The sequence below is a fragment of the Salvelinus fontinalis genome, chromosome 14 (genome assembly GCF_029448725.1).
Source record: "Salvelinus fontinalis isolate EN_2023a chromosome 14, ASM2944872v1, whole genome shotgun sequence".
Classification (NCBI taxonomy): domain Eukaryota; kingdom Metazoa; phylum Chordata; class Actinopteri; order Salmoniformes; family Salmonidae; genus Salvelinus; species Salvelinus fontinalis.
Window position 1 is genome coordinate 25,124,336 of NC_074678.1, and position 72,089 is coordinate 25,196,424.

Sequence of the window (72,089 nt, forward strand, 5' to 3'; positions counted from 1 at the left end):
GTTGGTAGGGGTTCTGCATTTAGGGCCAAGTGCCGTAATCTCTGAAATTGGAGACGGGACAGATAATCAACGATTGCGTTACATTGGCCGGGTACATGTACAGCTCTGAGAAGGAACTGACAGACGTCTAACCTGGCTGTCTTAGGAAACTCATGATAGGGAGGGAGTCAGAACGGCCCTGGTTAATGATGGCCCTTCTGGACCCTTCATTTCCCCAGAGAGAAGCGGCTATGGCAGCAAACCAATGACCGTTGTAGAAACCTTCGTACCCAATGGAAGAGGCAGCGCAGTGAAAAGCTGTAAGTCTTCAGGAGAAGGGACAGTCATCATAGAAAAAGGTGATACCATTCCAATGACTGAGGAGGTGCCAAAGCCTGAGCTCCGAGAGGCACGAGGGATCGAAGACCACGGCGTGAAGCAGGGAAGGCACGGAGGTGGCCAGGGAGAGAAGGTGGGACGGGAAGGAACTGCCTTGAGGGGTGATCCTGATGGCAGAGATCAGGTGGCCCAGCAGTGAAAGCCGCTGACGTTTAGTGGAGTGGGGAGATTACAAGTAATTGGATAGTGGGAGGGAAATGCGTTGAAGTTTGTAGAGAGAAGGGGAGGCCTGAAAGGGTACTTTGTCCAGTATGATTCTGAGAAATTCGAGGTGAGTGGATGGGCCTTCGGTCTTTCCTCAGAGAGAGGTACGCCAAGGCGGCTGAAGGTGGAATATTGAAGAATCTTAAATATACACACACACTACTGTTCAAACGTTTGGGGTCACTTAGAAATGTCCTTGTTTTTGAAAGAAAAGCACATTCTTTGTCCATTAAAATAACATAAAATTGATTATAAATACAGCGTAGACATTGATAATGTTGTAAATGACTATTGTAGCTGGAAACTGCAGATTTTTTATGGAATATCTACATAGGCCCATTATCAGCAACCATCATGTGTTCCAAAGGCACGTTGTGTTAGCTAATCCAAGTTGACTATTTTAAAGGCTAATTGATCATTAGTAAATCTTCTTACAATTGTTAGCACAGCTGAAAACTGTTGTTTTGATTAAAGAAGCAATAAAACTGGCCTTCTTTAGACTAGTTGAGTATCTGGAGCATCAGCATGTGGGTTCGATTACAGGCTAAAAATGGCCAGAAACAAATACTTTCTTCTGAAACTTGTCAGTCTATTCTTGTTCTGAGAAATGAAGGCTGTTCCATGTGAGAAATTGCCAAGAAACTGAAGATCTTATACAACGCTGTGTACTACTCCCTTGACAGAACAGCGCAACCTGTCTCTAACCAGAATAGAAAGAGGAGTGGGAGGCCCCGGTGCACAACTGAGCAAGAGGACAAGTACATTAGAGTGTCTAGTTTGAGACGCCTCAGAATTCCAACTGGCAGCTTCATTAAATAGTACCCGCAAAACACTAGTCTCAATGCCAACAGTGAAGAGGCGACTCGGATGCTGTCCGAGGCAGAGTTCCTCTGTCCAGTGTGTGTTATTTTGGCCATCTTAATATTTTCTTTTTATTGGCCAGACTGAGATAGAGTTGCAAAGAAAAAGCCCTAACTAGAAGGCCAGCATTCCAGAGTTGCCTCTTCACTGTTGACGTTGAGACTGGTGTTTCTTGTGAGTACTACTTAATGAAGCTGCCAGTTGAGGACTTGTGAGGAATGTGTTTCTTTGAAAAATAACTTTCACAGAACGTTGTGGGAATTTTTTTTTCTAAAGAACCAAAGGAGAACTTTTAGGGAACATTCATTTCACTATGCAAGTCAGTTAAGAACAAATTCTTATTTGCAAAGACAGCCAAGGAACAGTGGGTAAACTGCCTTGTTCAGGGTCAGAACAACAGATTTGTACCTTGTCAGCTCAGGGATTTAATCTAGCAACCTTTTGTTTACTGGCCCAACGCTCTAACTAGGCTACCTGCCGACCCAGACTTGAGGACCGACGAACTCCATACTAGGGTCCTTTGGCAGGGTATGCAAACCATAGAACTTTGGCTGTGGAGGTCAATCTGTAGCTATAGGACACATGATCCTTTGAACGCATTTGGGGGCGATGAAACAATGGAGCCCTATTCAATGAAGGGAAGCGAAGTGGACGGGGGTGATTTGCATATGGAGCTTGGCAAAAGAGGGCATCATTGTAATCCACACCCAACCTTCTTTATGACTAAAATGATCCTATTTACACATAAATTTTAACACTAGAATAAATGTTTCTGACTCATATCAATGTTACATAGGCTGTTTTGAAAAGGATTAGTTGCTTTTCAGGGGCAGTCGCTCTTTAATGCACCACAGAATTGATGGCTCTTTTTTATCCACGTTTCAATTTCAGACATTCATTGTTTAATTCAAACATGAAATCGAAAACTCATTAAGATTATCCTACCTCTAACACTTCAATTTAGACAAAAGGTTTTTCCATCATTAAGACATTAGGCTTAAATATAACAGAACATCTACAGAATTCTTTATTCCACTGTAATTGCAGTATACATTCTGCATAAGTGTACAGTGCACATGACATTTCTACATAGATTCTAGACAATTACATATGGTGAAGCAGTAATGTCTACTCTAATGTGACTTACCTTTGTGTTGTGTGTCGGCAGGTGAGGGTTGTGTGTGTGTGTCAAAAGGGAAGAGCTCATCACAGCCTTTTATGCCGAGCAAACACAGTGACGTTTTTTTAATTATCACAAAATAAGACCTGGATCAAAGTGAACATGTTTAACATTGACAGGAGTGCAATGATCTGGGTTATATTGGTGGAGGTTAGATATTACAGTCAAAACAAATATCTGGCAAATTTCCATGACGCAGATTCTACCATACTACATATTCTAGATCAGATTTACACTCAAACAATTCTGCAGAATAGTATCAAGCTCCATTTAAAATTCCACTTCAAAGTGAACATGTTTAACATTGACAGGAGTGCAATGATCTGGGTTATATTGGTGGAGGTTAGATATTACAGTCAAAACAAATATCTGGCAAATTTCCATGACGCAGATTCTACCATACTACATATTCTAGATCAGATTTACACTCAAACAATTCTGCAGAATAGTATCAAGCTCCATTTAAAATTCCACTTTGTCATTTCTAGTTTTCAGCTACTTCTATTAAGCCACAAAAGATAAAACTGATGTAATTTTGTCCCAGATAACTAAATATAAACCACATGGTGAGTCAAGGTCACAACTTGACACATTTATTTAAAAAAAAAAAAAAAATATATATATATATATATATATATATACATATATATATACATATATATATACATATATATATATATATATATATATATATATATATATATATACAGAATTAGTGCAATCATTCTGGAGTACGCCTCCAAAATCCATAGAATAAAGTCACATTTGCTACCATATACAGTCAACCCAAAATAATAATGCTTGTGTCTGCAAACTATGGCTTTTGACTGTACAGAGGCTGTGATGGCCAAACTGGTAGCGCACAGTTCCAAACAGACTACTAGCTCCAAGTCCGGGGCCTATAGGGTTCTGGCCAAAAGTAGTTTGGGACTAAAAGTTGTCAAAAACTCCAGTCACCCAAGTCATAGACAGTTTACTCTGCAAGCAGTATCGATGCAGTCTGGAACCAACAGGAGCTCCTACTCACAAGCCATAAGACTGCAGAACAGTTTGTTAAATAGCTACCCGGACTAACTCTTTTGACTCATCACATACGCTGCTGCTACTGTTTAGCTAGCCTGTAACCTAGACACTTTATCCCTAACTACAGTATTTATTTATTTAAGAACAAATTCTTATTTACAATGACGGCCTACACCGGCCAAACCCGGACGACGCTGGGCCAATTGTGCACCGCCCTACGGGACTCCCAATCACGGTCAGTTGTGATTCAGCCTACCACTCAAAAGTTTGGACACATCTACTCATTCCAGGGTTTTTCTGTATTTTTACTATTTTCTACATTGTAGAATAATGGTGAAGACATCAAAACTATGAAATAACACATGGCCATGAGGCCAGTGGTGACTGAAAGAGTTTAATGGCTGTGATAGGAGAAAACTGTGGATGGATCAACAATATTGTAGTTACTGGAGCTAAGCACAGGCAAAATCCTAGAGGAAAACCTGGTTTAGTCTGCTTTCCACCACACACACTGGGAGATAAATTCACCGTTCAGCAGGACAATAACCTAAAACAAGGCCAAATCTACACTGGAATAGTTTACCAAGAAGATGGTGAAATGTTCCAGAGTGGCCAAGTTACAGTTTTGATTTAAACCTGCTTGAAAATATATAGCAAGACCTGAAAATGGTTGTCTAGCAATGATCAACAACAAATTTGACACAGCTTAAAGAATTTTTCAAAATAATGGAATGGGCAAATGTTGAGCAATCTAGGTGTGGAAAGCTCTTAAGAGACTTACCCAGAAAGGTGGTTTTCAAAATGTGGGGGGAAAAAAATCAAGGGGTGTGAATACTTTCTGAAGGCACTGTATCTACCTCAATTACCTCGTACCCTGCACATCAACTCAGTACTGGTGCCCAGTATATACAGCCAAGTTATCGTTACTCATTGTGTATTTATTCCTTGTGTTATTATATATATTTTTGCATTGTTGGTTAGGGCCCATAAGTAAGCATTTCACTGTTAGTCTACACCTGTTGATTACAAAGCATGTGACAAATAACATTTGATTGGGCATAATATTCTCAGACATACGTTAGTGAGTAGATAGATAACACAAAACAGAGCGTTCTTCCTTATTGCAATGTTAAGAGAACCATGATTACTTTGGATGGTTGTTTCTCATCAGAAGACAACAGGATGCAGTTTCTGGGGATGCCATGTCATTGGTTCTTGAATCGGTAGGATTTGACCTATCACTGGTTAGGTCTATTCTCTACTACTGCATTATTGCTGAAGAAATACAGCTTGTATGTATGCATGTATGAATGAGAGAAACTGTTGTTCACAACAGTCAGAGAAAAAATACCCTACTGATGTAGACCATCTCTCAGGGAACAGTACATGAAGACTAATCAAGACCAACACATCATGTGTAGCTGCACTCACTGCATTGTAACATACCAAATCTTCCCCAGAAAAATATTTCTCATGCAAAATACTTAATGTTTAGTTTGGAGTCATACTTGAGCATGGATGCAACATAACAGTAGATAAGTGAGGGGGAGTCAGGGAAAGGGTAGTGATTCAGCTGGAGGGAATACAAGATAAATGGTGAAGAGCAGCTGAGGAATGGAGCAGTAATGGAGCCTGACTCTTCTCTCTGAGCAGAAACAGACGCGGGGGGCCGAGAGAGGGAGAGACAGCTGTAATAGCGTGAGGGTGAGAGACGGTAAGAGAGAGCAAGAGAGAGACGGGGCTAATAAGCTGCTCCTCCATATTTAACCACGGCGGATGTGTTTGAGTGGGTGGCCTCCTCACTCACACCCCTTCCAGGTTTCTCAGTTACAGCAGAATCCACTCAGCTGAGGAGGATAGGAGAGAGAGTGGTTTTGGTCTCAGAAGTGAGGAGATAGAGAACAGTGGCTGGGGGATAGAAGAGGGAATATTAGTCATCAGAGTCAACAAAAGAATGTTCTGTCTGCCAGGATTAGGGTCTGTGCAGGATCTTCACAATGTGACAACAGCCAAATGACAACACTGGTAACGGCACAAAATGACCACCGTATTGAAACACCCAGAAACATTCTAAACACCCAGGACACCTGAGAACTCTCTGACTGGGTCCCTCACTCCTGCCTCACATGCACCAGAGAATGTACATTCATATAGAGGGGAGGCCATGAGTAGTCAGAGCAAAGAGCAGTTTAACAGTAGGGCAGTTAAGGACACGGTGGAAAGCACTTGGCCACTAGATCCGGCCCACAGCTAATTAGTGGCTAAGGCACGCACCATGGTTACACCATTACCACCCTTAGCGGAGTTGCCAACAACCAGAAGTATCCCTTTAACATTGAAGGGGGATATGTATTTTTTAGCCAAGAGCAGGAACAGCACCGTGGTCAGAACCTGGTAATATCAGAATGTAGGATGGGACATAAACCTAACAACTTCAAGACTAATCTCTCTGAACAGGGGAAAAAAACATCCCCAAATTCACTGAGAATACATTACATAGGATGAAGAAACAATACTCCGAGCCGCAGCTCCATTCTACTTGTTAAACATATACAACTGGTACTGTATACTTGTTGGGTTGAGAGTGGCATGGGGTGTGGTGGTCCGTGGGTGGCTTTTCACCATTTCTTTGGAATCCTCATGTCTAACTCATTGTTCGAATTTTTGGGGGTCCAAATCAGATGTTATGTAGTATATTTATTGAATATTATATACATCCTATAATTTAAAAATGGCCAATTTGGGTGCAATCAATTAGCTTAATTTCTCAGAGATCAAATTATATTTCAACCAAATAATGTTGCAGTAAGGCAAATCTTATCAGTTTCTAACTACAGAAACATTTTCAGAACAATCTGAGATGGTGGGTGTCATGGCTCGCTGAAATGACATGGAATGACCCGCCTGCTACGTTAGCCACTACTACAGCTGGCGTCACCCAGGGGTTTAACCTGGACAAACATTAAATGATGCACCTCAGACTGGTGCTTTGTCTACACCTGTAACAAAACAGTACAGCAGGAATGAGCAACCAGTCTTGGACATTCACTGTCTTGTGATCTCAAATACGGAAGACACATTTCAGTTGAAGGCATTCAGTTGTACAGCTGACTAGGTGTCTTCCCTTTCTATCAGAAAGACAAAAAGCTATTCTACTTCTACCATCTCTGTGACTGAACTATAAAACCTGCCCTGGCCTCTCCGGTTTTCCCTCCAACCACTGCAAACCTGTTGCAAAACTATTTAGACAGTTACTATAAGGAATCAACTCTCCACAAGATGAGAACCATCTTCAGGATCAGGTCTCAGAGCCATAGATAAGAGGAGATCACGTTTAACACATTAAAAGGTTATAAAGTGAATGAACTACATGTTTGATGTCAGCGTAACTGTAAAGTTGTTGGGTAACCTAATTTGGAATGAAAACCATGCCTCCTGTCTCTGGTTAAAACATCATCAATGTTAATTATTTTTTAGCGTTCACCCATCTGTAGAAAACTGGTATTATTCCTCAAGATCTGCAATAACACATTCAGGGTGACTATATTTCAGTGAGAAATAAAAAAGACAAACCATTTCATTTTGTGAACTTTACATAGAGTAGCACAGTATGTGTCATAATACCCGTAAAACCAAGTGGTCAAACAAGTTAATTGTTCCAAACGTTTTTCCACCATTCATTTTAGAAACACTTAAAATAAGGGCTGTGTTTCATGTAGGTTTACCTACCTTGGCGTTACATTTTGATAACTGTGTAAATCGCTCTAGGACAAGGTGACTTTTATCAATATATTTGCCTGTATTTACCCCCCAAAATGTAAACGTTAATTAGCTGCTAATGCGACTATCTTAAAGAACTACAAATGCCATGATGATGTGGACGAGACAGCCGAATCGAGGCAAAGGTAAGAGTCTCTAGATGAGCTAACATTAGATAGTTAGTTAAATATAGTAATTAATAAATTGGCTACATTTCTTTAAAATGGACAATTCTGTGAACGGTCTTGTGCAAGTTTTAAATTGACACAATACCTGTTAGCAAAGGTGTCAGCTAGAGATGACGTGCAGGAGCTTACAGGGATTTGTAGTCTTGCATGATGTCTAGTTTGATGCTAATTAGAATTTCCAAATAGAGCCGAAAATTATTTGATACCTTGTCACCTTGTTCGAGATCGATTTGAACACAGCCCTTATTTGAAGTGTTTCTAAAATTCCCTATAGGAAAAATGAATGGTGGAAAAACAATTGGAACCATTTCCCTGTTTGACCGTAAGGTTCTATGGCTGTTATGACACCTCCACTGTGAGGCTCTATACCTTAAAAGTTTAAAATAAGTCAATACATGATGTGTCCTCCATAAATTACATTGCTCTTTCCAGAGCGCCCCACAGACACCATAATCAATTCATAAGTTAACCAATCGCATTCATTCTCCCCTTTGAGAACACAACTCTCTGAGACACGCACACAGACACACACTTTCTCTCTCTTATCACAGTATGGAAGAGCACCCTGCTCCTAGGTACTTCTGATTGCAGTTACATATGGGTGGATGGTTGGTGGGTGGTAGGCTTTGTTGTAGTTGTTTGTCTTGAACAGGCAATGATGAGTGACCACAGTGTCAGTATGGGACAGGATCAGTCAATGTTTCATACATATTGGGACAGGGCGTCTGTCTTCCACCTACCACACCCTCCCATCCTCTCACCCCTGGATGAGCCCCAGGAGACCCTGCATACCCAGCGATGATACCCAGAGCATCTCCACCAGGTTGTACTGACAGTAGCCCATCAGGAAGCCAAACAGCACATCGGTCATGTTGTGTCTTCCCAGCAGCACCCGGCTCAGCCCCACCAGACCAGACCACAGGAACACAAGCACCCGCAGGGGGGCGGCCAGCACCAAGTGGGCCAGCAGGAAACGGGCACACATGGCGGACCGGGTGGCGTGCCCCGAGGGGAAGGAGTAGCGGTCCACGGAGAAGGTGGCGAACATGTCCATGCGGTTGTGGGATGGGCGGCGCCGACGGACGACCGCTTTCACGATGCCAACCAGGATCAGGTCAAGAATGAGAGCTGAGGGGAGAGGATGCAGAATGGGGTGCGAGATATGAGAGAGAGGGGGAAAGAGATGAGCAATTACATGGTTGGCAAACAGACCAGTCAGTAAACAGTATACAGTACCAAAACAAACAAATGTATGCACACACTAACAAATACACTAACACCCAGCATATAGTATTAGCAGCAATACACATTGCACCCACACAAACATATAATGTTATCACAGTATATGAGACAACAAACTCTACGCCTGTTTGAGCCGAACCTCCACACAAACACACACGCGCTCAGTAACAGCTTTGGCCTTTTGCCAGGGAGGGAAAGGGAGAAGATGTGTGAGGAAAGAGAAAGAAACAAAGACAGAGAGCTGCAGTCTTTTCCTCCTTATCTAGGCTGTAAAGGAGTGTAACGGATGTGAAATGGCTAGCTAGTTAGCGGGTACGCGCTAGTGGCATTTCAATCAGTTACGTCACTTGCTCTGAGACTTAAGTAGTGTTGCCCCTTGCTCTGCAAGGGCCGTGGACTTTGTGGAGCGATGGGTAACGATGCTTCGTGGGCGACCGTTGTTGATGTGTGCAGAAGGTCCCTAGTTCGCGCCCGTGTCGGGGCGAGGGGACGACGTAAAGTTATACTGTTACATTGATGCTGTTGACCCGGATCACTGGTTGCTGCGGAAAAGGAGGAGGTTGAAAGGGGGGTGAGTGTAACGGATGTGAAATGGCTAGCTAGTTAGCGGGTACGCGCTAGTAGCATTTCAATCAGTTACGTCACTTGCTCTGAGACTTAAGTAGTCTTGCTCTGCAAGGGCCGCGGCTTTTGTGGAGCGATGGGTAACGACGCTTCGTGGGTGACTGTTGTTGATGTGTGCAGAGGGTCCCTGGTTCGCGCCCGTGTCGGGGCGAGGGGACGGTTTAAAGTTATACTGTTACAGGAGCAGCTGTCATTGGCTCCTCCAGCCCTTCTGGCTGCATCACACGACAGGGACCGCCCCTCCCGTCTGCTTGCGTCACACAGCAACAGACTTCTGCCGACTGAGTGGTACCGGCACACTCTGCTACTGTGCTGTAGATTCTAGCTCAGGCTGAACCTTGTGAATACTTAAACTGCAGAGAGGACCCCTCGCTCTGTCTGTTTATTTTTCTGTCTGTGAGACAGGCAGACATTCAGACACTCTTTCACCCCAGGACCACACCACCACTACACACCAACAGGGGACATTCTCTGTCTCTTCTAGTGTCTGACTGTTCATAGCGTTGGAAGACTTGAGACGACAAGAGATGGCACACTCTGCCTGATCCCCCCTGGATGTGTATTTCTAGCATCAGCATTGTAAGTGTGTGTGTGTGTGAGAGAATCTGGCACCAGCATCTGAAGAGTGTGTGTGCGTGTTTACTAGTGATGCGCGGGTCAACCGTTTGTTCACACGCATTTGTTAATAACCCATCCGCAACCGCCTGACTATGTGATGAAGTGAAACTCTGAGTCCTGCAGCCAACCCTAACCTGCAAATAGGCCGATAGAAAATGCTCTGTACAGTCGGAGACGGCAGAACAATTTTTTGACAGGTGGTACGGGAAAAAAAAAAATGTATACTTAATTTAGATACGTTTCTGCTTATAATTTCTGACATTTTGGTAGAATATTCTTTAGTCAACTTATCTATAATTAGATACATGCAGTTTCTCTTCTGTTATTATGACCTAGAAGAAGAAAAATAAACCCCTTGCTCACTATAATGTCATAAAATCGATGAATGCTTTACTCTATTTGACATTGGTAAAGTTCTCTTTCGGCTTTGCTTCTCTCGTGTAGCAGCCATTTAGGGACCGGGGAGAAAATGCAATAGCAAAAAGACTTTCTGTACAAAATATTCTAATGACATCAGTTTGACCAGTTAGGGAAATTAAAAGCAGTGAAAACGACCCAACATGTTTCTGATAATTTCAATTCGGCTTGGATGCATATTTTGTGGTTGAAATACTATCAGCTTTTATGACACTGATACAGATGGCACCTTTAGAGACTGTCCCTAACCGCACATTCATTCTTTAAAGATGCTGAAATCAATAAATATTTCTCTACTCTTGCTCCCGAGTCAAAATGTACATTTGGTGTATCATTTTACTGCAAAGTAATGTATAATTCTGCAGGAGTTGATATTATATTAGGCTATGTGAGAGTTTATATTCAGGGTTCAGACTTCAGTTACTATTCAATTTAACCCATCTGAACAGTAGGCTACAGTTTCCTTGATGTGAGATATTTGAAGTTCCCATCTTGTGACTCTCGAATTTGTATAGCGCCTCACAATCATCACACATAACATAACTTTGGTGAAGGCGTATCATGCTCTTTTACCACTTCACCAAATCTTTCCCAAACATTGCTGTTCTGGCCCTCCCTTATCTTTATTTTCAACTCTCCATTTCACAGCTTTTTTCTTATTGAATTCAACTCCGACCTTATCCCTTTTCCCTCAGTGGATCGACGTTATCTTTTTCTGCCCATGTTCCCAAAAGCATTTGGTGATTGCCGTGCATTTGGTGTGCGTAGTTAGTCCCTAAAGCATAGGCTTACACAATTATTGAAGATAAAAACGATGCAAGAAAAACCTCAAATGTAGCCTATAGATATGAATTGCAAAATTATTATACATTTGTGGATTTTTAATGGATTGCTTTCTCTTTATTCAACCCACCCGCCCTTCATCCACACAATATTTCATGACCCTAAACCCACCCGCCCCGTGGATATAACCGCAGGGACTGCTGATTATAAGTCACCCCGTGCTGTAGTATTCAAGATAGATGCTTGGAATTAGGCCTCCAAAATATTGCCTTAAGTGTGCTAGATACACTAGGGCGCATAATCATAAGGAATTATAACACTGTACTGTGTGTCACCTTGCCTGAACTGTTGTGAAGAGTGGAGCAGAGACAGATCTGCTAGATGAGGGAATGGAGAGAGGGATGGCCTCTGGACAGGAGTGAAGGAGAGAAACAGATGGGTCACAGGATGAATGGAGGGATGACCGTTACAGGTAAGGAGCTGGCACCAAAGGAAAGAGAAAAAAATAGAGACAATTAAAAAAATATTGTGAAGGGAGGGGTGGAATAGTGTGTGTGTGTGTGTGTGTGTCTGCTGTAAGGCATGGGTAGATGAGGGGGCATACGCAGGATAGGCCTAATTAGAATAAGGTGCCAAATCCTTCCCTCCTCTCATCTCAGACTAATCTGTACTGATACTTATCTGAAAGCACAAGACGGGTGAAAAACAATAGGGTGTGTGATTCCTACCAAGGATGTGCTTTCATCTTCTACCATCATTGCAAATGGAGAAGAGGGAGAAAAGGAGCCACTACAGACTATAAATATGTAGGCTACCTACTGATCTAATAAAAACACCAATATAGACATTCATTATTAAGCATGGCATCCTCCTTGTGGTCTGTGTGTGCAGTCATTGACTTGTACTGAAATAGGTGCCGGTACCATTCGTATTTAGGTGCAGCAACTCCTCAATAGTGTTCAGCTAATATTCTATATGAGGTGCAGGAACTCAAACAGATGAATACTTCAGGTGCTGATACTCAGTTCCGATGAGCTCCTGACCAAGTCAAACACTCTGTGTGTGTGTGCGTATCTGCTGTAAAAAACCCGGGGATAGGGATGAGTGGTGGGATGCATGAAAATTACAATAGGTGGTGTGGTGGTAACCTTAACATTTGAATTCTATTTCTATGGAAGAAATCTAAATCAGAGCCTTCCGGCTTTCTACACTGGAGGCTGCCTGTCAGAATTACTATCAATAAACCCATTAATATAACATGATCATATTTACCCATGAAGAGATTGAACATAATTTCCTGTCCTGCGGCACTGTCAGCCTTATACAGGCAGTAGGCTGTCCCAACCAGCCATGGTATTCCATGTCCAGAAATTTCTATCAGTTTCATCAATGGTCGAATGCTGCCCCAGGATGAATCTTCACAGGCACACACGCCAAGCCGCTTGGAGAGCCACAGGTCTATGGCGAGGAGGGAGCTAAGGGCTATCCCGATAAAGGAAGGGTTGAGCCGCATACAGTCCTCTTCGGGCATGCCTGTGTTGGAGGAGGTGGAGGACCCGGAGCCTCTTCGCCGGGTAGGGCTCTCTGAGGCCCGCAGTCTGGCTGCAGCGGTTGGGTCGGAGCCCTGCCGCTGGAAGAGAGTGGCTGGAGGGGTTCGGTTCAGCGACATGAACTCGTAGCGTCCGTTGCCATTGGTGCTACCACTGAGACCTGGGCTCCCACCTCCACTGCGATTGGCGTTGTTTTTGGCTTTAGGAGAAGGCATTTTGTTCGGTTTCTGTGCTTGAAATTAGGTGTAATGTCACCGCTTCACAGGTGACAATTCCTCTTACGTCCTCAACAACTTTTCTGAAACGCCATTTTTGTTTTTCCTAGCGCAAAGCACACTGGGAAATGTGCTCTCGTTGAAAGATTGCGAATGAGGTAAACTGAATAATTACCTGACTATTGTAAATGTGTATAATTATGAACAAAACACTGTTATTGAATGTTCAATCAAATCCAATTGTATTTGTCACATGCGCCTTACAGTGAAATGCTTACTTACAAGCCATTAACCAACAATGCTGTTTTAAGAAAAATATGTGTTAATAAAGTATTTACTAAAATAAACTGAAGAGCCAATAGGCATAACAGCAAGCAGAGGTTTGGGAGTGGAGGTGCATGGACTTTTTTTTAAATTCGCCAATGGCGAGAAGGATGGGGGAATAATTGTTTTTCCCTCTCTACATACGGCTAAATTGGTCACTAATACAGGAATAGTATAGGCCCAGTGCACTACTTTTGTGGGGGGGACAACATTTTATTTTATTTATTAATATATATATATATATTTAAAAAAAAATGATTTTTCAAGATGTGCTGCAACACCCCTATCTCCCACGGCTATGCCAATAGGCTAAGCTTAGAGTGCATTGACTGCAATACATCTTTCTATTAGGGCTAGCTAGTAATCTTAATCAAAATGTCTTTATATATAAGGAAGCATTTTAAATTTACACTAGTCACCTCTGCCTCAGTGAGATCGCTGCTCTGATTGGTTGGGGATTTTACATACTTGTAACTCTCTTCTGTTGTCCATTCATTCAGGGCCATGTGTATAGACCAGGGTTTCCCAAACTCGGTCCTGGATCCCCTACTGGGTGCACGTTTTGGTTTTTGCCCTAGCACTACACAGCTGATTCAAATAACCAACTCATAATCAAGCTTTAATTATTTGAATCAGCTGTGTAGTGCTAAGGCAAAAAACAAAACGTGCTCCCAGGAGCAGCCCCAGGACCGAGTTTGGGAAACCCTGGCCTAGACATAGCGCCAAAAGGCCGTATTAGCATGGGCATCGCCATTTAGGGCTTTCACCATTTTTATGTAGTCAACTGAGTGGGACTACCAACTTCATTAGCTGATCCTTTCTAGTGACCCGGTTGGAGTCATGTCCAACTGGGTTACCAGGAGGGATCAACCAATCGTGAAGAAGAAAATGGACTACTTCAAAATGGAGATTGCCTCACTGGCGCTGCCCATGCAGTTACTGCTGCTATAAATGGCACAGATACGAAGATGAGTCCTCCATCTATCTATCTCTATGAGCCAGAGCCTATTTTATGTCTGCTACATTAGGTTACCTAGCCTATAACCTACTACAGGGCCATACCACTGCTGGCTTGCTTCTGAAGCTAAGCAGGGTTGGTCCTGGTCAGTCCCTGGATGGGAGACCAGATGCTGCTGGAAGTGGTGTTGGAGGGCCAGTAGGAGGCACTCTTTCCTCTGGTCTAAAAAAATATCCCAATGCCCCAGGGCAGTGATTGGGGACACTGCCCTGTGTAGGGTGCCGTCTTTCGGATGGGACGTTAAACGGGTGTCCTGACTCTCTGAGGTCATTAAAGATCCCATGGCACTTATCGTAAGAGTAGGGGTGTTAACCCCGGTGTCCTGGCTAAAAATTCCCAATCTCGCCCTCAAACCATCATGGGCACCTAATAATCCCCAGTTTACAATTGGCTCGTTCATCCCTCTCCTCTCCCCTGTAACTATTCCCCAGGTCGTTGCTGCAAATGAGAACGTGTTCTCAGTCAACTTACCTGGTAAAATAAAAAAAATAAAAAAAATACAGCCACAAAGTCATTAATTCCAACTATTTCTACAATTTATATTATTAAAATATTATTTTAACATTAGCTTAGCCATAACCTTAAATTAAGACCAAAACGTTTTTACGATATAGCCAATTTTGACTTTGTGGCTGTTGTAACTAGTGGAAACCATATAACCCCCACCGACTTCTCCTTCACATCTCCTCGCCACTGAGAGAGGACCATGCCTGGGATACTGCTAGGAGATGAATTCCCCAACTTCGAAGCCGAGACAACCATCGGGAAGATCAAATTCCAAGACTTCCTAGGAAACTAGGAAGTGCTACCTGTTGTAGGCTAAACAAGTCGGTGTGATGATCTGCGGTAGCCTACCTGTACCTCAACCGTTATTTTGTATCTGCAGCAGACTGTCATCAATTGCATAATCAGTAGCCTAATTCACTGATGGTGTGTTTGTATATCATTTGACATACAGACAATAAACAAATATACTTGGCTGCATGCTCATTGCCACGACATCAGCGTGAAATTGGTAATACACGGAAGCAAGTGTCATATCATGATGGTAGCCTAATCATAGACGCTAAGCACCGGCCCAGGACCAGTTTCAGTTTTAACATATAAATCCGTGGTTCGGGGTCATATGGAAAGTGGAGAACGCTGATCCCATATCAGATCCTAAAACCGTGGAGGCTAGAGGTCACACAAAAGATGTTGTACCTCAATCCCTATTAAAATGTCAGTCAATCGTGAATTAGATTTGATTGATTTTGATATAAATACGTCCTGTTTTGAACGTATACGCTCTTGACCTGAGCCTTTATAGAAGGTTAACCTTAGGAGAGACTTTCAGCTGCTGTCACACTAAAAAGTGAATAATTGACAGCTGTACATACAAAAAAAAAATCTTTCCTTATTTTACAAGGTACATTGACTGAGAACACATTCTCATTTATAGCAACCTGGGGAATAGTTACAGGGGAGAGGAGGGGGATGAAGGAGCCTGTTGGAAGCTGGAACTGATTAGGCGGCCATGATGGTATGAGTTCCAGATTGGGAATTTAGCCAGGACACTGGGGTTAATGCCCTTAAGATCCATGGGATCCACACAGTAAGGACACCTGTTTAACATCCCATCCAAAAGACTTCTTCAACACACGGCAATGTCCCCAATCACTGCCCTGCAGCATCGGGATGTTTATTTTTAGACCAGAGGAAAGAGTGCCTCCTATTGGCCCTCCAACACCACCTGGTCTCCCATCCAGGGACAACCCTGCTTAGCTTCAGAGGCCAGCCAGCAGTGGGATATGCTGGCTGTAGCAGACAGTATTTTCCAGAGTGACTTACAGAAGCAGTTTGGGATAAGTGCTTTGCTCAAGGGCACATCAACAGATTTTTCACTTAGTCGGCGCAGGGATTCAAACCAGTGACCTTTCAGTTACTGGCACACTGCTCTTAACCTTTATGCTACCTGCCGCCCCATGTAAAAATAGAGAGGCATGTTTTTTCTAGGCTAGCCCTATACATTGAAATTCTTTCTGCAACAACATCCCATTTCAAGTTAGTTGTTGTGACGTGAGCATGTAGATGTGTGTGCACCTATATCCAGCTGACCCCTCCTTCATTTATCGGTAAACTGTTTAGAGGAACACAATAGCACCAGTATGTTAAACCAGCCTGCACTGAGAGTGTGTGACTGACCAGACAAGGTTGACATTGTTTAGGGGTGTGTGTCTCAGTGCTTCAATTGGCTTTTGTCTCCGAGCCAGGTGACCATCCAAAGTATTTTTCTTTTGTTAGGTTTATTAATCCGACCATTTAAAAAAACAAAAAAACAAGCACACACAACTTGAAAAAGCTTAAGCAAAATCATCAAGGATATGACAAAGTCTGAGACTTATTTCCATTGTGGTCCTCTTGAAACCAGATGGCTAGGCAAGATTGAACACTGTTGAACACAGTATGACAGCGAGATAATAAAACATAAAAACAAAGAACAACTATCTCATCATTGCAGTTACATCGTAGGCAGAGGCAACTCATTCCAATCTGAGGCTCCAGTATACAAGAAAGTACCTTCCCAGCATTACTCCTGAACGTGTATAAGCACACATTAGGAACACCTGATCAGGTGCTGTGATTGTGTGCATCTTCAGCATGGGGAAAGTAATCACTTAGATATCTTGGTGCAGAACCATAAATATTCCTGTAAACCTAACCCCGTCTAATCTGAGACACCCTCAACAGGCAGCCAGTTGAGTTCCTGAAAGCTGCTCCTGTCTATGTGAGTACGTAGACTCACCTTCAATACTACCCTGATCAGTATATTCTGGGCTAGCTCGAGCTTCCCCTTCAGAAGCTTAGATAAGCCCCCAAACCAGGAAGTACTAGAGTAGTCAAAATGGCATTGAATTAGGGCAGTGGCTGGCATTCTCATGGAGTTCTTATCATGCAGCTTGGACTTTCTAGCCAAAAACTTAGTCCTGGCATTAACCTTCCCAAGCACTTTAGTGGCCATGCTCACGCCTCCCAAGTTTCCATAGAGGATACATACAAGGTAGCTAACAGAGGTTTTTGTAGTCTGCACCTCACCTCCTAACTCCACTCTGATTTCAGAGGACCTACACAATTTAGGTCTGAACTCCCCAAAAATTGCCTCCGGTTTACCTAAGTGCAGAGATGGCGTATTAGCTCAAAGCCATTTGCTAATGTTAGTAAGCTCTGTGCTAACTAAGTATGCTCTCCAACATAGTTTTACTTTTGTGAGACACCAGAAGTGTAGAGTCATCTGCATAAAGGAAATGATGGCAAGAACACACATTTTTTATACAGTAAAAACAGAAGAGACCCAATCACGCTCCCCTGCGGAATGCCACAACTCATTGGTTTTGCCTTAGACAGTGAACCATTAACCTCTACCACTTGCTTTCTCCCTTTCCAGTTTGGAGATTGGGATACAGTGGTTAACCTTCTGTAGGTCAAGCAGTACCATTCCACAGATATTTCCCTCATCAATCTCTTTCCTGATGAAGTCAGTCAAGTAAAGTAGACAAACCCGACTGAAAATCACACATTAGACTTGGTTGACATTCATACATTTGCTCATGTCAACTCTTTCCAGGATCTTTGATGTTATACTGAGGATAGATACAGGCCAGTGGAGGCTCCTCGGAGGAAGGGGAGGACCATCCTCACTGAGTTTCTTCAAATTAAAAAAGGTAAAACATTGAAAACTAGACTAAATATATTCACGTCACCAAATAATTTATTAAAAGACACTGTTTTGCAATGAAGGTCTACAGTAGCCTCAACAACACTCTGTAGGGTAGCAGCATGATGTAGCCGGAGGTCAGCTAGCTTCCATCCTCTTGGTACATTGACTTCAATACAAAACCTAGGAGGCTCTTGGTTCTCACCCCCTCCATAGACTTACACAGGACGTCTTCCAACCTATCAGAGCTTTTACAGCATGAACTGACATGAAATCAAAGGATCAGAGAATGAATCTAGTACTGAAAGCATAAGCTACAGCTATCTAGCACTGCAGTGCATAAAATGGGCTGAGTAGTTGACTCAAAGAGAGAAAGACAACAGTTTTTAACAAATTAATTTCTTCAAAAATGAAGGAGAAGCAAGAGATTTTGTATTTTATTTTCAGTTTCACTTACTTAGCTAGCAAATGCAGCTGGCTAGTTTAGTTACTCAAACACCTGGCTCAAACAGAGGGATACGATGTTAGCTAGCTGGCAATGACTATCCAACACAACACTTGAACTCTTTCAAGTCAAAGTAAGCTTTTGGTTTTATTAAATTATTGCCACCGGGGCCGCCGGTCTAACTGCTTACTGACTATACACTGTAGCGTTACTGATTGTGGTGGGTTTACAAATGATAATTTTTATTTAACTAGGCAAGTCTGTTAAGAACATTCTTATTTACAATGACTAATGCATTAGTTCTATTAGCTATGTTGACTAGGACGTTACATTAGCTAATATGGGGACAACAATGTAGGCTGTGTGTAGTGGTTTGGCTTGGAAAGTTTTTTTTTGCCTGGTCACATAAAGCTGATGTGATGTTCATTGAAGTCCACAAACGAAGGGGAAAGGTGAGAGCAGGAGAGCGCATAGAGGCAAGAAGGAATACAACATGGCTGCTATGATGAGGGTGTATTCATTCCGTCGATTCTGTTGAACAACGTTTCTTAAACGGAAGCCAACGAAACGGGGATGAAAATATCTGATTTTGTCCAATATAAAATCTCATTTGCAACTGTTGGACTGATGATTACACCCTAGATAAGCTAGATGCAGGCAAGAGAGGCGGTATTGAATGTGTCACGGTCTGTCCATGTGTCACTTTCTCATCTCAAATTTCTCTAGACATGTGTGCACCTACATTGTAAACTTTTATTCATGGGCTACGTTGTAGCAACCTCATGATGTGTGTTGGGATAACTTGAGTATCATGTAGTAGCCTAAACCAATCGATGTTACATTGAACTGGGTGAGTGTAATATGAATGACAGTCATCCAACAAGGCTCATGGGAAGAAAAAAATGATTGTTCTCCCTCATCATAGAAGGCACTGACCGCCACTGAAACAGGCCTATAATTCCCAGGGTCAGACTTTATCCCCTTCTTATACAGAGGTATAACTTTCGATTGTTTCATGTCCCTAGGAAAGATGCCATGTTCAAGAGAGAGATTGACGATATGTTTAATACATGAGGCAATTTGCTCAGCAGAATCTCTAAGAAACTTTGTAGTCCTGTAGCTTTGGAGCATTTAAGCTATGCTAGCATACTGGCTACTTTGGCTGTTGCTACCTTTGCAAAAGAAAAAGAGTCCAGTCCAATACTGTTTAGTTTGTTTTTGGTAGTACTACTATTGCCTAGTTCCTTAAATGACCTTAAAAGGGTAATTTTTGTTATCAATGATTTTATCAGTAAAGTAACCCCTCTTAGCTGCATCAAGCCATTGAGGGCTTCCACCATTTTTTTTGTGTTCAACTGGGTGGGACTTCCATCTTCATTGGCTGATGACCCGGTTGGAGTCATGTCCAACTGGGTCATCAGGAGGGATCAGCCAATCGTGAAGTAAATTGACACTTTAAAATGGAGAAGGCCTCAATGGTGCTGCCCATGTAGGGGAGAGGCGTTGTGACGTGAGGTGTTATAATTTTTTTTAAAGCAGATTTAGCTATTTTATTGGGTAATATGATATGGCAGGGCGTTCCATGTAATCGTGGCTTTATACAATACTGTGCATTGCCTTGAATTTCTTTTGGACTTGTGACAAGACCACTGGTGGCATTCTTGTGGGGTACGTATGTCTGTCAGAACTGTATGTTATTTGATTATACAGACAATGTGGAATTTTCATAAAAACAAGAAGTGATGCAGTCAATCCTTCTACTTTAGTGAGACGGGCATGCTTCTTGTTGATATCAACCCTTGTGTTACAATGACGTGCTGCCCTGTTCTGTGCCAAATGCAGCTCCTTTTTGCAGCTCCTCAACATTTAACCGGGCATAGTCAATATGTAATACAATCACAGCTTGCAGGACCTGTTTGATCGACTGTGGTGTTAAAAAAAAGCAGGGCATCTCTTTATCACAGACAGACATCTCTCCATCTTTACAAGAATATGATCAATATGCCTTTACCTTGACACTTTACGCTCTATTAGATTGTAAATTGGCATGGTCAAGGCATATTGATGATATTCTTGTAATGATGGAGAGATCAAATTGTATTTGTCACATGCTTTGTAAAGAACAGAAGTTGACTAACTCTATAATACCTACTTACGGGCACTTCCCAACAATGCAGAGTGAAATAAAATATAAAAGTAATAAATACACAATGCGTAACAATAATTTGGCTGCATACTCAGGGTACCAGTATCTAGTCGATGTGCAGGGGTACGAAGTAGATATGTATACTGAACAAAAATAAATGCAACATGCAACAATTCTAAGGATTTTACTGAATTACAGTTCATGAGGAAATCAGTCAATGGAAATAAATTCATTAGGCCCTATTCTATGGATTTCACATGACTGGGAATACGGATATGCATCTAGTCACAGATGCCTTAAAAGAATGTCACTGCATTTTTGTGCATTCAAATTGCCTTCGATAAAATGCAATTGTGTTCATTGTCCGTATCTTATACCTGCCCATACCATAATTCCACCGCCACCATGGGGCACTATGTTCACAATGTTGACATCAGCAAACCGTTCACCCACACGATGCCATACACGTGGTCTACGGTTGTGAAGCCAGTTGTACATACCGCCAAATTCTCTAAAATGACGTTGGATGCGGCTTATGGTAGAGAAATTAACATTAAATTCTCTGGCAACAGCTCTGGTGGACATTCCTGCTGTCATTAGCCAATTGCATGCTTCAAAACTTAAGACATCTGTGGCATTGTGTTGTGACAACTGCACATTTTAGAGTGGCCTCTTATTGCCCCCAGCACAAGGTGCACCTGTGTAATGATCATACTGTTTAATCAGCTTCTTGATATGCCACACCTGTTAGGTGTATGGACTGACGGCTAGTTGCCAGTTAGGTAACACAAAATTCATAGCAACTTCCAGGCAACTAACTGCCATTAAGTTTCTGTGAAATGCACACTAACCTCTTATCAGTGCAGCTCGTTGTCATATGCTCTTATAAAGATAGCAGAATTGACTTTTGAAATAAGTGCTCAACCTTTGACAACAACCATCAACCACCTAAACTGGTACAACACTTCCACCGACGGTTGGCACAAATACACAAAATGCAGTAACTTGTTGTTTACCTTACCTTGATTGCAACCAGTAGCCTGTAGTGTACTGTAAAATTATAGGAACTTTTTAAGTGCACCATTTCATTGCATAAAGGAAAATGTGGTGGAGAAGTAAAGGACAGTTCTTTACAACCATCGCAGCAGCAAAGAACCCTTCCTGATATGCAAATAAACATTTGGTGAAAAAGGTTACACATCACATTCACCCCTAACAAAGAACCCCTCAAGAACCTTTTTCTTTTTAGCGTTAGGAGTCAATGTGTAATTTAGCCTATTTTAAACGCAGTGAGAATTGGGCAGTTCTGTTGCCAAAAAAAGTAGCTTGTAGTTAGCTACACCGCTACATGGCAAAAAAGCAATTAACTACTGAAAACACTACCAAAATGTAATTCAACTACCAAGTTACCTCAAAATGTAATTAAATTACTAGTTAAACTACATGTAGTTCACTACTCCCCAACACTGAATACAGAATGATGTGTAAATTGTGGTACTTCAGTTAAAAACATCAGACAGTGGTCACAATTACTGTTTTGATGTAATATGATACTAAAAAGGTGTGGTTCTATGAAGCATTTGTTACCACAAGTACCACAAGTTGTCCTGTTATTTTCTTCACACTTACACACTCCACACACTGTTGCATCATTGGTCAACCACATATTCCAGAGACTGGTCACATAATTTTCAGTCTTTCCATCCTCCTTCCCTTACGTAGTCCGACGTGTTAACGGCTAAAGTGAAACACGAACACTGTGTAATGTTTTAGGCCTGAGTCTGTTCCCACCCCTACCCACATGTTGCTCTCTGGCTGCAGAGCATTTGGACTGGTATTTCCTCTCCTCTGTCTTGAGACCTACTGATAGCTTCTCTCCTCCAGATGGGGAGTCCTGTTCTCCCACCCCCAGGACTTTACTCCAGTGTGTACCACAGAGCTGGCCTGTGCTGCCAAGATCAGCGATGAGTTTAAGAAACGCAACGTCAAGATGATCGCTCTGTCCGTCGACAGCGTGGCCGACCATCTTGCCTGGAGCAAGGTTTGCCTCTACCTGTCTCTCTGCATCCATTGCCTAAGTGGTTAAAATGTAGAGCACATTGCCTAACTACAATATGGACTACAATAATCTCTCTCACAGATTTACTACCATATTGTAACACTGTCAGCCATGTCTAAATCAATATTACATGCACACACCCTGTGTAATCCCCTGAGACTGGTTTAGTCTGCACAGCTGTTACTCTGGCTCAACTGCATTCACAGATGGCCATTTCTTTACAAAAATATATTGTGTAGAACATGTTTGTTTGTCTGTCATGTAGATCAGGGAATAATGTTAGCTCTATTCATTACATTTCTATCTGCAAGGTCCTAAACATTTCACCTCCTCCCGCCAAAGCCTCTCTCAGGTCCAACAGGGAAAGATTTCCTCTGGCCTGCCAAGTTATCAAATCTTACACTGGGGTATTGGTGATGGGCCAAATGGATAGGTTGCTAGGTTACAGCAACACCGCCGCCGTCTTCCAAAGTTCGCAACAACAAGTTTTTGGGAAGAAAAGTGAACTGAAAAAAGTGAAGTGAAAATCTGTCCTGTGAAAACCACTTGCCCCAACACCCTCTACCAACACACACATTTCTGTAAACTTGTGACTAATGGCAGCCTTCCTTCCCATAATGAGGAACCGTATTAATTTCATCTGATGTCCAGCCATTCTACTGCTATTTATACTGCTGCTGTGAACACAGGAACTTTCTGCACCATTTTAACACTTGAAAATAAAAACATGGACTCTGGCCACAACCTGCTCTAACCCAGTCACCCTAATGTTGATGTGTCTGAATGAGAGATGTGTCAGGTTCTATAGTTTACATTTCAGACTAGTTCTGTAGATTATACTACAGATACAGTCAGTTTCTGTTTGTAGTTCACACCAGGATTACATGAGTGAGTTACTGAGCAAAGAAAGGACACTTTTACTCTACTAGCAGTGGTGAAGTCTGTAAAGATTTAAATGATCGAAATCGGAGCCACTTTTTTATTTTTATTTTTTATTTCACCTTTATTTAACCAGGTAGGCAAATTGAGAACCCGTTCTCATTTACAATTGCGACCTGGCCAAGATAAAGCAAAGCAGTTCGACACATACAACAACACATAGTTACACATGGAGTAAAACAAACTGTCACGACTTCTGCCGAAGTCGTTGCCTCTCCTTGTCCGGGCGGTGTTCGGCGGTCGACTTCACCGGTCTTCTAGTCATCATCGATCCATTTTTCATTTTCCATTGGTTTTGTCTTGTCTTCCCACACACCTGTTGTCAATCCCATTTCATTACCTGTTGTGTATTTAACCCTCTGTTTCCCTTCATGTGTTTGTCAGAGATTGTTCGTTGTCAAGTGTTGTGTGTTTTGTGTATAAGTGTGCGATGGGTCTTCATACCCAGATTTTGTATTATATTTTTTAGTGAGTGTTATGGAGCTTATTACTGGAACTTTTATTAAAGTACTCCATGCTACACTCTATTTTGACTCTCCTGCGCCTGACTTCCTCTGCCACTTATACACGCCATTGTGACAGAATCTCTGACCTTAAAAAATGAAGTCAGCAGGAGGAGGCACTTCACTAATGGAGGTTGAGGAACGCGTCCTGGAACACGCGGCGGAGATTGACAGTCTGTGCGCTGTCATGGATCGCATTGTCCAGAGTATGGACCGCTGGGAGAGACAGGGAGCGTGTCCAGTACCTCCACCACCCCCTGGAATTCCTTCGAACGTTTTTTCCCCGCCGGAACAGAACAGGATCCAGTTGTCCCTACCCACGGGATACAATGGAGATACTACCAGCTGCCAGGGTTTTCTCCTAAAACTGAACTTGTATCTGGCCACGGTCTCTCCAGTACCAACAGACCGTGAGAAAAGCTTCGCCCTCATCTCCTGCCTTACCGGGAAAGCCCTGGAGTGGGCCAACGCTGTGTGTGGAGAGGATAAGGCGTTGGACCATTTTGAGGAGCTCATCTGCCATTTCCGGAAGGTATTCGACCACCCATCCGAAGGCAGAGCAGCAGGTGAGCTCCTCTATCATCTGAGGCAGGGGAAGAGGAGTGCTCAGGAGTTCGCGTTGGAGTTTAGGACTTTGGCTGCCGGCGCTGGATGGAGCGACAGGGCCCTGATCGACCACTACCGTTGTAGTCTACGCGAGGACGTCCGTCGGGAGCTGGCCTGTAGAGACACCACCCTCAACTTCGACCAACTGGTGGATATGTCCATCAGGCTGGACAACATGCTGGCTACTCGGGGACGTCTAGATCGGGGTCTGGTTGTTCCATCCTCTCGCACTCTCTCTCCCGAACCTATGGAATTGGGAGGGATGGTGCGCAGGGAGACTGGAGGGGGTACCCGCTCGAGCACCATCTATGATCGCAGAGATCACACTGCTGATCGGTGCCGGGTTGGTTCCTCTGGGAATAGAGAAGGCAGGCAGGGCACTCTGGCATCACCCCAGGTGAGTAGGCACCATACTCATCCAGAGCCCTCTGCTGCACTTATGTTTGTCTATGTCACCTTTCCGGATTTTTCCCTGCATTCCCAGTATAAGGCGCTAGTAGATTCAGGCGCGGCTGGGAATTTCATTAATAAAAATTTAGCTTATAGTTTAGGGATTCCTATTGTTTCTGTGGATATGCCTTTCCCTATTCATGCCTTAGATAGTCGACCAATAGGGTCAGGGTTTATCAGGGAGGTCACCGCACCTTTGTCTATGATAACGCAGGAGGGTCACAAGGAGAAGATTAGTCTTTTCCTTATTGATTCCCCTGCGTATTCTGTGGTGTTAGGCCTACCCTGGTTAACTACTCATAACCCCACTGTTTCTTGGCCACAGAGGGCTCTCACGGGGTGGTCGCGAGAGTGCTCAGGTAGGTGTGTAGGGGTTTCCGTTGGTGCTACTACGGTGGAAAGTCCAGACCAGGTTTCCACCGTGCGCATTCCCCCAGAATATGCCGATTTGGCACTCGCCTTCTGTAAAAAGAAGGCGACTCAATTACCACCCCATCGACAGGGGGATTGTGCGATAGATCTCCTGGTAGACGCTGCATATCCCAGGAGTCACGTGTATCCTCTGTCGCAAGCGGAGACAGTGGCTATGGATAATTATATCTCTGAATCCCTGCGTCAGGGGTTCATTCAGCCATCCATTTCACCCGCCTCTTCGAGTTTCTTTTTTGTGAAGAAGAAGGATGGCGGTTTACGCCCGTGCATTGATTATCGAGATCTTATTAAATCACGGTAAAATATAGTTACCCGCTACCTTTGATCAATACAGTAATGGAGTCAATGCGCGGGGCCCGCTTCTTCACAAAATTGGATCTCAGGAGTGCGTACAATCTGGTGCGTATTAGGAGGGGTGATGAGTGGAAGACGGCATTTAGCACCACCTCAGGTCATTATGAGTACCTGGTCATGCCATATGGGTTGATGAATGCTCCATCAGTCTTCCAATCGTTTGTAGATGAGATCTTCAGGGACCTGAACGGGCAGGGTGTAGTGGTGTATATCGATGATATTTTGATATATTCTGCTACACGCGCTGAGCATGTGTCCTTGGTGCGCAGGGTGCTTGGTCGCCTGTTGGAGCATGATTTATATGTCAAGGCTGAGAAATGCTTGTTCTTCCAACAATCCATCTCCTTCCTAGGGCATCAGATTTCCACTTCAGGAGTGGAAATGGAGAGCGACCGCATTACAGCCGTGCGTAATTGGCTGACTCCAACCACGGTAAAGGAGGTGCAGCGTTTTTTAGGGTTTGCCAATTACTACCGGAGATTTATCCGGGGTTTTGGTCAGGTTGCAGCTCCCATTACCTCACTGCTAAAGGGGGGACCGGTGCGCTTGCAGTGGTCGGCCGAGGCGAATAGGGCTTTTGGTAAACTGAAGGCTCTGTTTACCTCGGCGCCTGTGTTGGCTCATCCGGATCCCTCTTTGCCATTCATAGTAGAGGTGGACGCATCCGAAGCTGGGATAGGAGCAGTGCTCTCTCAGCGTTCGGGTGTGCCACCGAAGCTTCGCCCCTGTGCTTTCTTTTCGAAGAAGCTCAGCCCGGCGGAGCGTAACTATGATGTGGGGGACCGAGAGCTGTTAGCTGTCGTAAAAGCCTTGAAGGTGTGGAGGCATTGGCTTGAGGGGGCTAATCACCCTTTTCTCATCTGGACTGACCACCGCAATCTGGAGTACATCCGGCAGGCGAAGAGACTAAATCCTCGCCAGGCAAGGTGGGCCATGTTTTTCACTCGTTTTGTGTTTACGCTTACTTACAGACCAGGCTCCCAGAACGTCAAGGCAGACGCATTGTCTCGGCTGTATGACACAGAGGAGCGACCCATGGATCCCACTCCCATACTCCCAGAGTCGTGTTTGGTGGCGCCAGTAGTGTGGGAGCTGGACGCGGACATTGAGCGGGCGTCACGTGCAGAGCCCTCTCCTCCTGAGTGTCCAGCTGGTCGTTTGTACGTTCCGTCTGCTGTCCGCGACCGATTGATCTATTGGGCTCACACATCACCCTCCTCTGGTCATCCTGGGATAGGTCGGACGATGCGCTGTCTTGATGGGAGGTACTGGTGGCCCACTTTAGCTAAGGACGTGAGGATTTATGTTTCCTCCTGTTCGGTGTGCGCCCAGTGCAAGGCTCCTAGACACCTGCCTAGAGGTAAGCTTTTACCTTTACCCGTTCCTCAACGGCCGTGGTCGCACCTGTCAGTGGATTTTGTGACTGATCTTCCACCTTCACAGGGTTACACCACGATCCTGGTTGTTGTGGATCGGTTTTCTAAGTCCTGTCGTCTTCTCCCTTTGCCCGGTCTCCCTACGGCCTTACAAACTGCGGAGGCTCTGTTTACACATGTTTTCCGGCATTATGGGGTGCCTGAGGATATAGTGTCTGATCGGGGTCCCCAGTTCACGTCAAGGGTCTGGAAGGCGTTCATGGAACGTCTGGGGATCTCGGTTAGTCTTACCTCAGGTTTTCACCCCGAGAGTAATGGGCAGGTGGAGAGAGTTAACCAGGATGTGGGCAGGTTTCTGCGGTCCTATTGCCAGGACCGGCCAGGGGAGTGGGCGAAGTTCGTGCCCTGGGCAGAGATAGCCCAGAACTCGCTACGTCACTCCTCTACTAACCTTACCCCTTTTCAATGTGTATTAGGGTATCAGCCGGTTCTGGCTCCTTGGCATCAGAGTCAGACCGAAGCTCCTGCGGTGGACAATTGGTTTCGGCACGCTGAGGAAACTTGGGAGGCAGCCCACGTCCACCTTCAGCGTGCCATAAGGCGCCAGAAAATTGGCGCAGACCGTCGCCGCAGTGAGGCCCCGGTGTTTGTACCAGGGGACAGGGTCTGGCTCTCGACCCGAAACCTGCCCCTCCGCCTGCTCTGCCGGAAGCTGTGTCCGCGGTTTGTGGGGCCGTTTAAAGTCCTGAGGAGAGTGAACGAGGTATGTTATAGATTACAACTGCCCATTAATTACCGTATTAACCCCTCGTTCCATGTGTCTCTCCTCAGGCCGGTGGTGGCTGGCCCGCTCCAGGAGGCTGAAGTGCGTGAAGTTCCTCCGCCTCCTCTAGACATCGAGGGGGCCCCGGCGTACGCTATTCGATCCATTTTGGATTCGAGACGTCGGGCGAGGGGCCTTCAGTACCTCGTGGACTGGGAGGGGTACGGGCCGGAGGAGAGATGCTGGGTTCCGGTGGAGGACGTTTTAGATCCTTCTATGTTAAAAGAATTCCACCGCCTCCATCCGGATCGCCCTGCACCTCGCCCTCCGGGTCGTCCCCGAGGCCGGTGTCGACGCGCTGCTGGAGCCGCGCGTCAGGGGGGGGGTAATGTCACGACTTCTGCCGAAGTCGTTGCCTCTCCTTGTCCGGGCGGTGTTCGGCGGTCGACTTCACCGGTCTTCTAGTCATCATCGATCCATTTTTCATTTTCCATTGGTTTTGTCTTGTCTTCCCACACACCTGTTGTCAATCCCATTTCATTACCTGTTGTGTATTTAACCCTCTGTTTCCCTTCATGTGTTTGTCAGAGATTGTTCGTTGTCAAGTGTTGTGTGTTTTGTGTATAAGTGTGCGATGGGTCTTCATACCCAGATTTTGTATTATATTTTTTAGTGAGTGTTATGGAGCTTATTACTGGAACTTTTATTAAAGTACTCCATGCTACACTCTATTTTGACTCTCCTGCGCCTGACTTCCTCTGCCACTTATACACGCCATTGTGACACAAACAAACAGTCAATAATACAGTGAAAAATAAGTCTATATACAATATGAGCAAGTGAGGTGAGATAAGGGAAGTGAAGGCAAACAAAATATATATATAAATAAATAAAAATATAAAAAGGCCATGGTGGCGAAGTAAATACAATATAGCAAGTAAAAAAAGAAAAAGGTAGAGATAGTAGAGATAGAAAAAAGTAGAGATAGAAATAATGGGGTGCAAAGGAGCAAAATAAATAAATAAATACAGTAGGTAAAGAGGTAGTTGTTTGGGCTAAATTATAGATGGGCTATGTACAGGTGCAGTAATCTATGAGCTGCTCTGACAGCTGGTGCTTAAAGCTAGTGAGGGAGATAAGTGTTTCCAGTTTCAGAGATTTTTGTAGTTCGTTCCAGTCATTGGCAGCAGAGAACTGGAAGGAGAGGCGGCCAAAGGAAGAATTGGTTTTGGGGGTGACCAGAGAGATATACCTGCTGTAGCGCGTGCTACAGGTAGGTGCTGCTATGGTGACCAGCGAGCTGAGATAAGGGGGGACTTTACCTAGCAGGGTCTTGTAGATGACCTGGAGCCAGTGGGTTTGGCGACGAGTATGAAGCGAGGGCCAGCCAACGAGAGTGTACAGGTCGCAGTGGTGGGTAGTATATGGGGCTTTGGTGACAAAACGGATGGCACTGTGATAGACTGCATCCAATTTATTGAGTAGGGTTTTGGAGGCTATTTTGTAAATGACATCACCGAAGTCGAGGATTGGTAGGATGGTCAGTTTTACAAGGGTATGTTTGGCAGCATGAGTGAAGGATGCTTTGTTGCGGAATAGGAAGCCAATTCTAGATTTAACTTTGGATTGGAGATGTTTGATGTGAGTCTGGAAGGAGAGTTTACAGTCTAACCAGACACCTAGGTATTTGTAGTTGTCCACATATTCTAAGTCAGAGCCGTCCAGAGTAGTGATGTTGGACAGGCGGGCAGGTGCAGGCAGCGATCGGTTGAAGAGCATGCATTTAGTTTTACTTGTATTTAAGAGCAAATGGAGACCACGGAAGGAGAATTGTATGGCATTGAAGCTCGCCTGGAGGGTTGTTAACACAGTGTCAAAAGAAGGGCCAGAAGTATACAGAATAGTGTCGTCTGCGTAGAGATGGATCAGAGAATCACCAGCAGCAAGAGCGACATCATTGATGTATACAGAGAAGAGAGTCGGTCCAAGAATTGAACCCTGTGGCACCCCCATAGAGACTGCCAGAGGCCCGGACAACAGACCCTCCGATTTGACACACTGAACTCGATCAGAGAAGTAGTTGGTGAACCAGGCGAGGCAATCATTAGAGAAACCAAGGCTGTCGAGTCTGCCGATGAGGATGTGGTGATTGACAGAGTCAAAAGCCTTGGCCAGGTCAATGAATACGGCTGCACAGTATTGTTTCCTATCGATGGCGGTTAAGATATCGTTTATGACCTTGAGCGTGGCTGAGGTGCACCTATGACCAGCTCTGAAACCAGATTGCATAGCGGAGAAGGTATGGTGGGATTCGAAATGGTCGGTAATCTGTTTGTTGACTTGGCTTTCGAAGACCTTAGAAAGGCAGGGTAGGATAGATATACGTCTGTAGCTGTTAGGGTCAAGAGTGTCCCCCCCTTTGAAGAGGGGAATAACCGCAGCTGCTTTCCAATCTTTGGGAATCTCAGACGACACGAAAGAGAGGTTGAAAAGGCTAGTAATAGGGGTGGCAACAATTTCAGCAGATAGTTTTAGAAAGAAAGGGTCCATATTATCTAGCCCGGCTGATTTGTAAGGGTCTACTAAAGGGGATATGGTCCCCTGCCCTTCCCCATCATTGCTGACCCCTGAACTCTAACCTCTCTCTGTCTGTAGGATGTGATGGCGTTTAACAATGAGAGTGGGTGCTCTCCCCTGCCCTTCCCGCTGATGATGGGGAAGGAATATCACAGATATGCCCACTGCAAGAGTATCCACTGCTACTAATCCAGTTATTTTGTGACTTTTCATAGTTGACAATCTTGTATGTTTTAGATGCACTAATCAAAGTATCTCACTAATACTTACATCTCGACTAAGCATCCATTCATAGTCATGTCTTCTGTGGAGCAGGGCTTTAATGTCCGTATCATTGTACAGTGCCTTACTACCCCAATAAACACACGTTTGTAACGACCACTGTGGGGTGTGTGTTTTTGGTGGTGAAGTTGGAAAGCCATGTTGAACTGGGTCCAATACAGGTCTGCTTCAATACTTAGTTAAATGACTCCAAAGAGAAGCCATGAGTTTACCACAAAGGAAATCAAGTAATCTCATGAATTGATGTAATGTATCCAAGTGAGCAGACACGTAAGGCAATTGATTCATGAATGGTTCACTCCTGATGCTCTCAATTGCCCCTTCGTGCCTGCTCCCATAACCTATAATTCAGTATTTCTTTGTGACTAACTTGTATACAGGTAGACCAGAGAAGCCACATCCCTGCTTGGCAGATGAGTGACAATGTCACGTTGTGACCACAGTTTTTTTGTATTTTCTTTGTTTTAGTGTGGTCAGGGAGTGAGTTGAGTGGGTTACCCAGACCCTCCCTTATAGGAGGGGGGGGGGGGGGGATACTGTCACGTTCTGACCATAATTATTTTGTATTTTCTTTGTTTTAGTGTGATCAGGGCGTGAGTTGGGTGGGTTATCTATGTTTTGTGTTTCTGTGTTGGTTTTCTCGTTTGGCCTGATATGGTCCTCAATCAGAGGCAGGTGTTAGTGATTGTCTCTGATTGGGAACCATATTTAGGTATCCTGTTTTCTGTTGGGTTTTGTGGGTGGTTATTTTCAGTCTTTGTGTGTCTGCACCAGACAGAACTGTTTTCGGTTGTTTCTTTGTTATTTTGTTATTCAGTGTTCCGTTTTGATGATTATTAAACATCATGAACACTTACCACGCTGCACCTTGGTCCTCACCTTCTTCCACCGACGACAGCCGTTACAGGCAACCCTGATTAGAAGCACCTGGTGCTCCCCTGTGTTCACAACAAATGCTGTTTTGAATTAAAAAGATTTGTACCTACACACTGAAAAAGGCTGCAAAGCTGAAATGTCTGTGTACACTATCTGTGATGCAGTGAAAACACTAAAAATAAATAAAATTGAAGTAAGCTTTATGCAACATATGATTGCGGACCCATCCGACCTTTTTGTTTGTCTGCTTCAATACTTGGGGAAGGCATCCTTCTTTCCGGTAACTGAATAGTAACTTTGCTTTCACTTGATCACTTATCTAATCTCCTACAGACCATTGATGACCTCAAGGAAGGATCCATTTGACCAGTATACAAACAGGTTCAGTCCTTTACTCTGAATTACCTCCTGTAATGATTGTATCAGATGGAGTACCGAGACCTTAGAAAATAACAGACAGTTATTTAAGTGTTTTTGATAGAGGCTGGATAAGATGGAACACACCATCCACCCACAGGCTAAAGTCCTGTTGTAGTGTATAGTCTGTGGGCTATTATTCCTGTAGGGCACTGGTGCCTAAATGATGGGGTGGGTCTCTGCAGAGGGGGACAACTCCAGTCCTTGAGGGCCTGATTGGTGTCACACTTTTTCTCCATCCCTAGCAAACACAGCTGATGAATCAAATTGCATTCTAAACTGATTAGGTGATTATTGGAGTCAGGTGTGTTAGCTGGGGCTGGGGCTAAACTGTGACACCAATCAGTCCCTTGAGGACTGGAATTGCCCACCCCTACTAGTGGGTCCTCCTGTGTCACAGCGCAATACTGAGTTATGCATGGAAACATGAATTTGGTTAGGTACTTGAGTCACAATAAAGACCAGAAGCTTTAGTTGGGTCCAAGCACTCTAAAATATAGGAAACCACTGATCTAGAGCTGTTGCTAGTGTACACTGGCTGTGAAATGGCTAGATAGTTAGCGGTGGTGCGTGCTAATAGCGTTTCAATCGGTGACGTCACTCGCTCTGAGACCTTGAAGTAGTTGTTCCCCTTGCTCTGCAAGGGCCGTGCCTTTTGTGGCACGATGGGTAACGATGCTTCGTGGGTGTCAGTTGTCGATGTGTGCAGAGGGTCCCTGGTTCAAGCCCAGGTAGGGGCGAGGAGAGGGACGGAAGCTAGACTGTTACACTGACACACTGCTGAAACCCTCCAATGCTTTACTGTTTTACCAGCAGATGGCAGCACATCCACTAATGTAAAGGAGGACTTCAGAGCCATAGATGGCTACAGTCAACTTGAGTTTGGCTCTGTTTTTAGTCTGAGATGTAACAGTTTAGAACTCACTGACTGGTAATACTTTGTTTTCTGGAACAAGATGGAGAATAGAGAATAGGGAATAACCATTTGAAATTGAGTTATTATATACTGTATATAAGTCCAGGAAAATACTGACTGGGAAAGTAACTTTCAGTGTGGCATGAGAGGAACTCTAGTTAATAATTGACATGTGAACCTGATCAAGTGTTCTAACTGCCATGGTGTGTGTGTGTTACCTAACAAAGGTATTCAACCTACAAAGCATAGTACTGTAAAGGACCCAGAGGCCTGAACACACGCACACACCCATAGAGGACACTCGCTGCCAAGGATTATATTTCCTGCTGAACTCCATGGACAAAGAGGGGGTTCCATTTGTGCGCAGAACGATAGAATGTCTTTGAAGACTTAGGCCATGCCCCCTGACCGTTCCTGTTGCCAGGACACTGCGAATCAGAGCGCATGCATCTTTTCACAGTTCTACTCCACTCATCTCCACTGCCATTCCCACAAAGTTTAAGTGCAATACAGTTAACCAGTCCCTTATACTACATTCTTTTTACTTGCTCCTGATAACTACATGCTCTGATCTAGTGCACACTGTCAGGATAGTCCCAAGTACCGGAGAGCGCATGGAATCGCCTGTCTTTGTATTACCAAAGTCTTCTAGATCCTGACTGTTCTGAGAAGGGGTGTGTATGGACAGTAAGCCTTTCCTTACATGGTGTATCCTCTAGATGGCAATGGTGCAACAGTTGACTAACTGGGGCAACAGTACATGCATACTAATAATTTGATAATAAACTGATTTTGGCATTAGTCATGTAAAAACCTTACTGTGCTTATCTCAGTCAGCATGAAGTCAAAATCATTGCATTTTATTTATTTATTTATTTATTTTAACTAATCAAGTCACTTAAGAACAAATTCTTATTTACAATGATGGCCTACCAAAAGACAAAAGGCCTCCTGCAGGGACGATGTGCTAGGATTAAAAATAAAAATATAGGACGAAACACACCTCACGACAAGAGAGACACCACAACACTACATAAAGAGAGACCTAAGACAACAACATAGCATGGCAGCAACACATGACAACACAGCATGGTAGCAACACCACATGACAACAACATGGTAGCAGCACAACATGGTAGCAGCACAAAACATGGTACAAACATTATTGGGCACAGACAACAGCACAAGGGCAAGAATGAAGAGACAACAATACATCACGTGAGGCAGCCACAACTGTCAGTAAGAGTGTCCATGATTGAGTCTTTGAATGAAGAGATGGAGATAAAACTGTCCAGTTTGAGTGTTTTTTGCAGCTTGTTCCAGTCGCTAGCTCCAGTGAACAGAAAAGAGGAGCGTCCCAGAGATGTGTGTGCTTTGTGGACCTTTAACAGAATGTGACTGACAGAGCGGGTGTTGTATGTGGATGAGGGCTGCAGTAGATATCTCAGATAGGCCTCACTCCCCCTAAGAGGGTTTTATAAATAAGCATCAACCAGTGGGTCTTGTGACGGGTATGCAGAGATGACCAGTTTATGGAGGAGTAGAGTGCAGTGATGTGTCCTATAAAGAGCATAGCTAACGTAGTTATGTGCAAAAGGAGGTTGTTAGCTAGCTATATCTTTTCAGTTTTGGCGAATGGTCCTTTACGATGTCCAAACAAAGTTGTCCTGTGGCTGTTGTATTTTGGAGATTGCGAGGAGGATATCTTCTGATGTGATCCAAGCAACAATATTGTTTCTTATTGAGGTAATTTACAATGGAATTGCATATCAGTTCAAAATATAGATGAATCCAGGGGGTACTGTATTGTAATGACCTCTGCACAGAGGGAGGGGGCTTCATTGGCCTCTGCATTTGGGTGAAGGAGGCTGTGAAACTCTCCTGCCATTGTTGGGCTTAAGGGCTTTGACACCTCTCACTTCACACCTCAGTGCTAATTGACGTTGCAGCCGGATTTGTTTTAACCTAGCAAATTGGTAGCCTTAAATTAGCATTCAGTCCTTACAAAGTAAATATATCATTGTAATTTATTTTTCTTATTGGCTTTAGAAGTAGCTTCAGACTAAACATTACTCACTCAGTTCCAGGTTGGATGGTGTTTTCAGGTTTCTGTTCTGCTTATTTTGCTGGTCATTGGTTTGCCAGAGTATTAGCTGTATAGTACTTGGGGGAAAAAATATTTGGTAGTAGGATTCCTTACAGGTAATTCTATCCAAATCAGGTTGTAGGTGTGTAGTTTTGATTTGGAGTGAAGGTTATGTTGTGGAGGGTAGTATCCTGTATATGTCCTTGTGGAAAAATCTATATTTTTGTAAAAACATGCTGAAAATGCAGGATCCCATTTTGTCACGCCCTGGCCTTAGTTATCTTTGTTTTCTTTATTATTTTAGTTAGGTCAGAGTGTGACATGGGGTATGTTTGTGTGTTTTTTGTCTAGTCTAGGGTGTTTGTATTGTATAAGGGGTTTTGTAGAGTTCATGGGGTTGTGTTCAGTGTAGGTGTTTATGTAAGTCTATGGTTGCCTGGATTGGTTCTCAATCAGAGACAGCTGTCTATCGTTGTCTCTGATTGGGAGCCATATTTAAGGCAGCCATAGGCATTAGGTAGGTTGTGGGTAATTGTCTATGTTTGACGTTAGTAGCTTGTGTCTGCACTTTCGTTTTGTAGCTTCACGTTCGTTTCATCTTCAAATAAAGTGAAGATGTATTTATATCACGCTGTGCCTTGGTCCTCTTTTTCACCTAAAGACGATCGTGACACATTTGCTCATGATCTCTCTCTCTACTTGGCAGCCTTGTAAGCATACACGGCTTAAAGCACCTGGTTTCTGAACAATCTTTTGAATTATTAGGACAAGCGAACAGCTTAGAGATTCTACGGTCATTTTGTATACTTAGCCAGTAGTTCTGAAAGTAGCTCTCACTGGCCAAAAATGGTCCACCAAATCATTGCTATCTCTCTGCTCATAGATTATGCATGAACTACACATTGACACATCCAGCCCAAAGAGGGAGGTTTAAAAAATATTTAGTAGTCGCCAAAGTTCTGGAGCATATCTTTAATTGGAGATCCAGCAGTGTATTTGATCTGTGCATGTGCCAGCACCAGCAGTGCAAGCCTCCCTCTTAAACCAATGTATGCTTACTCTGGCAATGCGGTCTGGAGGCTCCATATGGATAGTGTGACGCAATTGCGGAGCCTCCGTAGGCTTGCAGAGGCGAAATAGAGCTCCTTACCGCCTCCCAAATGTTTTACAATGTGGAGGGCTCCGTATTGCCCCGTATAGCTCCGCATTGACATGATTGGTTGACGGTAGTTGGGGGCGGGAGGTCCTGTATAAACACAAACTCACTTCCTTGACAACTTCCTTCACAGAAGGAAACATGGAGAGGCCAGAGATAGCCAGACTTGTAAATTGGGCTAAGGAACTGAAGTGGGGTTTTGGAGAAACGCCATCACACATCTGCAAGCAATGCAGTGGATGAAGGCGTGGCAAGAGCGTGGGGAACGGATAGATGTGGTTATGGACAGCGAGGAAGAAGGAGAAGAGCCGAGTGTAGTGCGAAGATGTGTGTTCAGGAAGAATGGCGCCAGACATGATAAAGAAGAATCTGAATCAGTGACGGTAACTTGTAGTGGACTTGTGACATTTGTTTGTGTTCTTTCTGACCACAGGGAGCAGGCGCTCCGTGTCACGCAACTTGGGTCAAGATCTGTTCCTTGCTTTGCTTTTAGGAACAGGGCACCATTGAAAGGAGTGATTTCTGGGGTAGCGTTAAGTGTGGAGGTGGAGCAATTGAAGTTGAAAATTCCTGGTGTTTGCTACACCCACCCTTTGGTGCGAGGCAGACCCGGCGGGGAGCATGGTGAAACAGGCTGTCAGTACTTTTGAGTTTTGAGTCAGTCTCTACCAGACAAAGTCAGGTTAGGATGTATCAGTTATCCTGTTAGAACTTTTGTTCAGAATCCACTGTGCCGTTTCAGGTGCAATGTTTATGGTAATGTACAGTAGTGTGTAGGAGGGAGATTCTATGATGTGGGAAGTGTGCAGGAGGGCATGGAACAGAGAATTGTGTAGTTTCGGTGGGTAAAGTTGTGTGTGTCAACTGTCTGGGTGCTCATGTTGCTGGGGATCGTAAGTGTCCACTGAGAGAGAGGCAGGTTGAAGTGGCCAGGGTAGTGCAAAAGATGTTGTATGCTGAGGCAGTGAAGAAAGTAGCAGAGGATTGGTCAAAGGTGAGGGATCCTGAGAGGATTTGTGCCAGCACACAGGAATAGGTCAAAGAGAGATTTATAAAATAGTGGTATATACACTACATTTCAAAAGTTTGGGGTCACTTAGAAATGTCCTTGTTTTTGAAAGAAAAGCACATTTCTTTTGTCTATTAAAATAATATCAAATTGATCAGTGTTGACATTGTTCATCTTGTAAATGACTATTATAGCAAAAACACTGTGCTATCCTGGAGTACAGGACATTACTAGGCTGTTTCCTACCGTTCTACGACCGCTGTCGAGGGCTGATGCAGTCGTAGTCCATGTGGGGTCAAACGACATTAGGAGTGCTAGCTCGGAACTGGATTTTAAAGAACTGATTCAAGCTCTGAAGAACTCCAAAAAGCACCCAAAATGCGGTCGCGGCCACTGCTGTGCCTCGGCAGCAAAAGATTCAGTAGGCTACTGGCATTACACATCTGGCTAAAAGACTACTATGTTGGCATAACTCTTATAGATAACTTTGACACCTTTTGGCAACAGAAGATGCTTTACAGGAATGACGGAGTCCATCTAAATCGTCTTGGTGCCTGGACCCTGTCCTCACATTTCAAGGCCACGTTGAGACAATGACTTATCAGTGACCCAAACCCTGCTCAGATAATCCCTATCATTGTGAGCTGTTGTGCAAATGTACATGTTCCCAGTGTTGTCTGATAAGCCTCCCAGTAAAGCAATAGAAACAATCAAGAATCCCAGAAAAAAGTTTATCTCTGAAACTCACTGAGAGATGATATTATGTCAAATGCTGTTGATGTAATATGGCTACAGGTTCACCTGCCTCACCAAAAGCCTATTCTTGTAGGAGGTTGCTATAGACCACCAAGTGCTAACAGTCAGTATCTGGATAATGTGTGTGAAATGCTTGATAATGTATGTGATATCAACAGAGAGATATATTTTCTGAATTACCTAAATATTGACTGGCTTTCATCAAGCTGTCCACTCAAGAAAAAGCTTCAAACTATAACCAGTGCCTGCATTCCTGGCTCAGGTCTCAGTCAACCTACCAGAATATTTGCATTTGACATTTTAGTCATTAAGCATTTTAGTCATTTAGGATTATTTAAGATACTGTTTGAAGAGGTAGGGTTGCAGATGTTTTCAGAAGATGGCATGAACTGTCCTAGTTTCAGGGGGAAGCTGGTTCCACTATTGTGGTGCCAAGACAGAGAAGAGCTTGGACTGGGCTGAGGGGGAGCTGCCCTCCTGTAGGGGTGGGAGGGAAAAAAGACCTGAGGTGGCAAAACGGAGTGTCAGGGTTTGAGCATAGCTCGAAGGTAAGGAGGGGAAGTTCCTCTTGCTGTTCAATAGGTAAGCACCATGCTCTTGTAGTGGATCCGAGCTTTGACTGGAAACCAGTCCTTTATTGTATTTTGTTTCAATCAAAGCATATACAGTATCCTAACTACCGGCTCTGTTGAGTTTTGGTGAATGATAATTGTTTTGGGACTATTCAGCTTCAGCTAACCATCCTAAAATCTCATTAGAAATGAAGATGTGTTTTTGCTGTAACAATAACTTTATAGGCCTACTATGCTATTACATTTGGTTCTGTTATGTAAAATATTAATGCTTCTTTATGAGATGCGAGACATTGATTCAGCTTTGATCTAACTTTAAAAAACGAGCACCATTGTGAGAAGTGATAATCTTCTATTTGTTATAATAATAATAATAATAAGTGATGAGTAGTACTATTAGATGTAGGCAACAGATCTTGATGAGTGTTATTTTAAACAATTGGAGCCCCCCTCGTGGCTCTAAAAGGACAGCACTAAATAAACTTTGATTTGATTAGCTTGAACACATGGTTACAATATACCCTACTACAGAATAAAAGAAAACAGAGAGGTGAACTATCAATTCATAGATTTTATTTGCATAGATTTAATAATCAAATCAATTGACCAAGTAGTGAACATAAATCATTACTACATAGAATTGCAGAAAATTCATTCAGCCATTAAATCAAGCTTTTGGTGTGGTGTATCAATGCATCTTAATATAACCTAAATGCGTCTTACTTGGCCCAATTCACATTTTCAATTTCCCACCATGACATACCAAGCTAGCACGGGCCCTGCGTCTCGACCAATAGCCAATATAGGCTAAATATCCCAAGCAGGGTTACAGCTACTTTCAGAGATGGTCAGCCGCATGTGCTTTGTGGTGCCACTCTAGTTTGGGTGGCCTCGACAGAATGGTGTCCTCGTAACTAAGTAGTCACATATCGCTCTGGGTTCCACTGCGCAAGAGGGGGTCATGGAGATTCATTAACATCAAGGCAGACACCTGAATTTAGATTTTTTTTTCAACGTTCTGATTGGCCAAAGTTATCAAGCCTCCAACAGGCCTCCGCAGTGCACACATGTAGCCTACAGTTCTTCATTATTCTTGCCACCGCCAAAGAGAAGACAAGGAAGATACCACCATTTACCTACCTCTAGGCTGCTGTATCCGACATATTTATGTGGTTTGTCACTATTGTTATTCACAGAATTTTTGTACCAATTAAGGGAAATATAATTTATTTTTCAATTTATCAGAAAACATTTTCTGTATACTCTCAAATTGAAAAAAGTGATGGAGCGCTGCTGTGTGTAATAACATCCTGAAATTGCTTTTTCCGGTTACTCGACAGGCATGCGCCCATAAAGAAAGTGACTGTTAAAATGGCCAAATCCCCATGGATAGATGATTCATTGAAAAACTGTATGGCTGGGAGGGATGAGGCTAAGCGAATGGCAAATAAGTTTGGCAACACAGCAGATTGCCAAACATACAGTAAATTGGGAAATGATGTAACTAAACTAAACAAAAGGAAGAAAAAACTATATTATGGAACAAAGATAAATGATATAAAGAATGATAGTAAAACGTTTTGGACTACCGTAAATGAAATTCTAGGCGGAAAAGCTAACTCAGCTCCATCCTTCACTGAGACTGTTGGCTCATTCATAACAAAGCTCTTTGCTATTGTCAACCACTTTAGTAACTTTATTGTTTACAAGATTAGAAAATGTAGGCAGGACATGCAAACAACAAATGCTGAGCTTTCATGAATAACGGACCAAATAATGAAAGGCAAGCACTGTAGCCATAAATCCCCAAGGTTGGTACGGAAGTGGTGAACAAAAACCTTGCTATAAATAAGGACACACCACCCAGAACCGACAACCTGGATGGTAAACTACTGAGGTTGGTAGAGGAATACATTGCGACTCCTATTTGACACATCTTCAATCTAAGCCTAGAAGACGGAGTGTGCTCTCAGGCCTGGATGGAAGCAAAGGTCATTATGCTGTCCAAAAATAGCAAAGCACCCTTTAATGGTTCAAATCAGCTTGTTACTGGTGCTTAACAAACGTAAAAAAAAAAAATGGTGTTCAACCAAATAAATGTTATTTTACAGAAAACAAATTATCAACTGACTTTCAGCATGCTTATAGGGAACGGCACTCAACATGCTCGGCATTGACTCAAATGACTGATGATTGGCTAAAAGAAATTGATAAGATTGTGGGAACTGTTTGTTAGACTTCAGTGCAGCCTTTGATATCGTTGATCATACCATATTACAGAAAAAACGTAGGTGTTATGGATTAACATCCTTTGTGTTATCATGGATGGACAGTATCCCATACAATAGAACACAGAGTTTTCTTTAATGGAAGCCTCTCTAACACAAATTCGGTTGAGGGTGGTGTACCGCAGGGCAGCCTGCTTGGACAATCTTTTTTCTTCTGTGTTTATGAATGACCTTCCACTGACCTTGATTAAAGCCTGTGTGTCCATGTACGCTGACAACTGTATCGCATACACGTTGGCTGCAACAGTAAAATAAATAACTGACACCCTTGCTCAACCCTAGACCTCATCTGGATCTATTATTGAATAATGTGGCTATTGATCAAGTTGAAGAGACTAAACTGCTGGGTGTCACCCTAGATAGCAAGCTATCATGGTCTCATAGACTGAATTGTTATTAAATAGGAAGAGGTCTGTCCATGATAAGGCGTTGTTCTACTTTCTTTCTCAGTCAACCAGACAGGTCCTACAGGCCCTAGTTTTGTCGCACCTGGACTGCTGTCCAGCTGTGCACGTATTGCACTTAGATGACACGGAGGGCGAATGTCAATGACATGCATGTCAATTTGTCCCGGTTCAAAGACGAGGAGAGAGTGACTGCATCGCTATTGGTATTTGTGCGAGGTGTTGATGTGTTGAAGGTACTGAACTGTATGTTCAAGCAGTTGGCACACAGCTCGAACACTCATAGGTATCACACAAAACATGCACCAAGAGGTCTCTTCACAGTCCCCAGGTCCAGAACAGAGGCTGGGAAACACACAGTATTAAATAGAGCCATGACTAAAACAATCTAATCTATGGATTTCACATGACTGGGAATACAGATATGCATCTGTTGGACACAGATACCTTAAACAGAAAGGTAGGGGCATGGATCAGAAAACCAGTCAGTGTGGCCACCATTTGCTTCATGCAGCGCAACACATCTCCTTCGCATAGAGTTGATCAGGCTTTTGATTGTGGACTCTGAAATGTTGTCCCACTCCTCTTCAATGGCTGTGCGAAGATGCTGGATATTGGTGAGAACTGGGACATGCTGTCATACACGTCGATCCAGAGCATCTCAAACATGCTCAATGGGTGACCTGTCTGGTGAGTATGCAGGTCATGGAATAACTTTTTCTATATTTTTTTATTTTATATATACACTACCGGTCAAAAGTTTTAGAACACCTACTCATTAAAGTGTTTTTCTTTATTTATACTATTTTCTACATTATAGATGTAACGGCGGTCCTCCTTCTCTTCATCAGAAAAGGAGGAGTATTTATCGAACCAAGGCGCAGTGGAGTTTGAACACATATTTATTAACGAAAAAACACGAACTTGAATAAACTAACAAAACAACAAACGGTGTAGACAGACCTCGACGACGAACTTACATGAAACAAGAAGAACGCACGAATAGAGAAAACAGGCTACACAAAAACAACGATGAACAAAACAAACCGAAAACAGTCCCGTGTGGTGCAACGACATACACAAACACGGAAGACAATCACCCACAAACAAACAGTGAGAACACCCTACCTAAATATGACTCTTAATTAGAGGAGAACGCAAAACACCTGCCTCTAATTAAGAGCCATACCAGGCAACCAAAACCAACATAGAAACAGAAAACATAGACTGCCCACCCAAAACACACGCCCTGACCATAAACACATACAAAAACAACATAAAACAGGTCAGGACCGTTACAGAACCCCCCCCTCAAGGTGCGAACGCCGGGCGCACCAGCACAAAGTCCAGGGGAGGGTCTGGGTGGGCAGTTGACCACGGTGGTGGCTCAGGCTCTGGACGCTGTCCCCACACCACCATAGTCACTCCCCGCTTCTGTCTTCCCCTCCCAATGACCACCCTAAAACTAACATCCCCTAAATGAACGGCCAGCACCGGGACAAGGGGCAGCACCGGGACAAGGGGCAGCACCGGGACAAGGGGCAGCACCGGGACAAGGGGCAGCACCGGGACAAGGGGCAGCACCGGGACAAGGGGCAGCACCGGGACAAGGGGCAGCACCGGGATAAGGGGCAGCACCGGGATAAGGGGCAGCACCGGGACAAGGGGCAGCACCGGGACAAGGGGCAGCACCGGGACAAGGGGCAGCACCGGGACAAGGGGCAGCACCGGGACAAGGGGCAGGTCCCGGCTGAGATACTCTGGCAGATCCCGGCTGAGGGACTCTGGCAGGTCCCGGCTGAGGGACTCTGGCAGGTCCCGGCTGAGGGACTCTGGCAGGTCCCGGCTGAGGGACTCTGGCAGGTCCCGGCTGAGGGACTCTGGCAGGTCCCGGCTGAGGGACTCTGGCAGGTCCCGGCTGAGGGACTCTGGCAGGTCCCGGCTGAGGGACTCTGGCAGGTCCCGGCTGGACGGCTCTGGCAGGTCCCGGCTGGACGGCTCTGGCAGGTCCCGGCTGGACGGCTCTGGCAGGTCCCGGCTGGACGGCTCTGGCAGGTCCCGGCTGGACGGCTCTGGCAGGTCCCGAATGGACGGCTCTGGCAGGTCCCGAATGGACGGCTCTGGCAGGTCCCGAATGGACGGCTCTGGCAGGTCATAGCAGGACGGCTCTGGCAGGTCATAACAGGACGGCTCTGGCTGGTCATAACAGGACGGCTCTGGCTGGTCATGGCAGGACGGCTGGCTGGTCATGGCAGGACGGCTCTGGCTGGTCATGGCAGGACGGCTCTGGCTGGTCATGGCAGGACGGCTCTGGCTGGTCATGGCAGGACGGCTCTGTAGGGAGGAGAAGGAGAGACAGCCTGGTGCGTGGTCTAGGCACTGGCTGCGCTGGAGAGGAGGAAACAGCAGGAGAGAGAACCCGGAGAGACAGCCTGGTACGGGGGGCTGCCACCGGAGGACTGGTACATGGAGGTGGCACCGGGTCTACCGGACCGTGAAGGAGGACACGTGCTCTTGAGCACCGAGCCTCCCCAACCCCACCAGGTTGAATGGTCCCCGTAGCCCTGCCAGTGCGGCGAGGTGGAATAGCCCGCACTGGCCTATGCAGGCGAACCGGGGACACCACCTGTAAGGCTGGTGCCATGTACGCCGGCCCGAGGAGACGTACTGGAGGCCAGATACGTTGAGCCGGCTTCATGACATCCGGCTCGATGCCCAACCTAGCCCTCCCAGTGCGGCAAGGTGGAATAGCCCGCACTGGGCTAAGCACGCGTACTGGGGACACCGTGCGCTTTACCGCATAACACGGTGTCTTACCAGTACGACGCCTTCTACCTCCACGGTAAGCACGGGGAGTTGGCTCGGGTAACCTACCCGGCTTTGCCACACTCCTCGTGTGCCCCCCCCCCCCAATAAATTTTTGGGTCTGACTCACAGGCTCCCAACCGCGTCGCCGCGCTGCCTCCTCATACCAGCCCCTCTCAGCCTTCGCTGCTTCCAACTCCTCCTTGGGACGGCGATATTCCCCTGGCTGAGCCCAGGGTCCTCTACCGTCCAGGATCTCCTCCCAAGTCCAGGAGTCCTTGTTGCTCTGTTGAGCACTCCCTTGCCGCTTGGTCCTAGTTTGGTGGGTGATTCTGTAATGGCTGTCTCTCTCCTCATCCTCAGACGAGGAGAGGAGAGAAGGATCATCAGACCAAAATGCAGCATTCGGGAAATAAGCCATCTTTTTATTTAAAACCTGTCTAGGATCAGCGTGGCGCTAGCGGCTAGCGGCACACCCCCCCCCCCCCCCCACTGAAAAACCAGTGCCGCGAAATTCAAAAAAAATATTTTTTTAAAATATTTAACTTTCACACATTAAAGTCCAATACAGCTAATGAAAGACACAGATCTTGTGAATCCAGTCAACATTTCCGATTTTTAAAATGTTTTACAGGGAAGACACAATATGTAAAGATGTACATCTATTACCTAAAAACACATTAGCATAATCCACCATCTTTTATTTGTCCACCAACACCAGTAGCCATCACCAATTCGGCTAAACTAAGATATTTATAGCCCCTAACCAACAAAAAAACTCATTAGATGACAGTCTGATAACATATTTATGGTATGGGATAGGTTTTGTTAGAAAAAAGTGCATATTTCAGGTATATGGCATAGTTTACAATTGCACCCACCGTCACAAATGGACTAGAATAATTACAATGAGCAACGTGTTTACCTAACTACTAATCATCAAACATTTCGTAAAAATACACAGCATACACGAATCGAAAGACACAGATCCTGTGAATACAGACAATATTTCAGATTTTCTAAGTGTCTTACAGCGAAAACACAATAAATCGTTATATTAGCTTAGCACATAGCAATTAGCAGCCCAGCATTGATTCTAGCCAAAGTGAGCGATAAAAGTCAACATCGCCAAAAGATATTAATTTTTTCACTAACCTTCTCAGAATTCTTCCGATGACACTCCTGTAACATCACATTACAACATGCATATACAGTTTGATCGAAAATGTTTATATTTAGCCACCAAAATCATGGTTAGACAATGTGAAATGTAGACAAGCTGGTAAAGAAAAAGTCCTTGCGCCACTTAGACAGTGATCTACTCTTATACATAAATACTCATAAACGTGACTAAAAAATATAGGGTGGACAGGGATTGATAGACAATTTAATTCTTAATACAATTGCGTTATTACATTTTTTAATTTATCCTTACTTTTCAATACAGTTTGCGCCAAGCGAAGCTACGTCAAAAAACATGGCGTCCTAAGCCACTAAAATGTTTCGACAGAAACACGATTTATCATAATAAAAATGTCCTACCTTGAGCTGTTCTTCCATCAGTATCTTGGGCAAAGGATCCTTTCTTGGGAGAAATCGTCTTTTGGTGGAAAGCTGTCCTCTTGCCATGTGGAAATGTCAACTGCGTTCGGGATGAACTGAAAAGCATGCCCAACTTTTCACATCGTTGCAAAAATAAATGTCCCAAAATCGCACTAAACGGATATAAATTGCTATAAAACGCTTTAAATTAACTACCTTATGATGTTTTTAACTCCCATAACGAGTAGAAACATGACCCGAGTAATATTACCCCCTTCACTAATGCTTGGAAAAGGTGCGGGCCGGTGTCCTCTAGGCGCATGACGCAGCTCCAAAAGAATGACTAGCTTCAGGGTTTTTTCATTTGTGGGGCCTGTGAACGCGCAATCGACCCCATTGGAATCGTCATCACGTAAAGGCATCCAGGGGAAGACGTAAGAAGTGTCCGTATAGTCATAGCAACGACAGTGCCCTTTTAACTGACTTCAGAAGAGTGGCCAACATTTCTCAAATCTGACTCCATGTCAGGGAAATTGCTGTAGAATGGGCTCTGTTCCACTTAGAGACAAAATTTCAACTCCTATAGAAACTATAGACTGTTTTCTATCCAATAATAATAATAATATGCATATTGTACGATCAAGGATTTTGTGGGAAGCCGTTTCAAAAATTAGCCAAATTAGCATAAATAGTCTAAACAGCGCCCCCATCCCCAACAGGTTAACACGACGATGGCAACACGAAACAAAACACTTTCAAATATACAAAACAAGAAAACGACGTTGACGAAACCTGAACATAAACTTACATAACTAAACGTAAACTCACGGACAGGAAACAGACGACATCAAAATAAACGAACAGCCAAACAGTCCCGTATGGTACATACATTCGACGACACAGGAGACAATCACCCACAAACAAACAGTGAGAACACCCTACCTAAATATGACTCTTAATTAGAGGAGAACGCAAAACACCTGCCTCTAATTAAGAGCCATACCAGGCAACCAAAACCAACATAGAAACAGAAAACATAGACTGCCCACCCAAAACACACGCCCTGACCATAAACACATACAAAAACAACATAAAACAGGTCAGGACCGTTACAATAGAATAATAGTGAAGACATCAAAACTATGAAATAACACATATGGAATCATTTAGTAACCCATAAATTGTTAAACAAATCAATATATATTTGAGATTCTTCAAAGTAGCCACCATTTGCCTTGATGACAGCTTTGCACATTCTTCATTGTGCGCCACCCCATGGGTCTCCCGGTTGCGGCCGGCTGCGACAGAGCCTGGACTTGAACCAGGCTCTCTAGTGGCACAGCTAGCACTGCAACGCTATACCATGCCTTAGACCACTGCACCACTCAGAATAACCTTTCAGCTTCCAGGAATTGTGTACAGACCCTTGTAACATGGGGCCGTGCATTATCATGTTGAAATATGCGGTGATGGCGATGGATGAATGGACCTTAGGAACTCGTCACGGTATCTCTGTGCATTCAAACTTTCATTGATAAAATGTAATTGTGTTCGTTGTCTGTAGCTTATGCCTGACTACTATAACCCCTCTGCCACCATGCGGCACCATGCGGCAACATTGACATCAGCAAACTGCTCGCCCACACAATACCTTTCACGCCTGTGCCATCTGCCCGGTACAGTTGAAAACAAGATTAATCCGTGAAGAGCACACTTCTCCAGTGTCCCAGTGGCCATCGAAGGTGAGCATTTGCCCACTAAAGTTGGTTACTACGCCGAACTGCTGTCAGGTCAAGACCCTGGTGAGGACGGCGAGCACACAGATGAGCTCTCCTGAGACGGTTTCTGCCAGTTTGTGCAGAAATTCTTCAGTTCCATCAGCTGTCTGGTTGGCTGGTCTCAGACGATCCCGCAGGTGAAGAAGCCAGATGTGGAGGTCCTGGGCTAGCATAGCTACTCATGGTGTGCAGGAGGCCGGTTGGACGTACTGCCAAATTCTCTAAAACGAACTGCTTGGCTTATGGTAGAGAAATTAGCATTCAATTCTCTGGCAACAGCTCTGGTGGACATTCCTCCAGTCAGCATGCTAATTGCATGCTCCTTCAAAACTTGAGACATCTGTAGCATTGTGTTGTGTGACAAAACTGCATATTTTAGAGTATTCTTTTATTGTCCCCAGCACAGGGTGCAACTGTATAATTGTCATGCTGTTTAATCAGCTTCTTGATATGCCACACATGTCAGGTAGATGGATTATCTTGCTAAAGGACAAATGCTCACTAACAGGGATGTAAACAAATTTGTGTCCAAAATTAAAGAGAAATATGCTTTTTGTGCATATGGAACATTTCTGGGATCTTTTATTTCAGCTTATGGAACATGGGACTAACACTTACCATGTTGCGTTTTATTTGCTCAGTGTAAGTATATTCATGTAAATAATGTATTTTATTTGTTGTGTTGTTTCCTGTTTGGACCCCAGGAAGAGTAGCCGCTGCCTCGGCAGCATCTACTTGGGTATCATCATAAATACAACCCCCCCCCTCTCAGCCCTGCCTGTCCTTGGCTGAAAATCCAAACAACTTGGGAAAGGCCTCAATGGGGGGCATACTCTTTAAGCACCTTGTCATATCCAGCAGGACAGGCAGGGCAGAGAGACAGAGCAGCCAAGGTACCATACAAGGTGGGGCCGTGTCCTTCTGTGCATCTGGCTAACTAGGGAGGCTGATAGCCCATGTCACTTTAGAGAACCATGGGGGCCAGGAGTGTGCCAGTTCTGGTGCACCTAAAGGGCCGCCCCCTGAGACGATTTCCCTTCCATGGAACTAAGGGGCCTAGCCCGAACCATGAAAAACAGCTCCAGACCATTATTCCACCTCCACCAAACTTTACATTTAGCACTATGCATTGGGGCAGGTAACGTTCTCCTGGCATCCACCAAACCCAGATTTGTCCGACAGACAGTCAGATGGTGAAACGTGAGTCATTACCCCAGAGAACGCATTTCCGCTTCACTTCAGAAAAACAGCACTTACAGTTGACCTGGGCAGCACTAGCAGGGCAGAAATTTGACAAACTGACTTGTTGGAAAGGTGTTGTTGAAAGTCACTGATTGCATTGTGCATGTTCATTTATACAGAAATTATTATTCAACATGTCCTCACCTGGGATTTGTACTCACAAACCCTTTGTTCATGGTATTCAAATCTTCCTGCCATGTCTATATCAGTTGGCCCCTTCCAGTCCAGCTCATCAGTTAAATTGACTATCCGCTCATCATTGATTTGATTTACTTATTTCAACAATACATTTTTTTGTCTGTATACTTGTGTAATGTTGGTGGGGCATATTAACCTGTTTTAATGGTACTCCTGAATCACTATGATCAAGGAAGGTTTTCTTGAGTGTACTTTTAACAGTGCTGAGATTGACTTCAAAGTGCGTTCACCCTATTTCTTACACCTATCAATTTGTTTCGGATCTACACAAGTGCCTGGCCCAATAAGCACGTCTTAGATATATTCCTTATTGGGACAGTGGTTAGGGTGTTTGTCATTGGTGCTGGTGGCCTGTGTTTGAGACCTGCTAGGGGAGTCACCCTACTTTCCCTTTCTTAGCAATATACACTGAGTGTACAAAATATTAAGTACACCTGCTCTTTCCATGACAAAGACTGACCAGGTGAAAGCTATGATCTTATTGATGTCTTGTTAAATTCACTTCAATCAGTGTAGATGAAGGGGAGGAGTTTCTAGCTCCAACAGTGCAGTAATACCTAACAATAAAAAACAATACACAGAAAACCAAAACATTTGAACAAAGGAATATCAGGATGAGCAATGTCAGAGTCAGGAATATAAATATATATATATATATGTATATGATGGTGTGTCTAGACATGATATATATTATATGAATAGAAAATGTGTGCACAGCAGTAGTGATATAGGATGAGCCTTGACTAGAACATGGTATATACATACAGTATTTACACACTGAAACAGTATGTAAACATTATTAAAGTGACCAGTGTTCAATGACTATGTACATAGGACAGCAGTCTTTAAGGTGTAGGATTGAGTACCGGGTGTTAGCCAGCTAGTAACAATGACTAGTTTAGGGCAGCGTTCTCTATCATCTTTTTGAAATCCACACTGCATATGCCATGTGTCTCTTATAAGCTCTCGTCATTGCATTCTATCTGTAACATTCCTAACTTGTTGATGAAACATGTCCCAGGTGGTTTTGTTGCTTCTGATAGAAACAGACCCAGGACATTCTCATAATATCAGAAAGGTGTATATTTACAGTAGCAATGTTGATGCCAGTTATACCAGAATGATACACAACACAGAGTTCAAGCTCCAAGTTTTAATGTGGAAAAATAGACAAATTGCAACAGAATCACTTGGGATCAGTGTTGGGGGTAATAATTACTTACGATAATTACTTTTTATGAGTAACAGAGTAATATAATGAGTTACTGTCTTCAAATATTTTATATTATTACAGTACATTTTTCAAGTAGCCCATACAGTACTTTCAGAAGCATATCTCTACCGGAATGTTATATATATTTTAAAGCCTTGTCTAATACTAATGGAATTCATGCTGTAGGTTAACGCATTCCAATAGGCTACCGTAAACCCGAAAATCTAAGAAAGATGGAAACTTTTTCCTTGTGGAAATGCTCTCATTATTTTTGAGTTAATCAAATCAAATCACATTTATTTATATAGCCCTTCTTACATCAGCTGATATCTCAAAGTGCTGTACAGAAACCCAGCCTAAAACCCCAAACAGCAAGCAATGCAGGTGTAGAAGCATGGTGGCTAGGAAAAACTCCCATGAAAGGCCAAAACCTAGGAAGAAACCTAGAGAGGAACCAGGCTATGAGGGGTGGCCAGTCCTCTTCTGGCTGTGCCGGGTGGAGATTATAACAGAACATGGCCAAGATGTTCAAATGTTCAGCATGGTTAAATAATGATAATCTCGGGAGTTGTCAACGGTGCAGCAAGTCAGCACCTCAGGAGTAAATGTCAGTTGGCTTTTCATAGCCGATCATTAAGAGTATCTCTACCGCTCCTGCTGTCTCTAGAGAGTTGAAAGCAGCAGGTCTGGGACAGGTAGCACGTCCGGTGAACAGGTCAGGGTTCCATAGCCGCAGTCAGAACAGTTGAAACTGGAGCAGCAGCACGGCCAGGTGGACTGGGGACAGCAAGGAGTCATCATGCCAGGTAGTCCTGAGGCATGGTCCTAGGGCTCAGGTCCTCCGAGAGAGAGAAAGAAAGAGAGAAAGAGAGAATTAGAGAGAGCATACTTAAATTCACACAGGACACCGGATAAGACAGGAGAAGTACTCCAGATATAACAAACTGACCCTAGCACCCCGACACATAAACTACTGCAGCATAAATACTGGAGGCTGAGACAGGAGGGGTCAGGAGACACTGTGGCCCCATCCGATGATACCCCCGGACAGGGCCAAACAGGAAGGATATAATCCCAACTACTTTGCCAAAGCACAGCCCCCACACCACTAGAGGAATAACTTCAACCACCAACTTACCATCCTGAGACAAGGCCGAGTATAGCCCACAAAGATCTCCGCCACGGCACAAGCCAAGGGGGGGCGCCAACCCAGACAGGAAGACCACGTCAGTGACTCAACCCACTCAAGTGACGCACTCCTCCTAGGGACAGCATGAAAGAGCACCAGTAAGCCAGTGACTCAGCCCCTGTAATAGGGTTAGAGGCAGTGGAGAGGGGAACCGGCCAGGCAGAGACAGCAAGGGTGGTTCGTTGCTCCAGAGCCTTTCCGTTCACCTTCACACTCCTGGGCCAGACTACACTCAATCATATGACCTACTGAAGAGATGAGTCTTCAGTAAAGACTTAAAAGTTGAGATCGAGTCTGCGTCTCTCACATGGGTAGGCAGACCATTCCATAAAAATGGAGCTCTATAGGAGAAAGCCCTGCCTCCAGCTGTTTGCTTAGAAATTCTAGGGACAATTAGGAGGCCTGCGTCTTGTGACTGTAGCGTACGTGTAGGTATGTATGGCAGGACCAAATCAGAAAGATAGGTAGGAGCAAGCCCATGTAATGCTTTGTAGGTTAGCAGTAAAACCTTGAAATCAGCCCTTGCCTTAACAGGAAGCCAGTGTAGGGAGGCTAGCACTGGAGTAATATGATCACATTTTGGGGTTCTAGTCAGGATTCTAGCAGCCGTATTTAGCACTAACTGAAGTTTATTTAGTGCTTTATCCGGGTAGCCGGAAAGTAGAGCATTGCAGTAGTCTAACCTAGAAGTAACAAAAGCATGGATACATTTTTCTGCATCATTTTTGGACAGAAAGTTTGATTTTTGCAATGTTACGTAGATGGAAAAAAGCTGTCCTTGAAACAGTCTTGATATGTTCGTCAAAAGAGAGATCAGGGCCCAGAGTAACGCCAAGGTCCTTCACAGTTTTATTTGAGACAACTTTACAACCATCAAGATTAATTGTCAGATTCAACACAAGATCTCTTTGTTTCTTGGGACCTAGAACAAGCATCTCTGTTTTGTCCGAGTTTAAAAGTAGAAAGTTTGCAGCCATCCACTTCCTTATGTCTGAAACACAGGCTTCGAGCGAGGGCAATTTTGGGGCTTCACCATGTTTCATTGAAGTGTACAGCTGTGTGTCATCCGCATAGCAGTGAAAGTTAACATTATGTTTTCGAATGACATCCCCAAGAGGTAAAATATATAGTGATAACAATAGTGGTCTTAAAACGGAACCTTGAGGAACACCGAAATGTACCGTTGATTTTTTCAGAGGACAAACCATTCACAGAGACAAACTGATATCTTTCCGACAGATAAGATCTAAACCAGGCCAGAACTTGTCCGTGTAGACCAATTTGGGTTTCCAATCTCTCCAAAAGAATGTGGTGATCGATGGTATCAAAGGCAGCACTAAGGTCTAGGAGCAAGAGGACAAATGCAGAGCCTCGGTCTGACGCCATTAAAAGGTCATTTACCACCTTCACAAGTGCAGTCTCAGTGCTATGATGGGGTCTAAAACCAGACTGAAGCATTTCGTATACATTGTTTGTCTTCAGGAAGGCAGTGAGTTGATGCGCAACAGCTTTTTCTAAAATTTTTGAGAGGAATGGAAGATTCGATATAGGCCAATAGTTTTTTATATTTTCTGGGTCAAGGTTTGGCTTTTTCAAGAGAGGCTTTATTACTGCCACTTTTAGTGAGTTTGGTACACATCCGGTGGATAGAGAGCCGTTTATTATGTTCAACATAGGAAGGCCAAGCACAGGAAGCAGCTCTTTCAGTAGTTTAGTTAGAATAGGGTCCAGTATGCAGCTTGAAGGTTTAGAAGCCATGATTACTTTCATCATTGTGTCAAGAGATATAGTACTAAAACACTTGAGTGTCTCTCTTGATCCTAGGTCCTGGCAGAGTTGTGCAGACTCAGGACAGCTGAGCTTTGGAGGAATACGCAGATTCAAAGAGGAGTCCGTAATTTGCTTTCTAATGATCATGATCTTTTCCTCAAAGAAGTTCATGAATTTATTACTGCTGAAGTGAAAGCCATCTTCACTTGGGGAATGCTGCTTTTTAGTTAGCTTTGCAACAGTATCAAAAATAAATTTCGGATTGTTCTTATTTTCCTCAATTAAGTTGGAAAAATAGGATGATCGAGCAGCAGTGAGGGCTCTTCGATACTGCACGGTACTGTCTTTCCAAGCTAGTCGGAAGACTTCCACTTTGGTGTGGCGCCATTTCCGTTCCAATTTTCTGGAAGCTTGCTTCAGAGCTCGGGTATTTTCTGTATACCAGGGAGCTAGTTTTTATGACAAATGTTTTTAGTTTTTAGGGGTGCAACTGCATCTAGGGTATTGCGCAAGGTTAAATTGAGTTCCTCAGTTAGGTGGTTAACTGATTTTTGTCCTCTGACGTCCTTGGGTAGGCAGAGGGAGTCTGGAAGGGCATCAAAGAATCTTTGTGTTGTCTGAGAATTTATAGCACGACTTCTGATGCTCCTTGGTTGGGGTCTGAGCAGATTATTTGTTGCGATTGCAAACGTAATAAAATGGTGGTCCGATAGTCCAGGATTATGAGGAAAAACATTAAGATCTACAACATTTATTCCATGGGACAAAACTAGGTCCAGAGTATGACTGTGACAGTGAGTAGGTCCAGAGACATGTTGGACAAAACCCACTGAGTCGATGATGGCTCCGAAAGCCTTTTGGAGTGGGTCTGTGGACTTTTCCATGTGAACATTAAAATCACCAAAAATTTGATTATTATCTGCTATGACGACAAGGTCCGATAGGAATTCAGGGAACTCAGTGAGGAACGCTGTATATGGCCCAGGAGGCCTGTAAACAGTAGCTATAAAAAGTGATTGAGTAGGCTGCATAGATTTCATGACTAGAAGCTCAAAAGACGAAAATGTCATATAGTTTTTTGTAAATTGAAATTTGCTATCGTAAATGTTAGCAACACCTCCGCCTTTGCGGGATGCACGGGGGATATGGTCACTAGTGTAACCAGGAGGTGAGGCCTCATTTAACACAGTAAATTCATCAGGCTTAAGCCATGTTTCAGTCAGGCCAATCACATCAAGATTATGATCAGTGATTAGTTCATTGACTATAACTGCCTTTGAAGTGAGGGATCTAAAATTAAGTAGCCCTATGTTGAGATGTGAGGTATCACGATCTCTTTCAATAATGCCAGGAATGGAGGAGGTCTTTATCCAAGTGAGATTGCTAAGGCGAACACCGCCAGTTAATCAAGGAGAAAGAGAACAACATTTTAGTCAAATACAAACTGCAAAGGCAGCATTGATCTCTTCATCCATAAACACCTCATCAAACCTGAAAAAGCATCTGGAGGTCGTACACAGAGGCACAAAGCTGGTAGCCAAAGGTCCAGAAATGTGTGAAAGAGGAGAAATCTATACGCATTGTGATAATAAACAAAGACGCTTGAAAAATATTGCCTAGTGTCCATATAAACCCAAATCGGCAATAATGACATAAACATACAGTGCATTTGGAAAGTATTCAGACCCCTTCCCTTTTTCCACATTTTATTAAGTTACCGCCTTATTCTAAAATGGATTAAATAGAACATTTTCCTCATCAATCTACACACAATATCTAATAATGACAAAGCAAAAACAGGTTTTTAGAAATGTTTGCGCATTTATTAAAAATAAAAAACATTTATGTAAGTATTCAGAACCTTTGCTATGAGACTCAAAATTGAGCTCAGGTCTATCCTGTTTCTATTGATCATCCTTGAGATGTTTCTACAGCTTGATTGGAGTCCACCTGTGGTAAATTCAATTGATTAGACATGATTTGGAAAGGTACACCCCTGTCTATATAAGGTCTCACAGTTGACAGTGCATGTCAGAGCAAAAACCAAGCCATGAGGTCGAAGGAAGTGTCTGTAGAGCTCCGAGACAGGGTTATGTCAAGGCACAGATCTGGGGAAGAGTACCAAAAAAGGTATGCAGCATTGAAGGTCCCCAAGAACACATTAGCCTCCCTAAGCACACAGCAAAGACAGCACAGAAGTAGCCTCCGGTCAAGTCTTTGAATGTTCTTGAGTGCCTAGCCACAGCCCGGACTTCGAACATCTCTGGAGAGACCTGAAAATAGCTGTGCAGCGACGCTCCCCGTCCAACCTGACAGAGCTTGAGAGGATCCGTAGAGAAGAATGGGAGATACTCCACAAATACAGGTGTACCAAGTGTTTCCTTTTTTGGGGGATTTAACTAGTTAACTTATTTACAATGATGGCCTACCCTGGCCAAACCCTAACCCGGACAACACTGGGCAAATTGTGCACCACCCTATGGGACTCCCAATCACGGCCAGTTGTGATACAGCCTGGAATCAAACCAGGGTCTGTAATGATGACTCTAGCACTGAGATGCAGTGCCTTAGACCGCTGCGCCACTCGGGAGTTTGTAGCATCCTACCCAAAAAGACTCAAGGCTGTAATCGCTGGCAAAGGTGCCTCAACAAATTACTGAGTAAAGGGCCTAAATTTGCTAAAATTATAAAAAACAGTTTTTTGCTTTGTCATTATGGGGAATTGTGTGTGAAACAATGTAATCTCTTTTAGAATAAGGCTGTAACGTAACAAAATGTGGAAAAAGTGAAGGGGTCTGAATGCTTTCCGAATGCACTGCTAAACAAAGGCCACCAGCACCAATGACGAACGCCCTAACTACTGTCCCAGTAAGGGGTATCACTAGGTCATGTGCTTATTGGGCCAGTATAGTTAGGCCCTATCCAGAAAAAAACATAAACTCTCCTCCATAGGCACTTGTGTAGACTGAAACAACTTGATAGGTGTAAGCAATAGGGTGAATGCACTATTGCATTCACCCAATCTCAGCTCTGATATTAAAAGTACACTCAAGAAAATATTTGATTGATCATAGTGATTCAGGAGTATTATTAAAACATGTTAATATGCTCCACCTGTAAGAAATGATGCTGATGTTGAGAAGCAGGTACGGGGAGTGAACAGTTAATCAAGCACATACAAGGAACAGGACAGGAACAGCGTCAGAACAGGGGGAACAAAACGTCATGACGACAATAATGCAGAAGTGGGGAACAACCTCGGGAACAGACAGATATAGGGGAGGAAATAAACACAGGTGAGTGAGTCCAGGTGAGTGTAATGAATCGCTAATGCGCGTGATGAGGGGAGCAGGTGTGCATAATGCAGGTCAGCCTGGCGCCCTCGAGAGTCAGGGAGGGAGAGCGGGAGCAGGTGTGACACCACCACCATTAGACAACCACACAGAAAGCCCTTTATATAAAATCAATTATGAGAAGTTAACAGATACCTGACATGGACATGGTAGTGTAGCAAGAAGATCAGAGTACCATGAACCAAGAGGTTGTGAGTTCAAGTCTGAAGTGCAGACATGTTAAATAATAATTACTGTATGAATGAACATGCATCATGTATGTCAAATATGTATGTTAAAAGCACTGTGTGTGAGTATCCCTAACCTTACAAACAGACAAAGACTATCAGTGGTTTACCAAGCAGGGCCTTAATTTGCTCAGTAACAAGATGTGATTGGTAATTCATTTTTCTATGAACACATAAATGTTGCACCATTCCCATGAAACGTGTCTAGAACATTAATATCTTATATTCTGAGAACATGGTAACCACATTCCGGGTAAGTTCTATTTGACATTAAGGGAATGGTTTCTTGGAAACATTGATTGCACATCATGGGAACATTCCTATGAAAATTTTAGTTAATGACCTAAATGTGACTCTTAAGGGAATGTTCTCTAAAGATGTGGGAATGTTTGTTGTTAGCTGGGTTAGAGCTTATCTCTAGGACACGCGGCTGGGCACTGGCTGAGGCTGAAGCTGAGGGCTGCGAACTAGCTAGGGGCAGGGACTGGAGACAGCAACAGTCAACGTTGGGGCTACCGTGACAGGAGAACCAGCGCCTGGAACTAGTGCAGAAGGTTTAGCGTGTAGCACTATGGGGGGTGACTGCGGACCAACTGAAGGCAGAGACTGCAGACCTAGTGGGGCACAGAACCTAAAGCCTGGTGACCAGGAGACTGAAGGTCGACAAGGGCTGAGGACATCGCACATAGGATGGCTGAAGCCTGGGAGCCTAGTGCTGGTAACTTTAATCCGGAGAGGGAGAACAATTCTGGATCTGACAGGGAAACGGACTCTGGACCTGACAGGGAAATGGACTCTGGACCAGAGAGGGAAACTGACTCTGGACCAGAGAGGGAAACTGACTCTGGACCAGACAGGGAAACTGACTCTGGACCAGACAGGGAAACTGACTCTGGACCAGACAGGGAAACTGACTCTGGACCAGACAGGGAAACTGACTCTGGACCAGACAGCGAAACGGACTCTGGAACAGACAGCGAAACGGACTCTGGAACAGACAGCGAAACGGACTCTGGAACAGACAGAGAAACGGACTCTGGGCCAGACCGAGAAACTGACTCTGGGCTAGGAGTGCAGGAGAGCTCTGGGCCTCTGGGGGAGACTGGTAGGTCTGAGCCTAGAGAGGCAGGAGCTTGATGACCAAACTGGGTTAGGGAATGAGGTCTGACTAGGGCTGAAGACAGTAGACCTAGTACAGCTGGAGACTGAGGACCTAGTGCTAAGGACTGAGGGCCGAAGAGGGCTGAGGACTGACAACCTAGCACAGGTAACTTGTGGCCTACCAGGGCAGGAGGCTGACAGCCTGGCAAGCTAAGGAACTGCAGGCTAACTAGGTCTGGAGAGAGCAAGCCTAGTGCAGTGAACTTTGGGCCTAGTAGGGCAGAAGGCTTTGAACATGGCAGGCTAGGAAACTGCCTACCAACTAAGGCAGGGGCTACAATTATTAAATATTAAAGCTTTAAATCTCTCACTAAAAGCTTCACTCATACATAAATTATACTTAAATCCAAAATGTTTTTCCAGTAGATTATTAAGAAAACCAACTGATTGCAGCACTACCACAAAAATGTAGGAGGCAAGTGGAAAAAGGAGAAGGTATGGAACTTGTTTGCCTGCCATATATTAAAGATACAAATTGGCTGAAAGGAACTGGCACAAATAGAAAAATATACCAGTTTCATTTGAGGACAAAATGTTGACAGTCGCGCCATACAGGTTGCAAAATAAATGGGAAGAGATTTTCAATGTACAAATTCCATGGCATATGGTTTATGAACTGGTACAAAAACTACACTTGATTCAACACTTAGTTTTTCAATTTAAATTATTATATAAAATTCTTGCCACCAACAGAATGCTATATATATGGGCCATACAACAATCTCAGCTCTGTAGATTTTGCTGCGAACAGACAGCTGTGCATAGCCCAGGTGCCCATCTGCACATCTATCACTCTAGTGTTAAGTTGCTAAATTGTAATTACTTCGCTACTATGGCCTATTTATTGCCTTACCTCCTCCCGCCATTTGCACACACTGTATATAGACTTTCTTTTTCTCTATTGTGTTACTGACTGTACGATTGTTTATTTCATGTGTAACTCTGTGTTGTTGTTTGTGTCGCAATGCTTTGCTTTATCTTGGACAGGTCGCAGTTGTAAATGAGAACTTGGTCTCAAAATGATTTAGTTAGTTAGTAAATAAATATCTAAGCCAATTTGTATTTATCGCTGATTCACTATTTAGGCTAGGGTTCGTGCAGATATGCAAGGGTTTGTGACGTTCAGTAATGAGATCTGATGAGGTAATAATAATACATTAATGAGAATGACTAATCGATAAGATATGAAAATATCTGAAGAGTCGATTCGGAAAATAGAGACTCTATAAACTTTTTCCCGTGGTGCCCCGACTTCCTAGTTAATTAAAGTTTACATAATTAGTTCAATCACGTAATAATAATTACACAGAGAATTTATACATTTGATAAAATAAGTCTTCACATTTAATGATAGTCACAGACACGACACAGCACTCCGCTGGCTTGGGTTGGGGGGACCTAGTGGGAAATCGGTCGGTGGAGCAGCTTGGCCAAATTGGGAGGAAGTGGCAATCCCGACACTGGTAGATACGGCGTAGTCTCCCAACAGTCCCAACAGTCCTGTGGAGGTGGCAAATGCTCTGGCTGGAGAGGCCTGAAGTAATGTCTCTCAGGGGAGTAGCCTGGCCAACTCGGAGTATCGGCATTGAGGGCGCTCCTGTGACCGTGACTAGGGATCTAGCCGACGGGGCCTAGAGTGTTGGTGGTCAGGAAAGTAGTGGCGGTGTCGGTGCTCTCACGGTGACTCTCGCCAGGAGGGCCTAGAGTACACCCTCCTGATCTCTTCTCGCGTACAAAGCTGGTCCCCGTAGTCCTATGTGGTGGTGACCAAGAGATAATACATCTCTGGATATGGACACATCTACCTGGTTCTTGTCGGACCGTCTGTAATGGGCAGAGCTAAACATCACATAAGTACATAGCGGCTGAGGGCTCCGAAGCCAACCGCTCAGACAAGCTCCAGCTATTTTTTCAAGGTCCTTCGTATCGCCGGATTCTGACCTGGCTACAGTGAAGATGTTATCTATTGGTCACCAACACACAGTTGCACACCCACATCTTCATGGTTGCAAAATTCCAGGAATTTTCCATAAATTCCCTGGTTTTCGAGATATCCTGATTAGAGGATTCCAGATTTTCTGCTCATTCCCTTCTGATTCCGGGTACTTCCAACCGGGATTTTGGGAAAACCAGGGAATTTATTGAAAGTTCCCGGAATTTTGCTACAATACGACTACACATCATAGAATAAACACACTGTTAACTTGGTAACGATAACGTTGAGCAGAAGTGGGAGGGGCCAGAGTCCATTTGGTCATGCTGATTGGCTGAAAGGAAGGGACTTTTTTTTAGACTACCCTTTATTGTTGTCTCAGGGTAGGATGCACGGAATTGCGGTACCACGCACCACTAGCAGCATTTTAGCCACATGCTGTCATGTGCTGTCTAGTCTGTGTTTTATAAATGTGCAATGAGCATAAAAAGACACATTTATATAAGGAATTGGCAACTTGTTCTCAATCTAAGAATTATTTATTTATTTATTTAACCTTTATATAACCAGGTAGGCAAGTTGAGAACAAGTTCTCATTTACAATTGCGACTTGGCCAAGATAAAGCAAAGCAGTTAGACACATACAACAACACATGGAGTAAAACAAACATACAGTCAGTAATACAGTAGAAAAATAAGTCTATATACAATGTGAGCAAATGAGGTGAGATAAGGGAGGTAAAGGCAAAAAAAAGGCCATGGTGGCGAAGTAAATACAATATAGCAAGTAAAACACTGGAATGGTAGATTTGCAGTGGAAGAATGTGCAAAGTAGAGATATAAATAATGGGGTGCAAAGGAGCAAAATAAATACATAAATAAATACAGTAGGGGGAGAGATAGTTGTTTGGGCTAAATTATAGATGGGCTATGTACAGGTGCAGTAATCTGTGAGCTGCTCTGACAGCTGGTGCTTAAAGCTAGTGAGGGAGATAAGTGTTTCCAGTTTCAGAGATTTTTGTAGTTCGTTCCAGTCATTGGCAGCAGAGAACTGGAAGGAGAGGCGGCCAAAGGAAGAATTGGTTTTGGGGGTGACCAGAGAGATATACTTGCTGGAGCGCGTGCTACAGGTGGGTGCTGCTATTGTGACCAGCGAGCTGAGATAAGGGGGGACTTTACCTAGCAGGGTCTTGTAGATGACCTGGAGCCAGTGGGTTTGGCGACAGCCAACGAGAGCGTACAGGTCGCAATGGTGGGTAGTATATGGGGATATAAATGCTTATAAATAAGCATCTTATCCAGGTAGGCCACTTGATTTCAATATCTAAACATAAAGGGCATTTTTATAGACAGACTTGAAAGACAGATAGGTGATTATTACAAAAGAGCAGGTTAAACAATTTTGATAAAACAATTAAATTATTAGTGGGTCTTATGGTTGTGGTTTCTGATATTTAGCCTAGGTATAATTTTACAAGCTGTCACGATCGTGTGGAGGATTGACGGACCAAAACGCAGCTTTAGGAAAATAAGCCATCTCCTTTTTATTTAAGAAGAAGGCAAACGAAACAAACACACTTACGAACTAAACAAAACAAGAAAACGATCGTGAAGCTAAACAACGATGTGCACACACAGGCTACAAACGTATCACATAGACAACTACTCACAACAAATGAAAGCCTATGGCTACCCTAAATAAGGCTCCCAATCAGAGACAACCGAAATCAGCTGTCTCTAATTGGGAACTCATTCAGGCAACCATAGACTCTCCTAGACAACTAAACATACATAGACAACGCTAGACACATGTACTCAACACAAACCCATATACTACACCCAACAACCCCTTTACCATAGAAACACCCAAAACCAACAAAACACAAACATTCCCCATGTCACACCCTGACCTAACTAAAATAATAAAGAAAACAAAGAATACTAAGGCCAGGGCGTGACATAACCCCCCCCTTGAGGTGCGAACTCCGGGCGCACCATTAACCAGTCTAGGGGAGGGTCTGGGTGGGCTTCCATCCACGGTGGCGGCTCCGGCTCTGGTCGTGGTCCCCACGTCACCACAGTCCCTAACCACCTCCTTAGCTTCCTCCAAATGACCCCCCTCCACATTAACCCCACTGCATTAAGGGGCAGTTCCGGACTAAGGGGCAGCTCCGGACTAAGGGGCAGTACCAGGGTAAGGGGCAGTACCAGGGTAAGGGGCAGTACCAGGGTCAGGGGCAGCTCCGAACTAAGGGGCAGTACCAGGGTAAGGGACAGCACCAGGATAAGGGGCAGCACCAGGATAAGGGGCAGCTCCGGACTGAGGGACGGCAGCTCCGGACTGAGGGACGGCAGCTCCGGACTGAGGGACGGCAGCTCCGGACTGAGGGACGGCAGCTCCGGACTGAGGGACGGCAGCTCCGGACTGAGGGACGGCAGCTCCGGACTGAGGGACGGCAGCTCCGGACTGAGGGACGGCAGCTCCGGACTGAGGGACGGCAGCTCCGGACTGAGGGACGGCAGCTCCGGACTGAGGGACGGCAGCTCCGGACTGAGGGACGGCAGCTCCGGACTGAGGGACGGCAGCTCCGGACTGAGGGACTGCAGCTCCGGACTGAGGGACGGCAGCTCCGGACTGAGGGACTGCAGCTCCGGACTGAGGGACTGCAGCTCCGGACTGAGGGACTGCAGCTCCGGACTGAGGGACTGCAGCTCCGGACTGAGGGACTGCAGCTCCGGACTGAGGGACGGCCCATGGCTGGCTGACGGATCTGGCTGCTCATGGCTGGCTGACGGATCTGGCTGCTCATGGCTAGCTGACGGATCTGGCTGCTCATGGCTAGCTGACGGATCTGGCTGCTCATGGCTAGCTGATGGATCTGGCTGCTCATGGCTAGCTGACGGATCTGGCTGCTCATGGCTAGCTGACGGATCTGGCTGCTCATGGCTAGCTGACGGATCTGGCTGCTCATGGCTAGCTGACGGATCTGGCTGCTCATGGCTAGCTGACGGATCTGGCTGCTCATGGCTAGCTGACGGATCTGGCTGCTCATGGCTGGCTGACGGATCTGGCTGCTCATGGCTGGCTGACGGATCTGGCTGCTCATGGCTGGCTGACGGATCTGGCTGCTCATGGCTAGCTGACGGATCTGGCTGCTCATGGCTAGCTGACGGATCTGGCTGCTCATGGCTAGCTGACGGCTCTGGCAGATCCTGTCTGGTTGGCGGCTCTGGCGGATCCTGTCTGGTTGGCGGCTCTAGCGGCTCCTGTCTGGCGGACGGCTCTAGCGGCTCCTGTCTGGCGGACGGCTCTAGCGGCTCCTGTCTGGCGGACGGCTCTAGCGGCTCCTGTCTGGCGGACGGCTCTAGCGGCTCCTGTCTGGCGGACGGCTCTAGCGGCTCCTGTCTGGCGGACGGCTCTAGCGGCTCCTGTCTGGCGGACGGCTCTAGCGGCTCCTGTCTGGCGGACGGCTCTAGCGGCTCCTGTCTGGCGGACGGCTCTGTAGGCTCATGGCAGACGGGCGGCTTTGCAGGCTCATGGCAGACGGGCGGCTTTGCAGGCTCATGGCAGACGGATGGCTCAGACGGCGCTGGGGAGACGGATGGCTCAGATGGCGCTGGGGAGACGGATGGCTCAGATGGCGCTGGGGAGACGGATGGCTCAGATGGCGCTGGGGAGACGGATGGCTCAGATGGCGCTTGGCAGACGGGCAGTTCATGCATCGCTGTGCAGACGGCAGACTCCTGCCGGCTGAGGCGCACTGTAGGCCTGGTGCGTGGTGCCGGGACTGGTGGCACCGGGCTGGGGACACGCATCTCAGGGCTAGTGCGGGGAGCAGCAACAGGACGCACAGGACTCTGGGGACACACAGGAGGCTTGGTGCGTGGTTTAGGCACTGGTGGTAAAGGGCTGGAGACACGCACCATATGGCTAGTGCGTGGAGGAGGCACTGGTGGTACTGGGTTGGGGCGGGGAGGTGGCGCCGGAAATACCGGACCGTGCAGGCGTACTGGCTCCCTTGAGCGCCGAGCCTGCCCAACCTTACCTGGTTGTATGCTCCCCGTCGCCTGACCAGTGCGGGGAGGTGGAATAACCCGCACCGGCCTATGTAGGCGAACCGGGGACACCATGCGTAAGGCTGGTGCCATGTACGCCGGCCCGAGGAGACGCACTGGTGACCAGATGCGTTGGGCCGGCTTCATGACATACGGCTCAACGCTCAGTCTAGCCCGGCCGATACGTGGAGCTGAAATGTACCGAACCGGGCTATGCACGCGTACAGGAGACACCGTGCGCTCTACTGCGTAACACGGTGTCTGCCCGTACTCTCGCTCTCCACGGTAAGTACAGGGAGTAGGCGCAGGTTTCCTACCTGACTTCGCCACACTCCCTTTAAGGCCCCCCCCAAGAAATTTTTGGGTTGTACTCACGGGTTTCCAGCCTTGTCTCCGTGCTGCCTCCTCATATCGCCTCCTCTCGGCTTTAGCTGCCTCCAGCTCTTCACGAGGAAGGCGATATTCTCCCGGTTGTGCCCACGGCCCCTTACCATCCAGTATCTCCTCCCATGTCCACGAATCCTGTGTAGGTGGGTCCTGTTGCCGCTTTCCATGCCGCTTGGTCCTGTAATGGTGAGTAGTTCTGTCACGATCGTGTGGAGGATTGACGGACCAAAACGCAGCTTTAGGAAAATAAGCCATCTCCTTTTTATTTAAGAAGAAGGCAAACGAAACAAACACACTTACGAACTAAACAAAACAAGAAAACGATCGTGAAGCTAAACAACGATGTGCACACACAGGCTACAAACGTATCACATAGACAACTACTCACAACAAATGAAAGCCTATGGCTACCCTAAATAAGGCTCCCAATCAGAGACAACCGAAATCAGCTGTCTCTAATTGGGAACTCATTCAGGCAACCATAGACTCTCCTAGACAACTAAACATACATAGACAACGCTAGACACATGTACTCAACACAAACCCATATACTACACCCAACAACCCCTTTACCATAGAAACACCCAAAACCAACAAAACACAAACATTCCCCATGTCACACCCTGACCTAACTAAAATAATAAAGAAAACAAAGAATACTAAGGCCAGGGCGTGACACAAGCCCTGAATTCATTAGATTATTTGAAATCTTTTGTATTGGCCTTTAATTGTGGAACAAAGCTTATTCGGAGAAAACATACAGAAAATGTAGATACAGTATATATTGTGAAACGCCCATAAGTTTGAAATAAAATCTAGATATGATTTTTAGGTCATGTCGCCCAGCCCTACCTCAGGGCAACATTGTGCAGTTAGGCTACTTTTCAGGGAAATATCATGCTCAAATAAAGATGTGGAAAATGATGTAAATGTAACCTTGGCCAATGTTTTGCCAACATATCCAGGCAACATATTCACAGGCAATGGACACAGGGACATTCTATCGGTGAAAGTAGCCTAAACAAGTATTTAGGATCATACCCTCTAATAGTGAGGAGAGTGGACAGCAACTTTAAGACATCAGTTAAATACTAGTTTATGCCCAACTTGTATTTTCATATGAAAAGAGTTTCTACTATATTTCACTTAATAAATGTTCTGAAAATAGAACATTTTCCTTGGTGTTTTAGTACCTTATGGCACAGCGTTGCATGAAGCAGCAACGTGTTTTCGGTGTGGGAGGGCGGGGGGAAAGTGATTTTTTTTGTTATTATTGATACATTTTCAGAAAGCCTAAATCAAAAAAAAAAAACAGGATGGAATATTTTATTTGAATTAAAAAACAAAATGTGTGCAGTAGAGTGTTAAAATAGTTTTCACATTTGATATGTCCAAACTCAGGATCAAATATGCTTCCCAAAAAGAACATGGTCGCTGTGGTAGAACTTTTATTCTGATTTACGATTTTCTGCATTTATCGAAGTCCCATCAGGTAGCCTGATTTCAGATGTGTCCATGTAAACAGGATTAGTAGGGACATCGTTTTTCTTGCAAAGCAAGTAAATGTTTAAATCAAACTATTATATTATATTACCATAGACAACCCTAGGTGCTTAGTGAAAGGTAATCTAACAAGTTTGGAATAATCATCCCTTTACGGAGACGAATGAAGAAGAGACCCTAATTTACAGTGAGAGGCACTTCATATTGTCAATGTGCAGAGCAGATACAAACACACACATGGCAGTGGAGCTGCAATACACAGACAATACCCATATTCCCAGCCCCAACAACAACCCCACCCCAATCAACAGCAGCAGATGTGTGTGTAATATAACCCTTCTCCTGGTCATGTCACACTGGGCAACAAACCCAGCATCAGCAGTTGATAGTAACACACGCACAAACGCACACACAGGCACACATGCGCACATAATCCATATCTTAATGCTGATTATCACAACAAAGAGGGCAACTAACAAGAGTTATGGCTGGGGTTGTTATTCCCATGTTGAGTTCCAGGCACTGACTTCATCACCTGGAGCTGCCAGTGATCTACAGGTTAACAAGCCAGAGACCGGGAGGGAAAACACACACACGCACACACACAAAAACAAACACACTGCCCTGATGCTTTCCAGACCATCTCTCCCTTTCTCCTCCATTCCCCATCCCACTCTTCCCACTCTTATCTTTCTCCCCCTCCCCTCTCTGCCCCCTGTGCTCTCTCGCATAACAAAAATATCCAAGTTCAATCAGCTCTTTCTCACTACCACTCTTTCTTTCTTCTTTCTTTTTGATATCAACAGGATCCAACTGAATCCAGCTTGCAGACAGACGACCACTGTAAACACACTGCAGGGCTCCCACAAGACAAATGACTGTGTCCGATGCCCATTTAGTAAGAGCTGTAAGCTAGTGCTGCTTGAACCATGTGATAAATGTCCACATAAAAGTGCTATCATTCTCTGCCACCCCCCCCCCCCCCCCCCCCCCCCCCTCTCTCTCCACCCCTCCTCTGTAACTGGAACACATACATCATCAGTAGTGGCGTATCACTTGAGTAGTGGTGTGTGTGTGTGTGTGTGTGTGTGTGTGTGTGTGTGTGTGTGTGTGTGTGTGTGTGTGTGTGTGTGTGTGTGTGTGTGTGTGTGTGTGTGTGTGTGTGTGTGTGTGTGTGTGTGTGTGTGTGTGTGTGTGTGTGTGTGTGTGTGTCCGTGCGCTGCTGTCTGATCATAATAAAGGGGATTTTGCCATTAAAGACATCAAACACAAGGCAATAAAGCATCAGCCAGGCCACAGTGCAGAGCACTTTAGCAGAGCACTTTTTGGAGTGAGAGCGCCACTATGTTGGCATACAGATATATACATACGTAAAATATGTATGCATTCAAATACATATTGTATAGCCAGATAAAGAGAGAGACAGACGGACAGAGTGTGTAGTTAGTACAGGAGAGTTTTGTTGGCTTGCTTTGGTAACTGTTTGGGGTTTAGGCTACAGGCTACGGTACAAAACCATAAAGACACGTTTTAGTCCGTAATGAAACCAGAATGGGTCACGTACAGAGGCTGCACTTGCACACGCACATGCACGCACACACACACACACACACACACACACACACACACACACACACACACACACACACACACACACACACACACACACACACACACACACACACACACACACACACACACACACACACACACACACACACACACACACACACACACACACACAGCTGGAGGAGTGAGAAGCACATGTTTTGCTTTGGTTGATGTTTATGTTCATGCATCGATGTGGGAGGAGGTTGACGGGGAACCATCAATTAAAACAATGATCATAAAACACACACTGGTAAACAAACATCGCAAAGTTCACAGAGAGACAGAGACAGACATAGAGAGAGAGAGAGAGAGAGAGAGATTGGGAGAGAGAGAGAGGGGGAAAGAAAGGAATGCTATAAAAGGAAATACTTCTTTATTGAATACAGGATCAAGTCTCTGCTGTCTCAGCCAGGTCACCCATGATATAAGCCAGTATTTGACATCCATCCATGTCTGAGGTCGTCGGGAGATGACGTGGAAAATGGCCACTAGGGGCAACAGTGAGCGCTGTTACCTTCAAGTAGGTTTTGCTAGGGTGTTGTGGACGGTGATGGAGGATGGGCATAAACATCTGCCTCTGATGCTAAAGATTGTATATTCGTATCCAACAATAGATGTTTTTTTACATTTTTGTTTTAAGCCTATCCCAAACCTTAACCCTTACCTTAACCATTCGGAGTTAAGAAATTTGACGTTTGGAACAACTTCGAAATTTGACGTTTGAGAAACATCTAATTCTGACATGAGACTGTGAGAGCCTGCTGCCTGTCTAGTTCAAGTCCTGAGAACTCAAAACATACCAGGGGCCTTTTGTGGTCCAGGGCTAAAGGTCATAGGCCCTACCAAAAGTGTGTGTGTGTGTGTGTAATAACTCAGTGTGTTAATGTCCCCTGTGCCCCCCCCCCTCCCTCCCCAAACTTAGCCCTATTAACCCCACTTCCATTCACATGTTTATTTAGGTAGGTTGGTTTGTAGTTAGAGAGGGAGGAGAGGAGAGGGCGAGGAGGGGAAGGGGGAGGTGAGGTGGCTGCCTCTACACATGTTTATTTAGGTAGGTTGGTTTGTAGTTAGAGAGGGAGGAGAGGAGAGGGCGAGGAGGGGAAGGGGGAGGTGAGGTGGCTGCCTCTACACATGTTTATTTAGGTAGGTTGGTTTGTAGTTAGAGAGGGAGGAGAGGAGAGGGCGAGGAGGGGAAGGGGGAGGTGAGGTGGCTGCCTCTACACATGTTTATTTATGTAGGGCTTTTTTCAGTCAGAGAGGGAGGAGAGGAGGAGGTGAGGAGGTGTGGAGGGATAGGTGAGAGTAAGCTGGTGTTTAGGTAGGAGTAGTTAGTGAGTTGATGGAGAAGAGGGTGGTGAGGACAGGTGAGGAGGGATGAGGAGTGGGTGGGGAGAGTGCGCATTGGTGTCACTGTTTTGGCTACACTAGTTACTGACATCATGTCACGTTTTCTCCATCGACCCTGTGAGCCCTGTCAGAAACACACACTGTTGTAAAGAAGGCACAACAGCGCCTCTTCCCCCTCAGGATGCTGATAATATGCGTCTGTGTGTGTTCGTGTTGGGGTGTCAGTGTAAGTACAGTATGTGTGTGGGTAGAATACAGTTTGTGTACATAGAGTCAGTGCAAGAGCTAAAAAAGGGTCAATGCAGGTAGAGAGAGAGAGAGAGAGAGAGAGAGAGAGAGAGAGAGAGAGAGAGAGAGAGAGAGAGAGAGAGAGAGAGAGAGAGAGAGAGAGAGAGAGAGAGAGAGAGAGAGAGAGAGCGAGCTTTGGCCCTGGAGTCTGTCTCATACTCAACCTTTCACCTGTCACCCTCTCACCACCCTGTCCCACCCCCTGTATGCTCTCTAGGGGTCTCTAAGCCACTATGATCTCTCTGTCAGGCTTACAGTATAGGTCAGTGCTTCCACACCTCAGCTCTACTGGCCAATACACCCCCCTGTCTGCTCTCTAAGACTGTGTATCATTCTCAACCTTTTCACCTAACATTCTGCCTGCTGTGCCACCTAAAGCTCTCTAGAAACATCCAAGTCAAAACTCTAATCCTCACAAGTTTACGCTTTTCTCAACACTTTACAGGTTCATCAACAATGAGTAAAAATCCACTCTGAATTAACCCAGGACCTTGGCTTGGCAGTGATAAATCAATATGTTATGTTTCAATTTGCCAATATGTATTACTTGTGTTCTGTGGTCAAATAGCAAGTTCTGGCAGGGTACGTGTGTGTAGATGTCATGCTCTCTGGCAACAGTCCGGTCAGTGGCATGAGGACAGTGGGGTGATGAGGGTGCTGGTTAATGGAGAGAGGGAGGGAAGGGAATTGCTGTAGATTCCTGTGGGGCAACTGCAGAAGCAGCACACCTCTCAGAGGGATCGACTAAGAATAGAAGCAGGGTGATTCAGCAGGGATTTTCCCCTTGCTGACTCCCTCCCCTCCCTCACCCCGTCCCCATCGCCTGATCGCTCTCCTCCCTCACCCCTGCCTGCCTATCACTCACCCCTGCCTCCCCCTCCCTCACTCCTGTCTCTCTCCCACACCCCTGCCTCCCCCTCTTTCCCCCATGTCCCATGTTGTCCTCCATACCTCACCCGTCTTCTTTCCGTCTCCTCCCTCCCTCCCCTTCTCTCTCTGTCTTATTTATGGAGGGATTAGAGATGTGGTTCCGCCTCATGTTGATGATATCACAGACTTGTTCCACTGAGGAATTTTCACACTAAATCCTGTCACTGTGGCCATGCACATTCTCTCTCTTCCTTCTCTCCACCTCCTCTCTCTCTCTCTCTCTCTCTCTCTCTCTCTCTCTCTCTCTCTCTCTCTCTCTCTCTCTCTCTCTCTCTTTCTCTCTCTCTTTCTATTTCTCTCTCTCTCTCTCTCCTGATCCTCTATACCTCACCCACAAGACTCTGCTGTAAAGGCTAACTGGCACCAGAGGGTAAGCTATTTCTGAGGTGCCAATTTCAATTTCCACAAACAGCCCTCTCTCTCTCTCTGAGTTCCTCTTTGTTTGGTGCAGAGCTGGTAGAGAACGCGAGGAGGGAGAAGGGGAGAGACAGAAGGAAAGGTTTAAAGTAGTCTGTATAATCACACAGGTCTTTTTAACCGGTGCTCACTAACATTATGAGCTCCAAACCCCTGCCCAGTCTTCAATTTCTAGTGCATTCTCAGCACACATGCACATGCCCAATAGACCCATTCCAATAGAGGTGCCATTAGTTTTTGCTCTGTAGTGAAACTGGAAATGGAGCGACTCAGCTAGAAACACAGCTAGAACAGTTCTGAGCCTCACATCATTATCCAGTAAACTGTTTTCAGTTTAAGTTAGCTATTTACAATGTGAAGCTCCACCAGGAATGTGATTGCGGGTGAGGAAGTATGGGGTAAAATACACTATATTGTACCTATTACTACCCAAACTGCAACTATTTGTAACTAGGCCACCACAGCACAGTACAGCTATGCAGTGAAAAGGGTTCTCTGGTATGGGAACTTCCAGATGTAATGACCCCTGACCCCTAACTCCTCTCTCTTTCTGAGATGGCATGTTATGTAAATTACAGGTTAGAAGCCCGGGAGGCACCGCAGCGTTTTAATACAACTTAACCAAACCCCTTGCTCTCCTCTCTCTCTCCCCTTCTTCTCCTCTGGAAACAGAGATAAGGAGACGAACTCATACACACAAACACATACACAGAGGGGTTAGTGACAGATAGAGAGATCTTTTATCTTTATGATGTCTGATCAGGAAACTCTAAATTACATGTCTCTTTCTCTTTCTCTTCGTCTTTCTCTCTCTGTGTCCCTGACCATCTGCAACCGAAACAATTCTGCTTTTTAACTCTTGTTGCACAACAATACCTGGCTGAGAGTCTGTTCTTTGACAGTTTATGACACACACACACACACACACACACACACACACACACACACACACACACACACACACACACACACACACACACACACACACACACACACACACACACACACACACACACACACACACACACACACACACACACACACAAACTATGAACAAACGCCTGCACGTTACCACCCAGGCTTGTTATAAGAGACTAGATGTTTTTTAAAAAGAGGTAGCAGGCAGCGGAAAGGGATCTTTGACACTTGGCATGCTGCTATTTTCCATTTAACCTCCCTGTGTTCTCCTCCCCTCTCCTCCTCTTCTCCTCTACTGTGTGTGTGTGTGTGTGTGTTTGTGTGTGTGTGTGTGTGTGAGGTGCCCCCATGTTCCTGTGTGGTCAGGTTTTAGAGCTATAAGACTAAGCTGTTGTCCAGTAATCATCACATCAGAAATGAGAGGTATCCTCCTGGAGACACCATTATCTACAGGATATCAGAGGACAGTGTCAGTGTGTGTGTGTGTGTGTGTGTGTGTGTGTGTGTGTGTGTGTGTGTGTGTGTGTGTGTGTGTGTGTGTGTGTGTGTGTGTGTGTGTGTGTGTGTGTGTGTGTTTATCTGTGTGATAAAAACAACCATCAGCAGAACAAACACACCATTTATACTAGACCCTGTGTCAGACAGGCAGAAATTGGAATGGAAGAGAGAGAGAGGGAAGAGGGATGGAAGGGGCGACAGAGTTAAGGGGAGGACTCTGGGAAAACTGACTG

At 44.8% G+C, this 72,089-nt stretch overlaps 1 protein-coding gene across 1 annotated transcript; it reads right to left on the bottom strand.

Moving 5' to 3' along the window:
• Window positions 1–3,995: 3,995 nt before the first annotated feature.
• On the bottom strand, window positions 3,996–13,175 carry LOC129869686 (polyisoprenoid diphosphate/phosphate phosphohydrolase PLPP6-like). The gene is made up of 2 exons (XM_055944340.1): window positions 12,550–13,175; window positions 3,996–8,721 (listed from the first exon to the last, which is right to left on the bottom strand). The coding sequence occupies exons 1-2, from the start codon at window positions 13,040–13,042 to the stop codon at window positions 8,351–8,353; spliced, it is 864 nt and encodes a 287-aa protein (XP_055800315.1). The 5' UTR covers window positions 13,043–13,175; the 3' UTR covers window positions 3,996–8,350.
• Between the last annotated feature and the right edge of the window lie 58,914 nt (window positions 13,176–72,089).

What these genes read in the sequence shown, in the direction of transcription:
- LOC129869686 (XM_055944340.1), bottom strand. Translation starts at nt 13,042, where the DNA reads ATGCCTTCTCCTAAAGCCAAAAACAACGCCAATCGCAGTGGAGGTGGG. An exon ending in TATGTTCAATCTCTTCATGG is followed by an intron (nt 8,722 to 12,549) that starts GTAAATATGATC and finishes CTCTCCCCTCAG; the next exon opens with CTCTCATTCTTGACCTGATC.